This window comes from Eleutherodactylus coqui, chromosome 10, assembly GCF_035609145.1.
Source record: "Eleutherodactylus coqui strain aEleCoq1 chromosome 10, aEleCoq1.hap1, whole genome shotgun sequence".
NCBI lineage: Eukaryota > Metazoa > Chordata > Amphibia > Anura > Eleutherodactylidae > Eleutherodactylus > Eleutherodactylus coqui.
The window spans coordinates 25,292,835-25,347,431 of NC_089846.1; the positions used below are offsets into that span (position 1 = coordinate 25,292,835).

At 44.8% G+C, this 54,597-nt stretch overlaps 1 protein-coding gene across 1 annotated transcript; it reads right to left on the reverse strand.

Moving 5' to 3' along the window:
• Positions 1-6,367: 6,367 nt before the first annotated feature.
• Positions 6,368-54,303, reverse strand: GPR173 (G protein-coupled receptor 173). The gene is made up of 2 exons (XM_066579761.1): positions 54,166-54,303; positions 6,368-8,079 (listed from the first exon to the last, which is right to left on the reverse strand). The coding sequence occupies exon 2, from the start codon at positions 7,884-7,886 to the stop codon at positions 6,768-6,770; it is 1,119 nt and encodes a 372-aa protein (XP_066435858.1). The 5' UTR covers positions 7,887-8,079; positions 54,166-54,303; the 3' UTR covers positions 6,368-6,767.
• Positions 54,304-54,597: the final 294 nt, after the last annotated feature.

Sequence of the window (54,597 nt, forward strand, 5' to 3'; positions counted from 1 at the left end):
CTATTACATCTTATCTCCTAGTTAATTGTGGTTCTTATATTTTCAGAACATTCTCTGTTACCATCTAGGAAAAAACAGAATTGCCCTAGGTTCCTGATGTAGGGGCCGCCCTCATCAGGGCGATTGCCCCATTTGTAGGTAGGGTCTTCTATTTCTGCAAGTTCAGGGTCAGTTTTTCGTTATTCCTCGTTTTGTGTTTCTTTATATACTTCTTGTGTTGCCGGCGTTTGTGCTAGAGTGAATATACTCTTCCTTTCAGGACATTATTTTTGCTTCCGGAACAGACATAACAATTAGTATGCATCAGTAATCTAAGACACTACATGCTGCTTTGATTGGCCAGTGACGCTCACATGAGCAGTGCTGGCCAGTCAGAGCAGAATGTCTTAGACTACCATTGTATGTTAATACATAGTATGCATCAGTTAGTCAGAGAAGTAATGTGGTCAATTTTATTTGTCTAGGACTGGTGGGTTGCTTTAAGGCACCCCTTACATATTACTGAAAGGTCGTCTGAACCACCTGATTTTGGAGGGACCAAACGACTTTTGCAGGTGTATTGGGGCCTCTTAACTTCTCCCTGATATCTGTCAGGGAAATGAAGAATTGGGTCTGATTTCAGTGCCCAATTTCAATGTCTGATCCTTTAGGTTCCCCTGAAGATAAGTCGCAACCAGAGTTGCATCTTTCTCCGCTCTGAAAACTCAACCAAACCAAGCAATCATATATATAGGAGGGTTGGAAGAAATAGCTGAAAGAGAGTTTGGCTAACAGATATTAAAGGTCTATAAGCACTTTTAAAGTGAATTGCCCTAAAAAAAACTGTTAAATTTCCAGTTGAACATTTAGCTTTAAAAGGGTCGTTCACTGTATACTTATATGGCATATAAGCTAGATGCCGTAGTACCATAAACATGTAATCGGTAGATTCAGACCTTTAGAAACCACTCCAATGCCAAAAACAGGAGCATGAAAGGGGATGCAAATATTTGTTGGCACAGATTCCCATCAATAATTGAAATACTGTATAATTACAAATGATCTCCTGATGTGAAATCCTCATAACTTCGTTTAATGACACTCAGATACAGAAATTTGATATCAATGGAAATAGAAGTTCACACATTTTCATTCATCAGAACCGTCTATCAGTAAAACTGTCCTTGTTTCCCAACCAATCACAGCTCAGCTTTCATTTCTCAGGCTGCTGAGGTAAGATGAAAGTTGCATTGTAATTGGTTGCTATGGGCAACAAGGACAGTCTTGCAGCCAAACGGTTTTGCTAAATACGGCCTAAAAAGTTTTATTCAGCTGTGGTCGTCGCAAGAGGGATATGAGACAAAATAGCTGCCAACAAGGACAGGAGAGCGTTTTGTGTCTTTGATTATCACGCCTGCCAGTTTGTTTTAGTGTGCAACGTCATTTTCGAACAACGTTTGGTGAAGATCACCCCAGTGGGTGCACAGTTCGAAGGTGGTCCTCCAATTTTAAGGAAAAAGGTTGCATCTAAAAGCGAAACTCATTCAGCTGTCCACCAGTAAGCGCGGAAACAGCGGAGTGCGTCCGTGCAAGTTTCATTACTTGAGCGAGTAGTGCCTTAGCTGAGTATCTCCCCGCTCGTCTCTAAAGATTCAGGGGCCGGCGCGGGTGACAGGTGAGTTGCGGGGGGGGGGTGGGGGGGAGCAAAGGGAGAGAGAGATCTCCCCTTCGTTCCTCCCTGCTCTCCCCCGTCGCTCCCCGCCCGCCAGCAGCCCCCAAATCTTTAGAGACGAGCGGGGAGATACTCGGCTAAGGCACTACTCACTCGAGTAATGTGCCTTAGCGAGTATACTCGCTCATCTCTACCTTATACCTTTCAGGCAGTTAAGAAACGTAATAGCAGAATCTAGGGGAGGGGAACCCACATGTCTATGTGGAGCGTACGCGCGACTCTTCCGAGGTGAATGTGTTTTGCGCTATAACCTCTAGGAAAGTGTACGGCCCCTCCTTTTTTCCATGAGGAAACAATCCTGGGGATTTCATACCTGGACGCTACAGATATGACTTCTGCCACAGCCGGAACAGGAAATCTCAGGTGTCATCTTCCAAAAGGATCGAGCACCCCTCCATTATCCCAATGAAGTCAGAAGTGAACTTAATAGGCGACTACCAAACAGATGGATTGGCCTTGCAGGTTGTGATGATAGTTCTTGGCCTTCATATTCCCCGAACCTTACGTGTTGTGATTTTTTTTTACTCTGGGGGAGTGTTGAAGATAAAGTCTAAATGCCATCCTTACCAGCCACCATGTATGATCTGCGACATCACGGTAGCCGTTGCATCAGTCAGTCAGTTGTGATCCGCTACAACGTGTATGGCTGGAACTTGACTACAGGCTCAATATGTGTTGAGTGACAAAGGGGGTTCACAATGATCACCTCTGATGTGGAAAAAGTTTTGATGTTGTGCAACAAAACTTTTAAAGTTTCTGTTTCCATTTACATCAAATTTATGTATCTGAGTGTAACTAAACGGGCGTTATGTGCGTTTCAAATCAGGAAGATCATTTGTAATAACCCTGTATGTGTATGTTTGGACTTACCTGCGTACAATCCTTTTATCTCTTGTATGTACAACGCCAATTCCAAAAAAGTTGGGAAGCTGTGTAAAATGTAAAGTAATGTAAAGATAAAAAGAATGCAATGATCTAGAAAGCTCATATAACCATATTATATGCACAAAAGAACATAGAACACATATCAGGAGGTGAAAGGAGATATTTTTCCATTTCATTAAAAAAAACTCGTTTCGAAATTGATGGCAGCAACACATCCCAAAAAAGTTGGACCAGCACCATGTCTACCATTGCACAACATCACCTTCCTATTACAACAGTCTGTACACTTCTGGGAAGGGAGGAGACTAGTTACTGTCATCTAGAGGAGAGCGCGGCCGCAGCGGGAAAAAAAAAATGGACATGCAGCGGCGGCTTCTGCCGGCTTAGCCGCAGCGGATTTGCCGTCCCGTGTGGACGAGATTTCTGAGAAATCTTGTCCACATGGCTGGCTAATCCCGGGATAAGCGGCTGCATGCGGATTTGCCACGGCGAAATTCCGCACGGAATTTCCGCGGCAAATCCGCCCCGTGTGAACCCAGCCTAAGGCAGCCCGCAAACGGGCAGGTCGGACCCCACATGCGGGATTCCCACAGTGATGTTCAATCCGGTGCCCGGCCGATGACCCCTGCTTACCTGTCCAGCGTCTTCTCCTCTACTGCTGATGTGCTGGCCGAAGCGCTGGTGCAGATGTGCAGTAGAAATGACGCCGCGCCGTCACTATGTTGATGACGCGGCTGCTGATACCATTCTGCAATGATAATTGCAGAATGGCCAGGGGACACATGGCTTCCATTACCTTCCATGGAAGCCGGCCATGCATAGCCCACACAAAATCGCATGCTGCGATTTCTCCCCCGCAAGCGAAAAATTGCAATCGATTTTTGCTCACGGGCAGGAAATCATGTATTGCCATAGCATGCTATGGGCTGGACTTACTGCAGAATCCGGAGGCGGAATCCCGCTCCAGATTTCGCAATGCAAATCTGCCCGTGTGCAGGAGGCCTTACTTGCATTTGTGGATTGCACGGCGAACTGTGTTCATCGATAATGATTTTTGGAAGTATTCCTGAGCCCATGCAGTGATATGCATTACAGAATAATGCCTGTTTTTAATGCAGTGACGCTTGAGGCCCTGTAGATCTAGAGCATCCAATGTTGACCATCGGCCCTATTCCTCATGCACATGAATTTCTCCAGAAATCTTTACTTTTCCAGCCTTTTGTTACCCTGACACACCTTATTTTAAGATGTGTTGCTGCCATCAATTTTAAATGAATTATTTTTTTTACATGAAATGGAAAAATGTCTCACTTTCAACTTCTGATATGTGTTCTATGCACTATTGTGAATAAAATATTTTTCACATTTATCTGTATTTTACACAGCGTCCCCACTTTTTTTGGAATTGGGGTTGTATGTTGTTGGTTTTATGATAACATGCGCAGTAGTTGGACGGTCCTTCCCATTACGAGTAGTGGCTGAGAGGTCTTTTTCTACAATTGGGATGTTCCTTGCAGTGAAATATTTCATTATTTGGACTGGTTATATCTACTGGAATCCAACCCTAGTAGTGGGAATGCTATGTGTAAACTCCATGTTAGTGACTGGCAACACAGTGTATAGCAAAGCTCCTTAACCCATGACTCTCCTCTCCAACTACTACAAAACTATAATTCCCGGCAAGCACTGACAGAATATCAAGGGAATTACAATTTCCCAACAGCTGGAGTGCTGGGTTCTGAATTCAAAGTAGAAATTGGGATTTCACAAAGTCATTTTTGAGATTAGTTCAAATAAGATCTACACTGAAGACGGTCCTGTCCAATACCAATAATGAGATGGCTTGTAAAGTTGTACAGCGCACACGTGTGAATATTCTTTTGTATTTTTGTTATGTTCCATATTGCATCACTTTTAGAGATGAGCGAGTATACTCGCTAAGGCACATTACTCGAGCGAGTAGTGCCTTAGCCGAGTATCTCCCCGCGCGTCTCTAAAGATTCGGGGGCCGCGCGGGTGACAGGTGAGTTGCGGGGGGGGGAGAGAGGGAGAGAGAGATCTCCCCTCTGTTCCTCCCTGCTCTCCCCCGCCGCTCCCCGCCCCCCGAATCTTTAGAGACGAGCGGGGAGATACTCGGCTAAGGCACTACTCGCTCAAGTAATGTGCCTTAGCGAGTATACTCGCTCATCTCTAATCACTTTCAATTTCTGTTTTCTAAATGGTCAATGTCCTGATGCTTTCATGCGTCTGTACATTTGACTGTATGTTGGAAGTATACGTTGGGAGTATTCCCAACATATACCTACATTGTATACTTCCAACCCATGTAAAGCCACACAGTAGCACACATCAGCAATTGGCCAAACTGTCAAAATCGTGTGCAGTATAGCATGCGGTATATGTTTTTTTTTTGTGGTAGCCTACTCTATAATAAAGCACAGTTTGCTGCACTTTACTATACAGTAAAAAAGAACGTATTCTGGCACGCACCACCCTGACGGAAGCCAAAATGACACTCGAAATTGTTCACCGACTGCAATGTGAACACAGCCTAACACGAAGTGTAGAAACAAAGGAGTAAGGGTGGTCTCAGATCTGTGCTGGCACTCCGTTTGGAGGTTCCGTCGCAGATCCAGCACAAAATACAGCAACGCTTTTTCTTCCGGTAAAACGCCAGGCAGCTGAGCGGAAACCGAACGGACCCCATTACAGTCAATTGGGGTCTATTCAGCGTTGCTCGGTTTCATCATAAGGTGGACCCGTTTGGGCAGGGGATTCCCCTTTCCTATTCCCCAAACAGAGCAGGAATATAGAACCGCTGCTGCAGATGTGAAAGCACCCTTACATAAGGCTGTGAGCCACTACTGTGTGCCAAACTGCTACAATGTGGAAACCATACTTCAACAGCAAATATAGCACTTACAAAACTAGATATGGGACCGATTCCAAAATCAGACTGTCTGGTGTTCTGTAAGCTTGAAGGGATATTATACTTTTCCAAAGAAACTCTTTTGATGTTTTGACTTCTCATTACTTTAAAGGGGTATTCCGGGAGTTTTTTCTATTTTTACTATATATGACCAGCAGATCATCAATAGATGATTGGTGGGGTCCCGACGCCTGAATCCCTGCCAATCAACTGACTTCCAGGGCCACTATCACTGCAGTCAATGCAGGAAGCAGAAAGCTATGACTATAGCGCAACAGGTTGGTATTGCAGGTATAGCTCCCACTGAATTCAGTGGAGCTGCACCTGCAATACCAACCCAAGCCACTGCACTATGATCAGCGCTTTCTGCTTCCTGCGCTGACCACAGTGGCAGCAGCCCCAGGAATCAGCTGATCAGCGGGGATCTGAGCGGCGGGCCCCTGACGATAATTGATTAATGACCCGTTGGTCATCAATGAAAAAAAAATAGAAACATATCCTGGTATATCACTTTAAAACTTCAATTGAATGGGGCTGAGCTGCAGTACCAGACACAACCTATAGACAAGGGTGGCACTGTTTCTGGAAAGACAAAAAGCAGATCTTTTATGATCCCATTTAGCATATGATCAAAGAATTTCTGTCGAAATTTGTGTAACAAATATATGTGTGTGAGAACCTTCAGAATTTTTCAATACCTGGTAGGATAAAGTTTTTTTGGGGTTTTACACTCGATATAAATGTTTCCATAAATGTGATGAAGTAGTAGAAAGAAAAACAAATTCCCTCATGTTTGTATCAATCAAAAGACATTAATACAAGTGATGTCATTATAACCATGTCAATAAATATGTCCATAAACAAATACATAAATTCCCATCAGCCTCCCCTTTCCCTCCCACCGAACACACTTTGCATACCCTCCATGACCACCCCTACCCAGCCTTCGCCCCTCTCCCTGTATGCCCTTAGCTTGAATAAAAAAAGAGACATCCCAGAAATTCTCACGCACCCCGGCCCCCCACCCGCCGAGTCCTTTCCGCAATTACATCTCTATAAAAGGAACATTTTCTTGGTTTAAAAAAAAGAAAGCTATGGTCTTTCGACTTGATGTTTTTGTTTTCACTGTTAACATGGTCCAACAGATCAACTTCTTCTTCATCGTGCCAACCTGGCCCTTTTAAATCCACATCTCCCAATCACTGAGGTTAATGTGAGGCTGGGAGTGCAATGGTTTCCCTTTTACATCACACAGTAAGGCTCCCTGGGTAACAAGGCTTTCGTCCTCCAGCAGGGGATATGGAGCTGAAGACAGCTTTTCAGGTCTTTATTGAGTAGGAAACACATGATAGGGTTTACCCCAGCCTGAGTGAAAGTCATCCACACTGCGGTGGACAAGTAGCGATGAGGGATGCTACAGGTTTTGACAAACACCCTCCAGTAACAGGCCACAATATAGGGTGACCAAAGCACCAAAAAGCTCAGGGTTATTCCATAAAACATCCGACCCAACCTTTTCTCACTTTTAAACTCATCCATGCCCAATAGGCGCCTGTTGGCAGTGTGGGTGTTTTGACGTATACCCAGCAAAGTAGGTGGCATTGGCCCCCTTCCAAATCCAGCAATCCAGTTGGCAGCAGCCTGCCCTGTAGCTCCTGGCCCATGGAATGTCCAGTTTTGGCTGATGGCTGGCACCATCTGCACAGGCTTCATTTTACGATGGCGGTACTCAAAGAGGAGTAGTTTGGCATAGACAATATGAGTGGCAACAATGAGCACCGCCAGCATGAGCATAAATCCAAGGGTATCATTGGCTTTGAAGTATCGATGCTCGAATATGCACTGGTCCTCTTCGCGAATGAATTTGTAAGTACCCACGTCAAAGACTGGTGGAAAGGCCATAGCAACAGAGAGTGTCCAGACCATGCAGATTACTGCAATGCACGTCCAAAGCGTCATTCTCTTGGAATAGAATCGGTGATGGGCAATGGCCATGTAGCGAGTAACACTAATGCAGAAAAGCATGAATGAGGCATGAAAGCAAAAAAGGACTGCCATGAACGCCACAACCTTGCAGCTTAATAGGCTGTAGGCCCAGGCTGAACCATTGCGGATGGAAAGTAGGACAAATGGGAAACAGGCAGATGATCTGACAGCATCGGCAAGACAGAGATCCAATAAGAAGTAGTAAGGAGCCTTGTGCAAGGAGCGGTCTTTTAGTACTAGCAGGGAAACCAATAAGTTGCCTGCTAGACTGGCACATATAATGAAACCCAGTAACACTAGTTTGAGATGGGTAGAGATTGCTGTTGACTGGGTAAGAGAGCCAGACAGCTCCTCAGACTCACTGCCATTAGCCATGTTGGAGGCCGGCTCCAACTAGCCTATGGTCAGCGCCTCCTTCTCCTTCTGTGCTGCTCCATTTCCAATAAGAGTGACTTTTAGGGGGGCCAGGCTTAATGGGTATTTAAGTGGCAGGGTGGGAAACAAAAATGGGTGTGAGAAGGAGCAAAAAGGGGAAGGGTTGTATGGGAAGACCGAAACGTGAATATGACTATACAACATATGATAATTTAGTGACAGAATGATGGAGGAACAAAATTAGGAACGGGGGCAAGAGAGGAGAAAATAGTGGTTATTAATATATCACAACATTCAAAAACAGAGAAAAACATTGGTTAAATACATTGGTTAAAAATGAGGCATGAGTCAAAAGTGTTTTGCATCAGTTATGTTGCGGTATTAAGCACCAAGGCCTGTATAATAAAAGTTGCCTATACATTAGTTTAGAGCATCCGGTGCACCACACATACCCTGAGAGCGGGAGCCCTGTTAATGTTTATGGTGCAGGGCATTCAACCTTGCATGCTTAGACCTGGCATTGCTTTCTAACACTTTTCAAATCAGGTAAGTGGTGGAAAAAAAGTGTATGGGCTTCATAAATGTGATGTTCTACTCGAGCCACATATTTTAATTGTACAGATAGTCCCCTACTTGCGAACATTCGACTTACGAATTCCGCAAGATGCGAACAATCTGTCCTGTACAGTATGATGTCATGCTCTGGCATGACATCATACTGTGCAGGGACTGGGCAGGCTTCTATCAAGCCTGATAGGAGCCTGTCCGATCAGATCGCGGGACACTGTGCGGTTGCTAGGCAGCCGGGGACCTCCTGAATGGCCCTAGGGCTGTCTATGCAGAGCGCCTATCAAGCCGTGCGCCTGATGGGCACTCTACATAGGCAGCCCTGGGGCCTTTCAGGAGGTCCCCGGCTACCTAGCAACCACACAGCGTCCCGCGATCTCATCGCGGGACACTGTACGGGACCCCTGAACGTCGGGTGCAGGCTGTTCCTTACAGCGGGCACCCGGCGGCAGCAGTTCCAACGAGCCGCGCCGCTCGTCAGAACTGTTAACACTTTAAATACCGCTGTCAGAGCAGTATTTCAAGTGTTAACAGTTCCGACAAGTGGCGCGGCTCGTCGGAACTGCTCCCGCCGGGTGCCCGCTGTAAGAACAGCCGCCACCCGACGTTGTATGGAGCGGGATCCACCCACGATCCCGCTCCATACAACCATTTGTTCGGACTTGCGAACCGGCTCCTGGAACGGAACCTGTTCGTAAGTCGGGGACTAACTGTATAGTATTGTGTAAAGATTTTGCTCAGGTGTGGAAACAATGCTGTAAAGTTAGAATTTTTTCAAAAATAGAAGACGTCTGATTGATTTCAAGTTTACTCTGCAGAGGAACAACGACCTCAAACATCCAGCTAATGTCATTAAGAACAATCTTCATCATAATGAAGAACAAGGAGTCCTGGAAGTGATAATATGGCCCCACAGAGCCCTGATCTCATCATCATCCAGTCTGTGGCCTCGGTCACACGGGCGCATCGGCACCCGTACACCGGCGCCGGTGCGCCCGTGTGACTGACACCAGCAGACGGCTGTACCTGCAGATAGCCGTCTCTCTACAGCGCTGGAGGAAAGAACATGTGACCGGCTTCATTGCCGGTCATGTGTTCTTTCCTCCGGCGCTGCAGAGAGACGGCCGTCTGCAGGTACGTCTGTCTCCTTCCTGCAGTCACACGGGCGCATTGGCGCCGGTGTACGGGTGCCGATGCGCCCGTGTGACTGAGGCCTGTCTGAGATTTCACGAAGGACAGAAAGATTTGAGCAAGCCTACATGGACAGAAGATCTATGCTCAGTTCTCCAAGGTGTTTGGTACAATCTCCCTGCCGAGTTCCTTCAAGAACTGTGTGTAAGTGTACCTAGAAGAATTGATGCTGTGGTCACATCAAATATTGATGAGATTTAGATTTATCTTTTGTTCATTCACTTTGCATTTTGTAAATTGACCAAAAACTATTTACACTTCTATTTTTGAAAGAATTCTTACTTTACAGCATTTTTTCCACACCTGCCTAAAACTTTTACACAGTATTGCATTTACTACAGAAACCTATTGTAAATACATTAAAGGGGTTGTCTGGGACTTTTATGGACTTTTACTATTGGTCAGCAGGGATTTGCACTTGGGATCCTAGCTGATCAGCTGATCACCAGGCTCGCTCTCAGTGTGGACAGATAGTGCTGTTCGTATTGCAGCTGCCCACTTTGGTACTACAGGCACAACTTCCATTGATTTCAATAGGAGCTGTGCCTGTGGTATCAAACGGGAACACTGCGATGTTGACAGCACTATCTGCTCCTATCACTGTCTGCACTGTCAGTGGACCTTGCAATCAGCTTATCCCGAGAAGCGGTCCCCCAACAATGAACTGTCATCAACAGAGGCGTGACATGAAACTCCTGGGCCCCAATGCAAAATCTGTAACAGGGCCCCCAACTATTATGCTTTATTCATAGTACTGGGCTCCCTATATGGAGAGGAGAGGCCTTATGGGCCCCCTAAGGCTCCTGGACCCGTTGCAACCGCATCCCCTATAGGTACGCCAGTGGTCATCAATATTAAAGGTTTTGGACAACCCCTTTAATAAATCAGCCCCTTTGAAATATCTGCTCAATGTGCATTAACCATGAGGTTTTATCAATTGATAAATTAATAATCATACCCTGTTATTGCTTTTTCTATAAAAAAAAAGTATGATCATTACAAAAAAGTACAGTAATGGGTTTTCATCCATTATGACAGTGGCTGGCGAACAACTGATTGGCTGGGGGAGTCCCGACGATCAGCTATTGATGACCTATCTTGAGGATAGGTCACCAGTCTTTCAGAGTTGGAAAACCCTTTTAAAGCCTTTTTTTTCTGCAGTAATTTAAAAAAAAGTTAAAGCAACCCTCCGGGCTTGGACAAACAAAGATGGCCGCACCACTTCTCTGATTACCTGATGAGCACTGTGCGTAGTATGCATCCATAGTCTAAGACACTACATGCTGCTTTGACTGGGGAATTAAAGGAACGTTAGAAAAGTAGTGGTTTTATCTTCGTTTGTTGAGGATCAGAGGATTGCTTTAACTTATTAAGTCCAAACATCTTATGTTAGTTGCTATGGTCAGCAAAACTTAGCAGCTAAACTGACTGAGCAGTGTAGGTGGTGATGGAGCAGCATGTTGATAGGCAATAGTGTGGGGCACATATTGGTTTAAAGAACTGACCTGTAACTCTACAATATGCTTTCATGGGAACAAAACCTGTAAATTGAACTTTTGACAGATTTCTACTGGGCTGACTGGACGGATGAATAAAAGCAGAAGCGCCTGAGCTATCCTGACCACTTTATTTTGAGCTCCTGATAATCCGCTTTTCTTTAATTCCTTTCACCTTCACTATAGCACTTAGGATCACATCATTATGGCAGATGTCTGCAATTAAGACGTAATGGAGGTTTCTGTTCAGAAAATACATTAAAACCCCCAAAGCCTTTTCTTTCTTTAATAAGTTGAGTGGGTGAGACTCACATTCACAGACAAAGTACAGCATGCAATGTTCCCAAACACAATGCAGGACAGGCAGTGGACACTGACATGCAGGGGTGCAAGGGGTTGGAGCCGTTTACTTTATGAACTCAAACTGTAGGTATGAAACGACCCAGACGTTAGTCACCAAAGCCTTAGGGCAAAAACATCCGGGCATTTTTCAGGGTTTTTTTCGGACTATTCAAACTCCACGCTATTGCAAGTCCTATCTTTTATGGCGCGTACTATTAACGAGCAAGAAACCCGAAGCGTAAGCATCGAACTGATTGGTTTGATTTTGTCAGGCTATGCGGCCGTGAAAATCACGCCCATCTGTTTAAGCCCTCAGGGTGGCGTTTGCGCAATTGCAATGTAAGTGCACTCCCCCATAGACCTTTATGCAGACCTTTCCTGCACAAATGCGCGCAAAAGTAGAGCATGCTGCGTTTTTTCCTGAGCGCAAAAAGGAAATGCGAGCAAACCCATTGAAATCAAACTTCAAAACACACGCACAAATATGCTCGTGTCAAGCGGATTTAATTCTGCATGTTACAGGTGTATTTACCTGTGTACTGCGTATTACGTGTGTGGAAATATAAATGGCCATTTAGCCTACTGAGTTCCAGATTAGAGATGAGCGAGTATACTCGCTAAGGCACATTACTCGAGCGAGTAGTGCCTTAGCCGAGTATCTCCCCGCTCGTCTCTAAAGATTCGGGGGCCGGCGGGGAGCGGCGGGGGAGAGCGGGGAGGAACGGATGGGAGATCTCTCTCTCCCTCTCTCTGCTCCCCCGCCGCTCCCCGCCGCCACTCACCTCTCACCCGCGCCGGCCCCCGAATCTTTTGAGATGAGCGGGGAGATACTCGGCTAAGGCACTACTTGCTTGAGTAATGTGCCCTAGCAAGTATACTCGCTCATCTCTATTCCAGATGTGTTCTTTTTTCATTGAATTGCGCAGTGTTTCACGCATCCCCTTGCGTATTGCTTGTGCATTTGCGTACCTACCATAAACTTCTACGGGGACCTTTGGTGCGCAAATGTGCACAAAAACAGAGCAGGTGAGAACGAAACCCATTGAAATCAATGGATTCTATTCTCTGCATATTGCGGGCGCAAAATGCATATGTGTGAAGCCACCATTAGGATCCTTTTAGACAAGCCGATTTATCGTTTGAATGAGCGAACGTGTGAGTGATGTCATCACTATCTTGTTACATTGTGCAGCCTGTTTAGACAGGTAGATACATCGGTGGGTCGTTCAAACGAGAAATCATTCATACGTTGCTGTATAAGGTCACTCTCACACGTGCGTTCAGATAAACGCCACTCGAAACCGCTGCGTTTTTGAACGCATGGTACAGTGCTTGACAACACTTTTTAATGCACCCCATCACAGTGACGGGTGATGAGGTGCGTTAAAAAAACACAAAAACGCTGAAAAATAGAACAGACAGCACTTGAAAATCGCGATGATAGAAAGCTCAGATCTGCAAGGCCCCATTGAAATCCATGGGAGCTTTGCACCGCGATTTGCGCAGCGCTCAGGACTCGGTCTATCGCATATCGCGGTAGAAAGTGGCCGGTGTGAGAGTGGCCTTAGTGAATGAGAACGACTGAATGAGCGCTGTCTAAACAGAACGGTAAATGAATATGCCAGCAATGATTTTTTTGCATCAGATCACATGGCCATATACCTGAGACGTAAAAGCGCCCGGACAGCCCAATATAGCACCAGGCGTTTTTACATCGGGCCCAAAAGATAGTCCTGGAACTATCTTTTGGGTTGGAATACGTCGGCCACTGCATGGGCTGCTAGCCATCAATGGGAGGAGGCGGGACGGGACGGTGCTTAGCTCTGCCCCCTCCCATTGCAGAGAGCCAGTGCGGAGGAGAAGAGAGGTGAGCCTGCGATGGGGAGGGAGGAAAAAGGGGCAATGGCATGGTAGTCTTGGCGCATATGCGCCGGGACCCATGTCGTCTGAACGGGTGCACAAACATTTGATTTGTGCGCCTGTTCACCAATTTTATCTCTCCCAACATAGCGTATATCGGCTGGCCGTGAAAACGGACGGCTGATATACGCCCATGGGAAAGAAGCCTTAAAGACACTCTGTTAGTTCTCCAGATAAGTCTGTTTATGAAATGATTGTTATCCCCCAAAGTAACAATCTTGGGGAATTTTTTCTTAGAATTCTGCATTGCACAGTTCTTCTATTATGCCTCCTGGTAATGTGTGAATTACATCCTCCTTGTGTCATGTCCCTACACACTCTGTCAGTACTGACAGCGTCAGACTGTTTAGGGATACATTGTACTGACATAGGGAATGGTAACCCCCAGTTGTCAATTTATTCATACATTTCCAGGTGGAATAGCAGAGGAACAGGTGACTGCAAATATGATACTTTTTAAACGAGGAATACAAGAATTTACAATTCTTTCAAGCGTGGACAAATCTTCTTTAATAGGGAAGGGGTACCTACTGAAGGATGGACAGACATGTAGGGCCCCATTATAAGTCCTGCCCAGGGCCCCATTATTAGTCCTGATCAGGGCCCCATTATTAGGCCTGACCAGGGCCCCATTATAAGTCCTGCCCAGGGCCCCATTATTAGTCCTGCCCAGGGCCCCATTATTAGTCCTGCCCAGGGCCCCATTACAAGTCCTGCCCAGGGCCCCATTATAAGTCCTGCCCAGGGCCCCATTATTAGTCCTGCCCAGGGCCCCATTATTAGTCCTGCCCAGGGCCCCATTATTAGTCCTGCCCAGGGCCCCATTATTAGTCCTGCCTAGGGCCCCATTATTAGTCCTGCATAGGGCCCCATTATTAGTCCTGCCCAGGGACCCATTATTATTCCTGCCCAGGGCCCCATTATAAGTCCTGCCCAGGGCCCCATTATTAGTCCTGCCCAGGGCCCCATTATTAGTCCTGCCCAGGGCCCCATTATTATTCCTGCCCAGGGCCCCATTATTAGTCCTGCCCAGGGCCCCATTATTAGTCCTGCCCAGGGCCCCATTATAAGTCCTGCCCAGGGCCCCATTATAAGTCCTGCCCAGGGCCCCATTATTAGTCCTGCCCAGGGCCCCATTATTAGTCCTGCCCAGGGCCCCATTATTAGTCCTGCCCAGGGCCCCATTATTAGTTCTGCCCAGGGCCCTATTTGATTTAAAAATTAACCTTAAAATTCTGGACTAGAAAAATATTAAATAACATGTAGAAAGAGCAGTAAATCTAGTTGTCAGGAAATTCTATGCCTCCTATATCTATGTCTGAATTAGTCCGCACATTTATTGTACGGTTCCTTTTCTTCTGCAGTCGGTTCTGAAAATTATCACATTCTTTATTGTGTAGCTGGCGACGTTGTTCTAGAAAAGAATCACTTGACCTTTCCGTCTGCGCGAGTCTTATGGAGGTATTATTTCTGAAATAGTTCTCAGGTTGTAGAAGGGGGTCAAATGTAATTCATCATCCTTGGCTGATTTTATTATTATTTATTTTTTTTTGCTATTTTTCTCTAAGATAGATATTTTCTTGTGTAAGACTCATAATGGAACCGAACTGGGCCGAACAGACCCCATTGACTATAATGGGGTCCGATCGGGTCCTGTACCCGTCTGGCATTTTTATCAGACGAAAAAGTCCTGCATACATAATAATAATAATAATAATCTTTATTTGTATAGCGCCAACTTATTCCGCAGCGCATGACTTTTTCGTCTGGCATTTCAAGACGCTTCTGCGCCGGAGGCATTGAATGGAGCCTTTAACGCAAATGTGAATGGAGCCTAATTTAAATTATGGATAAATTCCATTAAAGGGGTTGTGCAGAATTAGAAAAACATGGCTGCAATTTTTTTTCCCAGTAACAGCACCACACCTGTTAACAGGTTGTGTCTGGTATTACAGTTCCATTGAACGAATGTGGATGAGATGTAATACCACACACAACCTGTGGACATGTGTGGTGCTGTTTTACTAATCCTGGACAAGCCCTTTAATATTTTGATTGTGATTATCTTCCAGGTTCATAATTTCGGCACCAGAGATTGTAGTTTGTCCAAGAAGGACTAAGTCAATAGAATCCTGATACCTTCCTGATCTTGTATCTTGTGCAGTGATGGACTATAACAGAGGCAGTTTGGGAGGCTCCCAGGGGTTCATGGCCACCCAAACAACCCCAACATCTTAAAATGCTGCCGCACATAGAGGACTAGCTGTATTCCAGATGCTGCGGCTCCAGCTGATTACAGCGCTGTCTGTATGAGCCTGACTCCTCCCCCATTTCCTGTGCGTACTGTACTCTGAGAGTAGATGGGAGGCGATCCGTGCTCGCACGGACTACGCTATAATCAGTCGGAGCAACTGCATTGCAATACAGTTGGTCCTGTATGAGCTGGCTGAAGTTTTTGCTGTGGAGTAGAGAAGAAAAAAAGGAGAGCAATTACTTTGTTAGGGCACAGAGGGGGATCTATTATTTTATGAGTCACAGAGGGGGGTCTATTGCTTTACAGTGGCACTATTACTGTGGGGCACAAAGGAGGCATTATTTCTTATGGGGCACAAAAGGGGGCTCTAGTGACACAAAGGGGGAAACTTTTACTATGGAAAGGCACTGAATGGGGCATTGGGTGTAGCGGCAGGATGGGGAGAATGTGCAGAGGTGCATCATAACTGGAAGAAGTCTTCATGGTGGTCTATGCTATAGAGAAGAAAAGGAAAAGTGAAAGACTCAAATTAGAGGAGATCACTGGAGGTAATTGCACTGTAATCCCCATGACTGTGTAGAGCGGATATTTGACTATTAATTGGTGACTGGATAATTTAGAACTGGGGTTGTTGTTGATTATAGTTAGGATGTAGGGGGTCCTAGTTGTGTGAACAGCCCAGGGCCTATAGGCTACTTAATCTACCAATGTCCCTGTGTGAACATATCCAGCATCAGATATGCTGTTGATTGTATAATTTCTGCATACTTAAAAATTTGTTGTTTGTCCGCATCACATCCCCCCGTGTAATGCAAACTATCATAGGAGGGATTGTATGACCAACCATCACAATATTTGCTACATTTATATAGAAGTAAAACTTTATTTGCATGGACGTGTCCGATTTTGGTTCATGAAAAACAAATCATTTTTAATCTGTGTGTATGTCCATGTTGTATCCGTCACCTTGTGGTGTCCTTTTTTTTACGTCTATTTGCCATCCGTGTATTATCCGTTTTTTTTCTCATGTGGAAAAAAATAGGTGTAACATAATATAATAACATAGTATGTAAGGCCGAAAAAAGACCCATGTCCAACCAGTTCAGCCTATTACCCCCAATGTTTATCCAGAGGAAGGCAAAAAAACCAATATGGTAGAAGCCAATTTTCGTCATTTAAGGAAAAAAAATTGGTTTCTGACTCCAGTCTGGCAATAAAAATAATCACCGACCCATCTGAAGTAATCAATGACTATAACATGTAATATTGTAACGCTCAAGAAAGGCATCCAGGCCCCTCTTGTACTCTTTTATAGAATTCACCATCCCCACATCCTCAGGCAGAAAGGTCCACAGTCTCACTGCTCTTACAGTAAAGAACCCCCTTCTATGTTGGTGTAGAAACCTTCTTTCCTCTAGACATAGAGGGCGCCCCCTTGTTACTGTCACAGTCCTCGGTATAAATAGATGATGGGAGAGATCTCTGTATTGACCCCTGATATATTTATTCACAGTTATTAGGTCGTCCCTCAGACGTCTTTTTTCTAAACAATTAACCCCAATTTTGATAACCTCTCTGGGTATTGTAGTCCGCCCATTCCATTTATTACTTTAGTTGCCCGCCTTTGTACCCACTCAAGCTCTGATATGTCCTTCTTGAGTACTGGTGCCCAAAATTACATAATATTCCATTAGTTGTCTGAACAATGATTTGTAAAGAGGAAGATCAATGTTCTCATAGAATGGTAGAGTTGGAAGGGACCTCCAGGGTCATCGGGTCCAACCCCCTGCTCAGTGCAGGATTCACTAAATCCCAGACAGAGTTCCCAATACCTCATCCCAGTCATGCCACCCTAGACCTTTTTTGATGCATCCCATGACCCTATTCACCTTGGCAGCAGCTGCCTGACACTGGTTACTCCAGTTAAGCTTACAGTTAACTAAAATCCCCAAGTCCTTTTCTATGTCATTTTTGCCCGATGGTTTCACATTTAGTGTATAATAGTGGCCATCTTTTTTCTAGCTCAGATATCCTCCATGTGCAAGTGTAGTGGCCCAGAGTCAGTGGGGCCCCTCCATAATGTTATATGTTTATCTCATGCAATTGTCTTGTCAGTGTCTATGTAGTATGCACCTCTGCAGCACTGAATGGGCTAATGTTTGGGTTTTGTCTGGAAAATGTATCTTGTTGTGTATCATGTGACTGTGTCATATGTATGGGTTTTCAAGGTGCAGTGCAAGGAGTTCTTGTAAAGAATGGAAGAAGCTCAGTGATACCCTTCAGCTTGGCCTGGGCCTACTCTACCCAGGATATGCCAGTAGTACCATTAAGCACTGAGAGAGAGAAGGACTACTGCATGGCTACAGGAAAAGACAAGGAATGTGAGTGTGGACCAGTAGAGAGTTAGTGAGATAACTGAGACTGTGGACCGTCTGGATTGCCCCGAGAATCCTCCCTGTCGCACCACTTTGTTTTGTTGTGCCTGTGCCAGGCTGCTGATGTTATTTGAAGTTTAACAAGTCACAGAAAACGGACATTACCGACCATTCCCAGTTTATCCAGAAAGTTTTCCCTGTATATGGGCTATTTTATTTCACCATCAAGATTCATCGCAGAGGATGGAACGATAGCATCACATGTGACTAAGGCCTCATGTCCACGGGCAAAAGATTATTTTAAATCCGCAGCGGATCACCCGCATGCGGATCCGCACCCCATAGTGATGCATTGACAACCCGCGGGTAGATAAATACCTGCGGATGGTCAATAAAAGTGAATTATAAAAAAATGGAGCATGAAAAAAAACACGACATGCTCCATTTTCGTGCGGGTCTCCCGCAGGCTTCTATTGAAGCCTAAGGAAGCCGTCCGGATCCGCGGGAGACCTAAAATAAGAATAACTTACCCGCAGCGGACCGGGCAGGTCTTCTCTTCTTCACGGCCGGATCTTCTGTCTTCGGCCCGGCGGATGTGCCCGGCGCATGCGCGCGGCACGCTTCCGGCGTGCCGAGCAGATCCGCTGGCCGGAGAAAGAAGATCCGGCCGTGAAGAAGAGAAGACCTGCCCGGTCTGCTGCGGGTAAGTTTATTCTGATTTTCAGCGCTCATGTCCGTGGGGCAGGAGGGACCCGCTACGGATTCTCCGTAGCGGGCCTCATTTTCCCCTGTGGACATGAGGCCTAAAGAACTGTAAGGTAACTCCGGATTACTTTTTCCCTGTGACCTCCCCCAGCAGTAACTTGGCCGGGTCCCGAGCTACCCCCAGGGGAGGAGATGGTAAAGCCTCATGAGAACGACTTTATCTACCCCACTATCTCCTCAGCTATGGGCCCGGTCCTCGGACACTGCAGAAGGCCTTTTTGGTGGGCAATGATTAACTTAAGTGAGGGACTATTATCCAAGAAGTGAGACCAGAATAGGACATGTTGCTCAGCACGCTCCAGCGCTGAAATGAATGGAGCTGTGGAGTGTGTGTGCAACCTCCGCTCCATTAATGCGGGGCCCTCGTTTTCGAGATACGTTGGGTTCCAAGCAGTCGGATCCCCATCAATCATAATGTTATCCCGTTTGCTGTGGATAGGGGATAACTTTAGATCTTGGCACAACCCCGTTAAAGTGACCGTAACACATGACGGCTCTATTTACTCTGGAGCCCACACATGACAGTTTTAGTTACTCGAGCCCACAAGGAATGCAATAACTAAACATTTGGGAATACGGCCAACCTGCACAGACCCTTACAGGCCTCTAGTCCCAAAAATTATATTTATATATTATATTAGCTATGATCATAAAACCATTGCTGAATGTTAACTTGATATTCCCCGGCTTCTCTGTTAAGTATAAAAAGCATTGCCATCTCACGCTATTACTGGCGACCTAAGCTCCATTCTAAATATGTCGCGCAGAGTCCGGAGGGTACTTCATACAGGTCAAGAGTTATTATTTGAAGTGATTATGACACTGATAGGGATGCCATCGTGTATCACATACCCAATGCTTACAAAGCATTTGTGAAAAGTAAATCTACAAAGCTGTCTGTCACTGACTAGCAAGACTCCATGCCTGGCAGCCATACAGGGATCTTTAGCGCACATTGATGGTGTAGCTGTACCATAACTATAGATTCATGACAGCCAGAGTTAAGTCCCTTTTAGACAGGATGACTGTAGGGTGCTGAAGCGCCCACCAGCCGTCCCAGTGATGATCGCTCAGTCAATGGAGGTAGAGCGGGCTGTAGAACATTCTAGCCCACTAGCCTCCATTCACAGTAAACAGGCCGTCATTCATAGATGAACGAAGGCCTGTTTAGCCCCTTAGTGACGGCCAACACGCCTTTTTACTGACTTCCCTAATGGGCTTGAAACCTGCACATACATGTTTTTAAGTTGTTGGCTTGGCTTCTGACAGCCAGGCTCCTGCTCTAACCGCCAGTAGTAGAAAACCTCAGATGCAGTTAGTTTAACCCTTTACATACCACAATCAATAGCAACTGCAGCACGTAAGCAGATGACAGGGGAAGGGGGCTCCCTCTGTCACCAATTGGCATCCTGCTGTGCAATGCAAGGTACCAATGGGTTCCCGTGGCAGCCGGAAGCTTGACAAAGGCCTCCATTTTTTGCTGTTTAACTCAACTGTAGTGGCCCGAAATACTTATACCTGTCCCTTCCATAATTGTCTATGATTGTCTTAAATGTGATGTCTTTAGTGTGGATGCTCTGTGCAAATTGTCTTGTCACTAGTTATGTGTATTGCACAGCTGCATCATGTAAGAGGTTAAGGTTTGTGAATGTCTAGGTTATGTCTGGAAATGTAATAATTTGTGATGTCATGTGAGTATGATTGATATATGTGAATGCAAGGTGCAAATAAAGAGAAAAACTGCTTGCCTAAGTTGGAGAGAGAAGGAGTGAGTGCCGGCCACATGGGGGTACCTTCAACCCTCATGTGGTAAAGAATGGAAGCGGAAGAGAGGTATCCTGGAGGTCTCTTCCCAGGACCCCTACCCTAAGAGAGAGTGAGAATACAGAAAAAGGAGAAAAAGGAGCCCGCCGTGCAGTGTCTAGAATTCTACAGAAGTGAGTGTTCAGTGGTGTGTTCTTGTCCTCCTCCGGAGTGTGTGTGTCTAGGAGCGGAGTCCTACAGATAATTAGACTGTGGGCCCGGTCTCATCCTGTGTTTCCTCCCTGACCTCTTCAATTGTTTCCTGCACTAGTGTGTGAATTTGTCTACAACTTGTAAGTCTGTGTCAAGATATTTATTGCAAGTAAAGTTTCGGCTGTTGGCCGTTCCCAGGAACCAAGTGTTATCAAGTTAAACCGCATGTGGACTTTCTTATTTCCCGCTGGATATCCCGCGGAGCAAGGAACGGTTGCGTCACCCGTGACAAAACGCTACAAGTCCAAAACACAACTTATTCAGGTAACTGCTGCACCAGCGTTGCCTGGAGAGGCCTGTCAGGGCCTTGGCCAAGGGTGACATACGTTCCTCAGGGGAGGAGTTTGTAGTGCCACCATGACAATCCTAAACAGCTACCCTGCCATCTCCTCAGTGGTGTGGCTCGTGCTTCGGTCGCTGCACAGCCTTTTAGACCCCGCCTACAGCAGAGCCTAATACGCTGATGTCATACACATACTAGAATGTACTATATAAGTAATGCAGTGTACTCTCCTAGCAATCGAACAATGGTGTAAAAAAAGTTCAATAAAGTTTAATTTAAAGACATTTTTTTTAAAATGGATAAAATACCCACATTTTTTTGTAAAAAGCAACACATAATAGATATTACCGTGCTTGTAATGACACAGACAATGAAAATATTTTATTGATCTCACATGGTAAACGCCGTAAAAATAGTTTAAAAAACTAACGCCAGAATTGTTATTTTTTCTTTTGTTTGACTTCCAAAAATGCAATAAAAAGCAATCCAAAAATTACATGTACCTCAAATTGGTACCTTGCAGTCGCATGTCCTATCTTTGTTAGGTGCACAAATTTAGCGCGTCTAACATTCTTTCATGTGATCGCTTCTATAGGAAACCATTGGTTCCTATAGAAGCGCTTTCCTTGCACGGCTATACTGCGGGCCCACAGCGCTCGTGTGAACGAGCCTTTAGAATGTGATGATGCAGATTCGATTGTTCTTCTTTGAAATGATGTTTTTATCGTGCAAAAGTAGTAAAAAAAATCTCTATAAACTTGATGTTTCAGTAATCGTTCTGATCGACATAAGAAAATTATCATGTTGTTTTTATCGAATGGTGGACATCGTAAAAACAAAACTCAAAAACAATGGTAGAATTTATGCATATTTTTTTCCATTCGCACCCCCTTCCACCCCCAAAAAATGTAATAAAAGTTCTACAACACATTATATGTACTCCAAAGTGGGGCTATTAAAAAATACAACTATGTAGAATCTTAGAATGGTAGAGTTGGAAGGGACCTCCAGGGTCATCGGGTCCAACCCCCTGCTCAGTGCAGGATCACTAAATCATCCCAGACAGATATTTGTCCAGCCTTTGTTTGAACACTTCCATTGAAGGAGAAATCACCACCTCCCGTGGCAACCTGTTCCACTCATTGATAGAATCATAGAGTAATGTCAACGAGTAATGTCTAGTGCATTGTGACAATAAAAATCACTTGATCCTTAAGGCCTCTTTCACATGGGCATTGCGATTTTTGGCTGAAAAAGAAAATCGCATGAATGAGAGAAAGTTACGACCAAATCACGGCTAAATCTCGCATTTTCTTGCCCATTCAGACGGCTGGGTTCGGGGTGTATATGCCACAGTTTGGAAATCCGTTGCAATGCTAAACTCTCTCCCCTCCCTGTGGCAGCTGATAGCGGCAATAAAAGCTCTCATAGAAGCCTATGGGAGCTGCCGACAAAGTGAGCGGGAGGGAGGTGGGAGGGAGTTAAGCAACTTGAGCCCCTGCTAAAGTCCCTCCCTGTCCCCTTGCAAATCCCGGCCAGAAGATAGGACAAGACCTATTTTTTCACGTCGCGCGTAAAAGCGTACTACATCGTGCTACCTTTTCCAGCCGGTCGATTTTACGCACCGCAATATCGCCCATCTGAACGAATGCATTGGAATCCAATGCTTCAGATGGTCGCGATTTTCGAGTGACGTTTTATCGTGCCAAAGTAGCCGCAATAGAACATTTGTGTGAATACGGCCCAAGGCACCAACTAGGCTGGTCTCGATGGGGTTAAAAAGAATCGTTCTATAGAAATAGTCCAAAGGCTGTGATCATTGTCTGACCTACATAATCATTTGATTAGAAGGAAAATCCCATTGTGAAGAATAATGGGGATTTATTTTGGGATAATGCGAACAATTTTCTGGTCTGTACCCTTGTAAAATATCCCTGCGTGGAAATGGGCTCTATGAGATGGACATCCCGATAATTAATAAGGCGCACATCTGATTGCGGCCAGAACGAGAGGATGTAAACCCGGCCTTACCTAGCCAATGAAAGCCTAAGGGGCTTCGGTTTCCTCATTATGCAATTATTTCTCCCGCTGACTATAAGTGGATTAGAACAGCTTGCTATTGTCTCTTTTGAAATCCGTGTACGCTGCTTTTATGCATACTGTAAGCCTGCTGCATGTGATTTCTTCCAGAATAAATAAGTGTTCACCTGCAATGATTGCTGGAGCTAGAATTACACATTTGGAAAGCAGCTTAGTGGAGGCCGACTATTGTACCAAAATGGGAAGTCACAGCTACGGCCTTTTCTTGTCTTTTGTGTGATCTCCTGCTTATTAAATTACACTTCAACTCAACCTCTTGGGGGTATATAGAAAGACGGTGCTCTTTAAAGCTGACATACGAGTGCTGTCATAAGGAGGGAGCAGTGTCGGATGTGGGGATCGCGGGCCCACCATCAATTCATATAGAGCAAGTGCAAATCCACTTTTAACTATGCGGTTACTTGTGTTATAAGAGTATGTTTGAATTAAATTGTTCCTACCCGGTTTCCCCGAAAATGAGTCCTAACCTGAAAATAAGCCCTACCCCGATTTTTCAGAATTTTTTGTGGAGGCTTGAAATATAAGCCCTACCATGAAAATAAGCCCTAGCTGCATTACATTAAATAAAGAAATACATTACCTAGCAGGCTCGGTCCAGGTCCTTCCCGCTGATCTCCGGAGGCAGAATTTATGAATTGGCCATTCAATGCCTTGGCTCTACTGATTCATAAGTCCTGCTTTCACAACGCAATGGTTGTAATTGGTTCTTCGACTGCCAATGCTCAGCCAATCAATACAGGGCTCGATGAACCAACTACAGCCATCGCATTGGTTCATCGAGCACTGCATTGATTGGTTTTCAAGAGCTGCTCAGCCTATCGCAGTTTGAATCCCGTAACAAGAAAGTGATCTTCTGTGGGCAGCCAAGGACTGCAAGAAGCTTGTCGGAGCTCCGGTGAGCAGCAGCAGGGACGTGGACCAAGCCTGCTAGGTAAGTATATAAAGACATCCCCTGAAAATAAGACCTAGCACCTTTTTGGGGGCAAAAATTAATATAAAGCAGGGTCTTATTTTTATGTTGTATGTTGATGGACCTCTGGGGTCCATTATTTTGTTACAAGTCCGGCTTCATACGGATGTATATGCATGCGTATTTGCGAATGTAATACGCAGTGAACAGAACCGATTGATTTCTATGGGTTCATTCACATGCGCACATTTTGCCTTTGTGTGTATTTTGGACGTGCAAAGAAAAATAGAACATACCCTATCTTTCTGTGTATTTGTGCACTAAAGTTCCCCATAGAAGTCAATAGGGGAGGGAGACTCAAATGCGCGCGCAATACGAAAAGGAGATGCCTAAAACACAGCGTAATTCCACGGGAAAAAGGACACATCTGCAATGCATTAGGCAAATTAGCCATTTCAATCAGTACATTTGTGCCCCGTGCGTAAAAAAACATGCCCTGCAAGTAGAAAAAGTGCAATAAAGTAAGCCAGTACATGCAAAAAAAGCCTTGTTCATAGGAAAAAAACCACTGTCCTAGGGCGCCTACAATTGCGCATACGCTCGTGTGCAGCCAGCCTAACTTGGGCCTAACAGAGAATCCACTCTGGAAGACTGCTGCATAAGGCTGGGTTCACACGGGGCGGAATTGCCACAGAATTTCTGTGCGGAGTTTCTGTACGGAAATTCCGCCCGCGATCTTAAGCCGAAACTAAGCAGCAGAGTGGACAAGATTTGCAAAAATCTCGCCTATACGCTGCGGACAGTCTGCTGCAGCCAAGCCGTGCTGAAACTGACATGCCACACGGAGTGCAAAGCCACAGCATGTCAATTTCATCGCCGTTTCCACTGCGGGCTCTTTCATCTCTATGCGGAGAGATGGCCGCAGCGGAATAAGCCGCTTTCAAAACCTTCGCCACAACCCATGGTACTTCCACTGCAGAAATCTTGTAGAATTTCCGTGCGGTCCCGCTGCGGACATTCTGTGGGATTTCCGCCCTCTGTGAACCCAGCCTAACTAGTTTGGGGCATACACTACCTGTCAATAGTTTTAGAACACCTCAAATTTTCCAGTTATTTTTTACATTAACATAGATAATGTGAGATGGTTCAAAGGTTCAAAAGTAAGTCAAAAACATCAAAATTATTTTATTGAAATTTTTACCAGAAATGCAACAATAGTATGAATTTAGGATTTTAATCAAATGGGTTATTTTGGGGGAACACATTAAGGACAGCTGCTCTGCAGCATAGAAAGCAAATTATGGCTGGAAATTGAATGCAAACTATTCTTACAGGTGTCTCAGCTTTTGTAGACTACTTTCAAACCTTCTGATTCTATATAGACAATGTTGGAACAGACTGTATTTGAACACCCTCTAGGGCAGGATTTGGACAGTTTTGCTCTTCAGAGCACATTGCTATTATAATGTCAAAAAAGGCAATTAACCAAAGAAGCGGGTGCCTGTGAAACTAGGCCCAATATCGTGCTCACCAACGTGCAATGTCCCTGCAGATGCGAGGCATTTTTGTGTTAAAACCACCTCGCATCACTTTGAGTACGTAACAATCCTCCGTCGCAGCTTTTAGCCATGGTGGAGGATCACAGAGTGTTTCGTGATGTTTTCAATGGGTAAAACTCGCATTGCACCTCATGTGATGGTCTGAGGCTCTTTTCCTGGATCTAGAGTATGCAACTTTGCTTAAGGTGACTGCCACACTGGATAAAAAGGGCTACCACAGCATTTTGATATGCCATGCAAAACCCTCAAGTATACACCTAGTTGGTCAGGGGTTCATATTACAAGACCATGGTCCAAAACATACTTCTAGGTTATGTAGAAGAACAAAGAGGAGACAGCGCCTCGGCAGACGATATAGGTCATAGGGGGAGGGAGATCTTCAAATTTTCTGATGATCTACATCAGTGGAGAGCAGCATGTGGAAAAAAGATAACCCCCCCATATGTAAAATGTGGGTGGAAGACAGTTAGAGTGTGGCCCAATGCGCTCAGACTGGAAAACCCAGAGAAGAAAAGAAGGTACTCACTCAGAAGAGGGGAGAACACCTCGCTTGTGAATGGCTAGGTGTAACTCCCCTCTAGACAGTCCCAGATCGCCGTGTATAGTCAAATGCCAACATCTACTGGAGTGCAAAATTTCAGTTTATTAGGACACAGTCAATAAAGCCCAGCTTTGTATAAGCCCAGTATACAAAAAACGGGTTGGTATGGTGCAACACGTTTCGGAGCATAAATGAGCTCCCTTATCAAGCACAAGTCTGGAGGTGAGTTGTTAGCTGCTGGAATAGTTTCACTATTATGGGGGGGGGGGGGGGGCAAAGAGCAGGACTTTGGGAGATTGCGTTCTCAAAGGGGTTACATCTTAGCTTAAGCCCTTCAACTAACCCTAAAAATGCCATCTGATCACTGAGAGTACAAATCATGTACTAATAGGGGGTCACACATACCGAAATATTCTTTAACATGCAGTGGAATATTCCACTGTGTGAAAAAATCTGTACCAAAATCCGCATGTCATACATATGGACTTTGACGCGGATTTGAAAATGGCTAAATTCTGTGCAAATCCCCATTGGGTCTGCATGTAGATTTTGATGCAGATTTTCTTCGGTGAAATATTCTGCTGCGTGTTACGGAATATTCTGGTATAGCAGCCCATTTTGTTTCTTTATTTTCCCCTTATTTTTATTCATGTAGTGTTTATTGAACACTTTCTCTAAAATCCAATGATTGCAGATGGAAGGTGAAAATTGAGTGGGTAACGTCAGTCTCAGTGCCCAGAGCAGCATAAACTGTAAATGCAGCCCTGGGAGTGCCAACTACAGAGTATCATAAACAGCCTGTAGCTTGTTGGCAGGTGGCAGGGAATATGCGGGAAATTTAATGGGGTTGTCTAGTCTGGAAAACCTGTTTTAGTATATCCTGTTAGGGAATTCTAAGTTAATAGGATGAGGTCCTTTGTTTAAGATCCTCATATTTTGGCCAAAGTAGAGTATTTACAAAAAAAAGTTGAGACCTGGAGGACTATCCTGTCCTGCATTACACAGACAACCCATTTATTTGAATGGGTACTGTGCAATGCTTCATTCACCCTGTGGTGGCGCAGCAGGGAAATTAAACAGTTACTGCCGAGTTTCCCTACAGATCACAAGTGATCACTTATCAGGAGTCTCAGCATGGGATACATGTAATCAGTTTATTGTCCAGGGAACCTTTTAGCCAGTAGGGCTTTCTGTAAAGCTTACAAGTAATTTAATTACCCCACAGCTTTCAAGTAGTAGGAAGTTTTTTTGATGTCACTTTTACCACTGTCTCCAGTGAATACACACGTAACATCTGTTTTCAGTACGTTTTTTTTACACTCCAATAGACTTTCATGGCTTATTTCGATCTGTGATAGAGATCAAAATAGAACATAGACTTTTGGAGGTAGGCCGGTCAGGTCAAGGGCTGGTCTAGTCACGCAGCACTTCAGTAGATGCCCGGACCTACTGTTCTCCAGTAGGCTCAGTGTGGCTGAAGTAGGGTTAATGCAAGATCATAGAATGGTAGAGTTGGAAGGGACCTCCAGGGTCATTGGGGCCAACCCCCTGCTCAGTGCAGGATTCACTAAATCATCCCAGACAGATGTCTGTCCAGCCTTTGTTTGAACACTTCCATTGAAGGAGAACTCACCACCTCCAGTGGTAACCTGTTCCACTCATTGATCACCCTCACTGTCAGAAAGTTTTTTCTAATATCTAATTTGTGTCTCCTCCCTTTCAGTTTCATCCCATTGCTTCTAGTCTTTCCTTGTGCAAATGATAATAGGGCTGATCCCTCTGCAGTGTGACAACCCTTCAGATATTTGTAGACCGCTATTAAGTCTCCTCTCAGCCTTCTTTTTTGCAAGCTAATGGAGCACCTGCTACAGACCTTACTCTCCTGTGAGGAGACGACGGGGAGAGACAATGAGGAGGGGAGAAATAGCATAATTTAAAGGGCCAGTACCATGACCTTACACACTTTCTATACTATCTTCCTAGATCCCACCTACCACCAATATGGCTATACATAACATTTTGATGACCTTGCCTAATTGTGTTGGTCCCACATGTTAGTAATTTTGCCCCACCTTCAACATGTAGTCACTTTTAGATTTTTTCTCAGGGCCATTTTAAGTTCCATATCTGCCCCTGAGGACATGCTGCAATTTTGTTTTACGCTTGTGGTATAAGGATTGATGCCATATCCATCAACTGCCATTGAGGACCCTAGGAAAACTGAACTGAATTCCCCCCTTGTCTCCCACCTCCCCTCACAACTGTCAGGCCTTTGATGACCATGTGGCCTTAGGAATACCTGCATTGTAACATTCTTTTCTGTATATTTTTGTATACATATAGATATTTAGCATTGCTAGCCTTCTTTAGACTAAATCTGCAATTTATTAGTCAAGCCTTGTCCTTTTTAAAATGAACCATAACTTCGAAGATTGTGTTCATAGTTAATAAGTCTGGGCTCCAGCTTACCTGTAAAAGCTGGTGGTTGTAGTGGTAGCGTGTAGATATTGTAGAGTGCTGGAGACGTTAGACCGACCAGGGTGTGATTTGAGCTTTTACTCTGCATGCGTGCAGGAGCCTGGGAAAGCTCGGTACAAATCCACCTGTATTGTGGCGACTCTGCGCTTGCAAACCCCGCTAGAGTAATCGATCGAGGCTCTGCCGTGACAATTAGTAACGGCGGGAGCGCTCGGATTAGTCGATCTGTGACAAATAGGCGACAGAGACAGGATCGGTCAGGGTCCCCCCGCTCTCTCCGTGACAATGCACATAAAATATGCACATCTGAATACACCAATTTAATTCAAAGGGTCCGTAATCAGTCAGTAAAACTTCATATTGAATACGGCCAGAAAATACATCTGTATGAATGGGCCCTAACTGTCAATGTCTAATTTGTGCAGTATTAATCGCAGCTCATTGTTGATTTGCTGTGTCTTTCCATTTTCTAGAGGAACCATAGTCAATCTATGATGCAAAATCCTTATAAATTTAGTTGTAAAAGTATAGATATTTAATTATTTATCTGTTTTATGCAGCAGAATCAGCGTAAGATATAAGAAAAAAGTTTGGTACCGTGTTAGCCAGTAGAGCAGAATGTGATTGTTCCAAGAAAGAGAAACCAAGTAATCTTGTAGACATGATACCTTTTAATGGCTAACAAAAATACATGATGTTATTGCAAGCTTTCGAACCTCTCAGGGTCCTTCATTATGCCTAATCTACAAGATTACTTGATTTCTCTTGCTGGGAACAATCACATATGAGAAAATGAAACAAGAAATGGCTGTAGAGACAGTACCTTTTTGTTAAATATGAGTATATTTGCCATTTGAAGAAGTGCTTAGTCGAATATTTTCAGTTGATTCAGTTTATCTATATTGTTACAAATTGTAATATTTATAGCAAGGCTGTGGAGTCCCATTTTGGTGGAATCAGTAGATATATATATATTATATGAGAGGTGACTGAAAAGTTCTCGGCCCACCCATTAAAAATACTTGTCCCGCCGAATGTCAGTTTAGCAACTAATAGTACATTCCTTTTGTAGGTTACATAACAAATTTTTCAATAATATCTTTTTTTTTGTTTCAGATATTGGAGTTTGAAGTGTCCAAGGTGTACACATCTTGAAGAATGGAAAAAGAGAGCAAGCGTGCGGTCATCCAATACCTGCTTAAAAAAGGGCATGAGTGAACAGGAGATCCATAATGACATGATGGAAACATTAGGGGAGGATTCCCCTTCCTATTCCACTGTGAACAAGTGGGTAGCAGAATTCAAGCGGGGTAACACCTCTGACCAGAATGCACCTCGCAGTGGAAGACTGGTAACGGCCAGTATGGAGGAAAACGTCCCTGCAATCCAGGATATCATCATGGCAGACCAGCGTGTGACAGAACGCTACTTTGCTGAGAGAGTGGGCATATCTCAGGAACGTGTTAGACACATCATAAGAGTTGTACTTGACATGCACAAGGTCTCATGTCGATGGGTCCAAAGAATGTTTGCAGCAGAAAACAAATGCCAGAAACACGTCATGTCCACCGTAAATCTGACCCTTTTTGAGGCAGATCCTGTGACATTTCTCGAACGTTTTGTGACAATGGATGAAGCATGGGTTCACCACTTCCAACCCGAATCCAAGGTTCAACCGAAACAGTGGAAACACACCTCCTCACCCAACCCCAAAAAGTTCAAGTCAGTCCTATCAGCCAGCAAGGTGATGGTCTCTGTTTTTCATGATTCGAGGGGTGTTATTCTGGCTGAATACCTCAAAAAAGGTGAAACAGTGAAGGGAGCATATTATGCTGCTTAACTAATGCGCTTGAGGGAGGCCATCAAAGTGAAATGCATCGGGATGCTGACAAAACGAGTGCTCTTTCATCGGGACAATGCGCCCGCACACACATCCGCCATTGCGATGTCTGCCATCGAGTCCTGTGGCTTTTAACTGCTTTGGCACCCACCTTATTCACCCAATTTGACCCCCTCTGACTTTCATCTCTTCCCTAAGCTTAAGAAACATCTAGCTGGAACCCATTTTCGATCACATGATGACGTCATGGCTGCAGTGGAGGACTTTTTTGCCATTGAGGAAGAAATGTTCTACAAGGAGGGTATAATGGGCCTGCAGCACCGGTGGCAAAAGTGTGTGGCCCTAAAAGGGGACTACATTGAAAAGTAGCCATAAACATTTGGACTACTGACAACCTTTATTGGGTGGATGGAGAACTTTTCAGTCACCCCTCGTAAATATGGTGTAATTGATTAAATGCAGAATTTGTTGCACATTTCCTTTCGTAGGAATTTCTGTTGAAAACCTTGTTTCTCACTCACTAAACACACAGTATATTGCATAATTACAATTTAGTAAAGCTTTGTGTTTTGAAATTGCATTATACCAAATATATTTTAGGCCTCCTTCATAGGCCGCCTGCAGACGGGCGGGTTGGATCCTGCGGCCCCGGCTGTTTAGCGGTAAAATTACCCATTCAGACGATTGGGAGCTCCGTGTCGCTAAAAGCAAGCGCTGCTGCTCCAAGAGGGTAGAGAGAGGTGAAGGAAAGCCCCCTGGCCTTCATCGCTGGGGACTCCCTTCATCTCAGCAGGGATGGAGGCTTTCCCCAGCAGCTGAGTTGGAGGAATTCCCCTATAGTGGAGAGAGAGAGAGCAAGATAAAGGAAGGCCCCAGGAACCCCCTTCATCGTCAGGAACTCCCTTCACCTCAGCGTGATACCGGCATTCCCCTGCAGGGGAGAATAAGGGAATCCCCGTAGCAGGGAGAAAGAAATGGCGGGGCTACAGGGCTACCCCTAAAGATGCCCCAAGAGTAAGGGGTTGGTTTTATCTAGCCCTGCCCTCTCTCTCCTTGCTGTGGGGGAATCCCTTGAAAAAACCCTCTAGGGAGAACTCCGCGATCTTATGCACAATTACGCAAGCTTTAACACAACACATTTGTGACATGAATTAAGTAGATTTCCGCACTTATCGGCACATTATATTCACTTTTTGCTCACCCGGGCCTCTTCACATGCACGCACGACACCCCTAGCCCCACCATTATTTAAAAGGCTATTTAGCCTAATGAGGTCCAGATGTGTTCTTTTTTTCCACAGAATTGCACATTTGCGTGCCTATTAAGTGTGCATTTGTGCACACCCCCAAGATTTCTGTGGGACCCTTGGTGCGCAAATATGCAAGAAAATAGAACAGGTCCTACTTTTTGCGCGTACACAAAATGCATGCAAAAAAATATTGATGTGAGCTATCCCATTGATATCAACAAGTTCTATTCTATGCGTATTGCATGCGTATATATTTTGCGCATACAAATAAGTCCATCTGAGGCCGCTCTAACAGTCATGTTTTTCTTCATTTATTGTGTGTTTCTCGTACAGAAAGGTCATTTTTTCAGCACTGTTTGTTATTACTATTTTTATAGAAAAAAGTAATTTTCTTGTTTTCAGCATTATTAGAGCTCAAATGGACTAAAAGGTTTTCATCCATTTATACCATAAATACGTTCCCATGACAGACATTTATTCGGCAGTATCCACAGGATATGTCATAAATGTCTAAAAGGTGACACTTTTGTCCCCGCAATAGGGATTGTTTCCATATCTGCCATAGAATAAGAGTCAGCCACCTCTCCATTCATTCCCCATCTGCATGCGGAAGCTGGTGCCTACCTCACCAGGCAGGGGAGGAAGTCTCCTGTGCTGAGGATGAGTGTCATAAATGTCTGTGATGAGACCACTCCTTTACATTTTTGACAGCGTAATTCTATTTAAAGTGCCACTCCAGAGAAAACACATTTTTTCTTCCCTCCCCCCCACCTCCCCATCTTTATCTGAAGTCTCTTCTGTGTATTTTGGCAACTTCCCTGCAGTGCAGCCCCTAGTCTGATACTTATTGGGCACCATCTTGTGGCTGAGATTTTTTACTTTCAGTTTCACGTCTACTCCATGATGCATTAGCACAGCATTAGCTGAGGCCATACCATTTTTGCCTGCTGGGTGGACAATTTAATTATTATTACCTTCTATATTCTTCTAAATACGCTACATACCACAAGTATACAATCAGCAGGATGAGCTGTGATCTCCTTTACTATACCTGTATGATCATCAGTAACTGTGATAGCAGTGTCTGTGTCCCTCTGTAGACAGTTTCTGTGAAAGGTGCATGTAACAGCATAAGAGACTGTGAAACTGACTTAAAGGGATTATATCATTAGAAAAAAAGTTCAATACTTACCTATTCCTCCCCGCCAGTCTTCTTACAGCATCTTCTCTCCGCCGATCTCCTCCAGTCCCCCGGGTCACCTCACCTCAAGCCAGCTGGACTCTCTTCTTCTTGTTATGGAGCATCAATTCTCTGCATTCTTCTTCCTTCAGAACAGTGTAGGTTACATCACTAGTGACGTAGCATTCACTGCCTAGCATGGAACGCCGAGATATCGCCAAGACTGTCCATACGTGCTGTCTTGCCACGAATGCTCATATACTATTGTCGCAAGAGAACGCGCATGCGCAGTCTCAACAACGGCCTCGGCATTCCCTGTTAGGAAGTGAACACTACGTCCCTAGTGACGTAACCTACACTGACCTGAAGGAAGGAGACTGCCGAGAATGGACGCTTCGTCACCAGAAGAATTAGCCGGCTGGAGGTGAGGTGACCCGGGGACTGCATGAGACAGGAGAAGATCAGCAAAGAGAAGATGTGGTAAGAAGACGGAGGGGGGAGGAATAGGTAAGCATTGATTTTTTAAATTTTTTAAATTTCTTTTTTGACAGTACCCCTTAATTTGAGAAGACATAACCCTAAGTCACCAGAGCGTATGCTCAAAAACGCTCTCCGTAGCGTAACGTATTTGCGCATGATGAGGAAGGATGAGATTGATTTGTGTGCATGTCTAGTTCACATACACACATGACATACTCTTTCTGTGGATTAAAAGGCTAATTAGCTTGTTGAGGTCTGGATGCGCATACAGTCGCCTGTAGCCGCCCTAACACTTAGGGCTTGCTCACACGAGCATAAGCGTCTTCACGCCGGCCGCACCACGACCGAAAATCAAGTGAATAAAGAAAAGGCGCGATCAAGTCCCGAGCCTAATTAGCGTTTTCTTGTCTATTCACGCGGTCAAGTACGGCTTATACACACCTCAGGCCGGAATTCCCTTGGGCCGCATAAATCCTCGGAATTACTTCTAATGCCTAAAGAGAGGCACCTGTCATGTTTTAGTAGTGCTGGCCACTGCTGAACTCCCAACCCTCTTTGTTCGGATCCCATAGGAGCTGCTAGCGTATATCGGCTGAAAGATAGGGCAAGGCCTTTCTTTTCCGGCAGCGTATTAATTCGTTCGCCGATTTCAGTTGTGTGTGCCCTATTTTTTCCGGTGCAACGATTTTACGCAGCTACAAATCGGTCATCTGAATGAATACATTGGAATTAGAGATGAGCGAGCGTACTCGGTTCGGGTGTTTTTGTACTCGAGCACCGCTTTTTCCGAGTAACTGACTACTAGGACGAAAAGATTCGGGGGGCGCCGGGGTTGAGCGGGGGGTTGCAGAGGGGAGTGTGGGGGAGAGAGAGAGAGTTCCCCCCTGTTCCCCACTGCTACCCCCCGCTCCACCACACCGCCCCCCGGCGCCCCCCGAATCTTTTCGTCCAAGTAGTCAGTTACTCGGAAAAAGCGGTGCTCGAGTGCAAAAACACCCGAACCGAGTACGCTCGCTCATCTCTAATTGGAATCCAATGGTTCAGATGGTCGCGATTTTCAGCCAATGTTTTATTGTGGCTAAATAGCCACGTAAAAACACTCACGTAAATAAGACCGCTTTCACATGGGCGACAAAATCGCACGATTTACTCGCAATGCAAAAGTGCTACAAATCATATATATGTAAAACCCATGCTTTCCAATGGGTTTCTTCACATTAGCAATGTTTTGTAGGCTGCTACATTGCGAGAAAAAAAATTACGGCATGCTGAAAAATGCCACAATTTGCGATGTTTTGTAGCCCATGTTTCCATACGGAGCCTTCCTTAGTGCTGCATCGCATCGGACGTAATCGCGGATATTGCGTGGTGCGATGCAACTTTTAACAGTATGGCTGTAATTGGTTCATTGAGTGCTGCATTGATTGGCTGAGCCGCAGCGCTCGAGAACCAATCAAAGTTAGCACTGCCTGGAGGCGGGATTTATGAACCCCCTAACCAGAAATCGGCAGGTGAAGACTGCAAAGCTTTGCTAGGAGGAGTGCAGCGGAGCGGACAGCGCCTGTTTTGTAATGTATTGTTTTGAGTTTCTTCTAAATGCAGCTATGACTTATTTTCGGGGTAGGGCTTATATTTCAAGCCCCCTCAAAAATCCCGGCAAAAAAGCGCTACAAAGTCGCTTGACCAAATCACAACACTAACGCGAGAAAACTCAGCGATATCGCACTGACATCGCGAGAACACAGCTGCGATGTGGCCAGCCGTCAGGTTTTGTGCTGCTAAGGGCAGATGTTGCTAATCAGACGCCATAGTGGTCACATGCCGTACTCCTAGCATCATGGCTCTCAGTGCTGAGCGATGCTTCTGGTTGTATGGGCACGTGATCGCTGCGGCATGGTTACCGCAGTCACATGTTGAGGTGTCTTCGGGGTAGTTGTAGGTTCATTATGTGTAAGCTGTCTTTTATGTGTTTGTGTGTATTCATGTTGGTTTGTGGTCTGTGTATTGCTAACAAGCTTTGTTGCGGCAGTCATGTCTCACTTAACTTGTTCGTTATGTGTTGTATTGGAGGAAGGTAGAAGAAGTAGGCAGAGTCAGATTGAGAGAGAAGGAGAGGGTGCAGAGACGTAGTCGGTGGAGGAGGACGTATCAGCGGGAGGCTGAAGCTCGCTTTTGCTTCTGCCTACGCAAAGCCATGAGCCTATCTCATTTGCCATGAGATGTTCTTCCCTTTGAGAACTGAAGCACCGAGTAGCAACTCCTTCTATGATGAGTCACGAGGAGTATCTAGATCATGGAAAGAATGCAAAAGTTGTGCGTTCACCTACCGTGTGAGGAGAGGCCCCCCGGGGATCGTACCTCAGATAACTGGGACTGAGGATATCTAGATCACGGGAAGGAAAAGTGCCTCCTAAGAGGGCGTGTGTGTGAGTAACCGCATGAAAGTAGAAGAAGGCTTTCAGAAGTGTCGTGTCTAAAGGCTTATTCAGACATCCGTACATCAGCAGGGTTTTCACGCCTGGCCGATATAAGCTGTCCCTACCTGCAGGGGGAGGAGGCGGGCCAAGCCGGGAGCAGTGCACTGTGCTCCCGCCCCCTCTCCACTCCTTGCCACTGTTTGCAATGGAAGAGGCGGGATGGGGTCAGAGCTAAGCCCCCCCTCCCTCGGTCCTGCTCTTTCCCATTGCAAATAGTGGCGAGGGCCGGAGATGGGGGCAGGAGCTTAGTGCACTGCTCCCGGCCCTGCCCGCCTCCTCCCCCTGCAGAGAGGGACAGAGTATATCAGCCGGGCATGAAAACCCAGCCGATATACACACGTCTGAATAAGGGCTAAGACTGTTAACTTATGTTGTTCCTGAAAGAATCAAAGTTGGATTCAGTGAGTTAAGAGAAACCGTTACCTCTGGTTTGAAAACTATTTATTTTTTTGTGGACTCTTTTATTTAACGATGAGCATTTTTTTGTTGGATTAGAGGTACTGGCGTCACGTGACAACACAGTTTGAGACTTATTATCATCGTTTACCATGACCATTCTATTTTACGTTGTGCGCGACTGAGCTGGCTACGTTTTCGCCATTGCCGGGGAGAGATCACATAGCCACCCGTGACAAATCAACTTAAGAACCCCGTGGTCTCACCCGCAACAATCCAGTCCACGGCTCGGCTGCCGCACATGGTATCCGCATGTAAACAAAAACTGGCAGTACTGCTGAAGATAGATTACCAGCGCAGAGGAGAGGTGAGCACTGGTTTTCATGTTTTACTACATTTGCAGCCATTTTTTTTTTTTTTTATTAAGTGGATAACCCCTTTTAGTATTTGCTTATGGCAAACCAAAGTGCAGTTACAAAAGGATTGGCGGCAAAAGTTATGAGGTTGACAGTTGCCTTTATGCTGCAGATGTGCTAAAGAAATCTGCATGAGAATTAGCTGCATTCAGTGGTACTAATCTGTGCTTTTTCTATACATAATTTGTAAAAATAATGGCGGCTTCACACAGACATACATGCAGGAAACATTGTGCAATTCCATGATAAAATGAACACATCTGGAACTCATTAGGCTAAATGGCCATTTAAATTGGGGCTTGGTTGTGTCCCGTGCGCAAAAAAACAGTAGAGTAAAATACGTCGATAAACGCAGAAAAAACAACCTTCATCAGGCATTTTCGAATGCAGGTCACTGCGTTTGACAGCGTTTTTAATGCACCTCATTATTGTGATGGGTGATGAGGTGCGTTAAAAAGAGCGAAAACAAGCCAAAATAGAGCAGACAGCGCTCGAGCGCAGGTCTAAGAGGCTCCATTTAATTCAGTGGGAGCATTGTACGGCGATTACATGGCGTTCAAAACTCCGTAGTAATCGCGGTAAAAAGAGCATGTGTGAGAGTGGCATTAGGACTCCTTCACACTGGCGAGTGAATCACAGCCCGATATCACACTTGCCTCCATGTGAAAGCCCCGTGGATATGAAGCGTTTTCATGTGTAAGCAGCCTCGCATCACTGCGGGGATGAAGGGAACGCTGGCAGTGGCTGCCACAGCCACCGCAGAGGATCGCAGAGTTTCCCTTTTGCATTCAGTGAAAACTTTGGGCGATTTCGCAGAAAGATAGGACATGCTGGGATGCGTTTCTCGCATCGTGGTGCCATGCAGGAAAACATCACTAATATGTACGACCCCATTCATGGGTTTTATATTTGTCTCTCAACGCTCAAATCTTACGTAATTTTCTCAGCCAGCCTCAAGGTGCTTTTACAGAGAGTGATATATTGTTCAAAGGATGACTGTTTACACGTGTAGGTAATCGTTTGAACTTCTTGTCATTTCGCTCGTTCACTGGCTCGTTCGTTAGTGTTTTGGCTGAACAGTTAATTGCTCAGGTAGGCGTGGATATGTGCCAACCAAGCCGTAAGTGTGTGCACAGAAGTATGTGATTGGCTGCTGGAAGAACAAAAGCGTGTTTTAACACACCCACAAAGTGCTTTACTATTGACTGTTGAAGCATCGTACGCCACAAGAACGACATAAAAGTTGGCGAAGACTTTGGATTAGACACTGGGTAAAGAACTCTTCTGCCTTTTCTAGGTAAAAGATAAGGAAGCAGATGGTGGCGGGAAGGAGAGATTTGACCGTCTCTCTGGACTTTATCTTACCATTAAGTACTTAGAGGGCATATGTCATCACCTTTAAGCCTCATAGACTACAGTATGGGGTTTAAGGGTGATGGGACCACGTCCGGGGAGCTGTTTTTTATACTTTCTTGGTCCCCCGTTCCAGTGCTGCGCCCCCGAGGAACCAGCGTGGGCACGCAACTCGACTCTCTTCCCGGCTTTGTGAAAGCCCATGCTGCTTTCTCAGGGCCATAGTGCTGGAACGGGGGACCAAGTGAGTATAGAAAGCAGCTCCGTGGACCTGGTCCCATCACGTAACCAGAGCCATACTAGGGGTTAAATAGCTGCTGGCCATAAGCACAACCGGAAGTGGGATGAGAAAAAGCGCCGCGGACAAGCTCCACCCACGATGCACAGTCACACTGCTTCTCGCACTGTTGCGTCAGAGAGGAGCGCTCCTACTCCGGAAGCTACTCATGCACATCACATGTCCACAAACTTATAGAAGAGTAATTGTAAGAGTAAGCTTAAACTTCTCTCTGGTGAGGCAGAACGTATGAGCAAATATGTATCGCAGAGCTTTAAGAGGCTTGGCTACAGATATAGGTAGGAGGGTAAACCAGTAGTTTAATGTTCTATAACTTTATGTTCTTTATTTTGTTATTGATTGTTCGTGTAAGAGTATGTCCGTGTCAGGCGATGGAGTAGTCCTGAGCTCTGGAGGGGCGGTGGAGGCTTGGACTTGCAGGCGGCAGTGATATGAGACATACTCTCCTGAGGCCAATTGAATGCTCCGTAAACTTTTGATAAACAGTTCAACAAAATAACAAGTTGTAAAAGTAATTCCGTCAAATGGAAAATCATACAGAGAGTTCACCCCGTGTGCCGCGTTTCAGTAATGCCCATTGGGTGAATAAACAGTCAGTTCTTCCCGATCTTTAGATAATAAAGCGCCGTTCGGGGTTAGCACAGGCTTTCTTAAAGGGGTTGTCTGCCCCCTCTTCCACTCTTATCCTCTGGATAGGTCATCAGTAGTTGATGGTCAGGGGTCTGCCGCTCTGGACCCCCATTCCTCAGTTGGTTATCTAGCCTGCTGTCAGCAAATGAAATCAATGGGAGACTCCCACTGCTACTCCACTTCCTGCTCTCTTTCTGGTCAAGGCCAATGAGAGTGAAGTTGGCGCCTGCACTTCCTGTGCTCAACCCTGATGACAACATCTGTCCCGCTGCACTGGACAGCGAGCAGGACGATCAGTTGATGGATGGAGTTCTCGAGCAGCGGACCCTTATCTATCAACTACTGATGACTTATCCAGAGAATAGGACATAAGTGGAAAAGTAGGGAGACAACCACTTTAACTCTCCAGTAAGTTTCTACTTACAACTTCTGATTTCGGTCAGCGGACGGTCTCACATATGGAGGTTACCGCCGAAGTTGGTGGAGGGAGGGGATCACAGCACACAGACGCTCTGTAAAAAGATGTGTTTCTTGTGTTAGGTTGTGCTGCTGGGACCTGTTGTTGCACGGGTTTCCATGAGCACACCTTTACAGGGGTGGAATAATTGTACTGGCCGGGTGTGGTGATTCTCTAGCCAGCCAATTTCTACTGGTCTGCTGCATATATATACCAGTCCCTCTGCAAGAGGAAGCTGGTATCCCTTCACTCTAGTGTTTGGTTTTCTTGCATGCCTTTTATGTGTTGTGTGTCATGTTGAGTGTCTGTGCAGTTGGCCGGATATCAAGTGTGAACAGGCACGTTCAGTGTATAAGTGTCTGAACAGTGATGTGTTCTGCGATCCCTAGTGTGTTGGTGCAAACTGCATCCTTTCCTGCTTTGGTTCGTTTTCCACCCTGGGCAGTTAGATCCATAGGTTCCAGTGCGGGGGTGTCCTTATCAGGACGATTGCCCTGCTTGCAGGCAGTTGTCATGTGGAAGTTGTCTTGTTAGGGTAGGGACCCGCAAGACAATGAGGACCCTTGAAGCAGGCTCACGGACTTAAGTGTCTTGATCAGTTCACGAGCTAATACCTCATACAATTCCATCTGTTATGTTTGCAAGTGTGTATGGTGAGTGTCTTGAGCGTTTGTTAGTGTTGGTTTATGTCAGTCTGCAAGTCCTGATCGCAGTTTACGAGTTGACAGATGAAGGAGACGTGACATCTTGCTTTCCTGATTGCTGTAGACTCAGCTTTGCCCTTTCTGAAAACAGAAGCTCAGTACCGCAGGGTTGCAGATTTCCTCACAAGCTGCTATTAGGAATATCCTCCACTCAGGACTGCAGCATCCTACCGGGCCGAGTAAGTAAGACCGGTGAATCTGGTAGCCCCCTGATCCTGGAATGTCGAGCTTCAGGCCTGTAGCCAGATTTGACTCTATTACTGCTTACAGATACCTGGCCAGACATACACAAATATTGCAGTAGGAGAGGGGGTGAGGAGAGGTTTGAGGGTTGTTGAAGTGCTGGATGTGATTATACTGCGAGGGAGAAGGAAGGTGAAACTCTGGATGTGATTGTACTGCGGAGGGGAGGTGTTTTTAACTGTGTTTATAAAAAGTTATTTGGTAAAGGTGTTTTGAGATAAAAATAATTTTGCAGGTGTGCCCCAAAACTAAAAAAGTTGGGAAACATTGTTCTAAACTACATTGAAGTTGTGTGCTGACAGAAAGTGCTGAATTATCCAACTTTCTGAATTATCAGATGCCTGAGAAGGAAGGGATTTTACTATATAGGTAATTCAAGTTTGCGTCCCCCCTGTTCGTTATTTAATAACCATACACTTATCTCTTTGCTTGGTCTTGCCTAGATGAATGAAGTTTCGTGTATCAGGGTTTCTCTGAAGGAAAATGTACTTACAGTATAATTGCGGAGATCGAACACAACATGATGTGTAGGAAGTGAGTAGAGTTGACCTATTTTTGTCTTTAAAGAAGATTTGTCACCAATGTTTATGACTAATAATACTACTAATAATAATGTATAACTCTGACCTCCTGGTCCCTGCTATTTGTGGACTTATCACCTTATCTCCAATTCATGAATGTACATTTTAAATATCCTTTTGGTTGAGGCCTCATCATTTTCTTTGTCTTTATCTTCCAGGTTCATGAGTGTATTTCTTACATGTAGGGTGACCATACACATTCGGTGCATATTGGCCAAACCTGCTGATTTTGGCGAGTCCAGCTGACAATCTAATGTGCATGGGGGCATCACGACTCTTCCCCAACAGCAGATGTTATGGAATATAAGGATCATGCAGTTGGAGTTCAACTGCTTGATCCTTTTGTTTTTGGCAAATAAGCCGCTTTTCTCTTTTGTCTGCCTTCAGAGCCCATGCACACTCGACCAAGCTGAGCATATGTATAAGATATCGGGTGAGATAGCTTTATGTATAGTGACCCTGAGGAAGAGGTTAGGTGCCAGATACAACGCTGAAGTCTTTTCCCAGGGCCCCAGTGAGAAATCTGGACAAGCAGTATGGGAAGTTTTGTGTAGGAACAGCAGTATCTCCAGTCACCAAACTCTGAAACTTCAATAAAAGTAAGTGCAGGGAACTGCTGTTTTCCAGGACATAGAAACTGATCATAATAGACTTGCCCAACACCTCTCGGGTTTAGATGGAGTTGGTTCAGTTCTTGCCCCTGTGCTGTTGTAGTAAAAAACCCAGGGGCTTGGTACTACAGAATCAGATCCAGGTTTGTTGCCATAGCACACGTGCCCCTACAGGGAGCTGCTGGTATACTCTGCTAAATAATTACTCAGAATTAAGGCAAGTAAGCTTTCTAATGTCTATAACTAGAGAGAGGGAATCTGTGTATAGTTAGGGAAGTGTTAAGATAGGTGACCGCTGGGCCATAGGGAGTTAGAGGTCCAATTGCATTGCTAGACTAGTTAGCTGTTAGGGACCTAGTATTAGAGTAGTCAGGCCGGCATGGTCTTCAATATCTGCATCCCTGTCTGCTCAGCTCAAACTAGAGGAGATGCCCGTCATCATCATCTCTTGATCTACTGCTGGGCATCTCCTGGAGGAATACGGCATCCTTCATCATCCATAGGGGCCCCTGCTTTAGGATCATCTCTTGTTTTGGTCTGCAGGTATTGTTTACGGGACTCTCCAGATACTTAAATATATATATATATATATATATATATATATATATATATATATATATATATACCCTAGTATATAAGTATATTGGGACTTCTTATTAGAGCATTCATTATTATAATATTAAATGTTTGCTGTTTAACCCTTTTTCTGACTCCTGGAGCTCCTTCCCACTGGGTAAACCTGCACCACACTACGCCGCAAGACCGCCCTCCAGGAGCAGAGACCAGCAAATAACTCCCCCAATAGTTCCCCCATCATTTTCATTATAGTGCAGCCGGGTGGGAATAAGAGACTTTAGCCACTGTGACATTAGCTGGTCCCACTCTGGCTCTCTTCAATTTCGGTGTCACGAACAGGATCAAATCCTCTGTGACCTAATTACAGACTTTACTTGTGTTACAGCCCGCCAAGGGCTAATATCACCAGAGATGTCTAGTGACTATTTATTGACCATGTACAGTCCTGTGATAGTGGAAATGGAGTTTTATTTGACGAAGATGTACAGTGTTATTACTGAAATGATAAAGGACTGTTTGCTATGTTTGTACAATGCTATTGCTTTGATGGCACTCAGTGATTGTTTTTTTTTAACTGCACCATCACTACAGTTAAAAAGAGGAGGTAGCGGCCCCTTGCAAAGTAAGCTCTTTGCAGGAAGGCTCACCCTACCTTGGGGTGGATACCTTACTGCTTGGCGCCAGAACTCCACAGGAAGTGCGCAGTCAATCAGAATAATCTGAGGAGACAGAACCTGCTGCAACGCTCTGTGATACCACCATTATGGAGAGGTGTCCCCTGGAGACGTCCCGAAGGCCGCCCAGGACTGAGTTATCTCCCCTCTTACAGTCCAGTTGTGCACCTTTCTGTGGAAGGGAGACAGTCCCCAGACTGAGACAGGAAGAAAGCTTGTGCTGCCATTGAAAATCTGTTACAAATAGGCAGTATGACACAGGAGCTAGAGGAGGGAGGAGGGAATAAATTACTTTGACCTACGTGAGACTCATCCAATATAAACATGTACATCTCTTTAACCCCTTATGGGCTTAACTTGCAAAAGTCCCATTAATATTGAGGTATTGTTTGGTTTGGTTTTGTTGCACCAGTTGTGCCCCTCCTTGTTGAAAAAGCAAGGACTAACGCAGTTCTACTTAAGAAAATAGGCACCCATACTTAAAGGAGTCGCATTGTCATACAAGACTATACTATGCTCTATAGCAGGGACGCCATCATTCTTAAAGGCATTATCCAGAATATATCCTACGTCTGCACAGTTTTGTCACCTTTACTACAGCCTGGTGCAGCAGCGTTTTATGGTCTGTGTGCCCTGAACTGCACCGAGGGACCAAGAAAAGAAGAAAAGAAGTAAAATGGCTGTATTCCATCTCAGGAAAGGTATCTTGCCTTCGCATTTTTATAGTTTTTTTACATTTTGAACTACTACTCTGTTTTTGGACCTAAGTGCCAAAGTAACCAATATTGTATTTCGGGGCCTTTGTGCCATTGTAATTACACTATTTCTAATTGTTGAAATGTTTAATACTGCAGTATTTCATAAGAATAATATTTGAAAATGTTAAATCTTATAGGAAATATCATCTTGAGCTCAAGGAAAAACGTTACTTATACCCTCCAATATCTAGTGAGCCCATCCATATACAGGTCTTTAAATGGAACCAGGTACTGTGTAGTGCTGGATCTTTAAGGTGGATCCAGATAGTGAGTTTGTGGGGAGAAGTTTTGAATGGGCCCCATGGCTTGCATGAGATCCAGGGTTCCACACTGACTCACCGCCCTTCTTCAACTTTCACGTTGCTTTCTCAATATCTACACCCCCGCAGCTGGGAATTGTGATTTTTTTTTTATGGATGCCTACTGGCAAATTTGTGTTATTTTGGACATGTGTACCTTGGGGAAGTTAATTTTCCAATAACCTAACCTGTCTTTCATGTAGTCAAACACCGAGGACAGCTTTCATTAAAAAAGGGGAGAATTGTAGGGATCTAGACTTGTCACTACTAAGGTTTGGAGAAGGAGAGGTGTGTTAAGAGGGCACACTAGGTGTAGGCAGAAGTGCAGACAGATGGTTGAGGGACAGTAATATTCAGCTTCATCCGTGGGCCTAGGGAAGAGGTTAGGGGCCACATACAATGCTGAAGTGTTCTTCCCAGGGCCCCAATGAAAAATCTAGACAAGCAGAACGTTTTGTGTAGGAGCAGCAGTATCTCCAGCCACTAAACTCTGAACTCGGAAGCTTAAATGAAAATTCTAATGTTTAAGCCCTTTTCCTGAGTCCTGGAGCTCCTTCCCACCAGGAAAATCCGCACCATGCTACACCACGATACCGTCTTCAAGGAGCAGAGATTAGCACATAACATCAAGTTCTCCTATCATTTTCACTGTAGTGCAGTCGGATGGGAGTCAGAGACATTAGCCACCGTGACAGTAGCTGGTCCCACTCAACTCTCTGCAATTGGTCACTCTTACATCACCAGAGCAGTGGTAATATAGTTTTGTGTAGTAATGTAAATTTCAGGGTTTATCAGAAATCTTGGCCTCATCCCTATAAATACCATAATGGCTTCTATTGGGGATTGTAACCCAGTATACTCTACAACTAGAAGACCAGAAATGAATCAATAGTATATTACAAACCATTTACTCAAGAACAGGGGCACATGTACCATAGAAGAAGTGCATGTGACTGCTATGGGATCCCTGGAGAGAGAGGGCCAAGCACTGGGAAGTGCCATGTCATTAACATTAGGAGATGAGACTCTGTGCAGGACTCTGCTTTCCAGGAGAACTATATTATTAGCAAGCAAGGATTAAGAAATTGCCCAAGGGTCTTGTATAGAGGTGGAGAGGGAAACAAACGCCAAACACTTTTGTTGGTAATGGTTGGGGGGCTGGCAGCATAATGGGACCCATTTTGATCAATCCAGAAAATTATATTTCAACATTATCCTATAGTTTAAGAGAAAGTACACTATATGGAGGATCGTTCATGAAAAAATATACTTATAAATGAAGGAAGGGTATGAGCAGGGGCGTAACTATAGCGGGTGCAGGGGATGCGGTTGCACCCGGGCTCAGGAGCCTTAGGGGGCTCATAGGGCCTCTCTTCTCCATATAAGGAGCCCAGTACTATGAATAAAGCATTATAGTTGGGGGCCCTGTTACAGGTTTTGCATTGGGGCCCAGAAGCTTCAAGTTATGTCTCTATGCAGCATGGTTTAGGTATAGGTACAGGTACAGAAACAGATAGGGGGGGGGGGGCCCTAGCTCACATTTTGCATCAGGGCCCCTGAGCCTTTAGTTACGCCCCTGGGTATGAGAGATTGTGCTCAAGGGTCCAATGGTTGAAATGCCATTGATGATGAGGGTGTCGCTGGCTGGGGGGAAGGCTAGGGTGACACACTATCCACCAGTAAAACTGACTGAGCTGGAGCTAGCTTGTCAACTGGGGATGGCGCCAAGGCTATTCTGTCTGTGCTGCCTATTTCACCATACGGTAGTCATGGTGGCTTTGTTTGCCATCGAGGGAAACCACGTTATTAAATCACATCCACAAGCTGCGGAAGTAATCCGCACAAAACCCATGCGGAAATTGACATGCAGTGTTGAATGTAGTTCCGCAGCATGTCAATTTTATCGCCATTTCCGCTGTGGAATTCACCTCTTCTCAATGAGGGGGTGAATTCTGCACAGAAATACGCAATAAAAACCACTTCAAAATCTGCGGGCTTGGAGGCCGACTTTCCGCTGCTGATTTGCCGCGATTCTGCTGCAAATCCACTCCTGTGTTGACCCAGTCTTAGTAGTAGTCCGTAAAGTGGACAGGGACTAACAAGGCCGTGTCTGGACATAGTTCGTACAGTCCGCAAAGCAAAGTTCATTCCTGTACGGTACTTTCTGTTGCTCCGGGCTTTTTAGCGCAGGTGCGCTATTTGTTTAACCGAAGAGAGTCTCTGTATCCACAGTCTTTTGTGAATAACAATCCTCGGGCGCCAGTTATGTTAATCAGTTGGTGTACATAAGCATATACTAAAGTGAAGTGAAACAATTGACCTTGTAAAGTCCAGACATGCCAGTCACCGATCCACTTTCAGTATTACTTTGTACAGTGAGATAGCTTAGGTAATGTAATTATATTATTGGGCGATTGGAGGTATAGCTTTGGTACTGCTGAAGCCCGTGATTGACTTATACAGCAAGTGACTTACTGACGAAATGCAAAAAGAAATGGCGACCGGAGCAGCAGGGGAACCCAACGGATAAATATAATCTTGTTTATTGTTTTACAGTATTCCCCATAAAACACCTGTAAGGCCATGTGGCCAGTGGTGGACATACCATATGTGCAACTTACATACGTAGAGCCCCTATGTATGAAGGCCACTACCGCCTTAAATGGGTTATACCAACACCAACTTTTATCACCTATCCACAAAATAGGAGATAAAACTCTGATCCATAGGGGTCTCAACTAGAGATGAGCGAGTATACTCGCTAAGGCACATTACTCGAGCGAGTAGTGCCTTAGCCAAGTATCTCCCCGCTCGTCTCTAAAGATTCGGGGGCCGGCGGGGGGCGGGGAGCAGCGGGGGAGAGCGGGGAGGAACGGAGGGGAGATCTCTCTCTTCCTCTCTCCCCCCCCCCCCCCGCTCCCCGCAACTCACCTGTCACCCGCGCCGGCCCCCGAATCTTTAGAGACGAGCGGGGAGATACTCGGCTAAGGCACTACTCGCTCGAGTAATGTGCCTTAGTGAGTATACTCGCTCATCTCTAGTCTCAACCACTGAAACCCCAACTGTTCCCAGAATAGGGGTGCTGTGTCCTCCTCACTGCGGGTTCGCAGCAGTGACATCACATTGAATGCAGTAATGCATGCGTGGCTCTGCTGCATTCATTTTCAATAGGTGATAGAATCTGTTCTTGGTACAACCCCTTTAAAAGCATTGTCTTATGGTCTATTAGATTGCATGTAAGGGACTGAGTTAATGACAATGGCTCATAATTATTGGGGGACTATTAGAGATATTGGGGGGTGTTGTTTGTTGAGCTATTGAAAACCAAGGAGCCCATATACTATACTTCCATGGTGCGGGGGTGGTGGGGGTCTTCTGCTGTCTGAGTCCGTCCTAAGGGTGCATTCACACAAGCGTGTGCATATGCGTACATTGATGCGCACAAAACCGCGAACCCACGTACCTGTACAGACAGGCGTGAATGCAGGTCCGTGCAGCATCGCTTTCAATGGGGCTGCGGCTGCTGCCAGCGGCAGAATTGAATGCAATAGGATGCCGGCACCCCTGCAGTGATTTTCAGGGAAGGGCTTGAAATATAAGCCCTTCCTTAAAAATCAGCCATGGTTTGTGTCACAGTGTTCAGTGACAAGGGGACTCCCCACAAGACTGAAGTATTCCCCTGCCACAGCTTTCAAAGGGACCGGTGCTTCTGCAGTCCAATTGAAAACAATGTGCTGCCGGCAAGCCCTGCAGGAATTTTCGGGGGAAGGGTTTTAAATATAAGCCCTTTCCTGAAAATCATCCCTAGAAGGTATTAAAAATAAAAAATATATATACTCACCTCTCCCCAACTGCCGGAACTCAGGCACATCCAAGCGCTGACTGTGATTGGCTGAGTGCTGTGACCAATCACAGGTAGCACTCAGCTGTCATTCAGTGAATGGCTGAGTGCTGCTGTGATTGGCTGAGAGCTCAGCCAATCAGATACAGCCCTTTCAGCGGGCAGGGATTTTAAATCCCCGCCTGCTGAAATAGATTCAGAGCAGTGCAGGGAGAAGACAGGCTGGACGCGCCTGAGCCCTGGCAACTGAGGAGAAGTGAGTATATTTTTTTTATTTTTAACACATTCTAGGGATGATTTTCAGGGAAGGGCTTACTTTCAAAGCCCTTCCCCGAAAATCCCTGCAGGGCTTGCCGGCACCCCATTGCTTTCAATGGGACTGCAGAAGCGCCGGTCCCATTGAAAGCAATAGGAGAACATTGCGATCCTCTGCCACAGCTGTAACAGCTGTGGCAGGGGATTCTTTACTCCCTGCGGGGAGTCCCCTTGTCACTGAACACCTTGACAGTGCTGTCACAGTTTCGGGTTATTGCCCATCATCAGTGTACAGTAGGAGTCTGGCTTTTGTTGTGTCCCTGGCCTCTCACTAGCAAAAGCCAGACTCCTACTGTACACTGATGATGGGCAATAACCCGGAAACAGCTGTATGTACATGGGGTCTGGCTTTGCTTTTGATTCCCAGTCATTGTAGCAAGACTTGTATAAAAAGTCCCACTTTGACTCGAAGGAATGCTGCCTTTCAGTAGGTGGCACTGTGGAGGATTTATTCCATCTCCCTTATTTGCACGTCTGTAAAACACGGACATGTGAACACACCATAGGGAAGCAATGGTTCTAATAGGCGTGCGTTTTTGTGCGCACAATTGTACGAACATAAACACGCTCATCTGAATCCACCCTTATATACATGATTTATAATACTGGTGTCTTCTCGTTTGGCACAGAAGCCTTTGGCCCCCTCAGACAAATGCAACAAAAAACAAATTTAGCCAGCACTTCCTACAAATAAATTAAATCTGCAGGCGCATGTACATCACGGGTGCAAAAACACGTGGCAACGGCACTCAAACACATTTATTATCCAAATAAAATTTCAGAACTGCTATATTTACTAACCGCATAAAAATACAAGGTTCTTAGCGCACATTTTGATCCCAATATGTCAGCCCATCTGCCACGTCAAGGCAACCTATATTTAGATGAGACCCTACACTAACAGACACCTCTTTCTGGGGCTAAGCCTCCAAATGCATTCAAGGAAATTGGGATTCAGCTATATACTCTAATTAAAAGCTTTGGGACAGATGGGTGAATATGGCGCATATATGGAAGCTGCCATATTCACCATAAATGCAGCGAAAAACAAATTCAGCCAGCACTTTCTACAAATTAATTAGATATGCAGGTGAACGTACGTCATGGCTTAATTTGTTTTTTTGTTATTGTAGGTTCCCCTCTAAATAAAGATTGTCTTGATGTGGCAGATGGGCTCACAGATTTTGATACAAATGTGCAATAAGAACCTTGTATTTTTTACATTTAGTAAATATAGCAGTTATGCAATTATATTCAGATACTAAATGTGTGCTTGAGTGTGTAGAAGGGCTATTACCTTGTGTTTTTACAAGGGCCTATGTGCGATTTCTCTTCCTTGCGCTCTGTAGGCACTGCTATACAGGTATGTAGCAGGGGTCTCCCATGGTTCTCCTTATTTTAGGGCACCTTTTTGGTCTGAGATCCTAGCAATATTTTTTTCTGTGTCACTTAAGACCCATTTAAATGCAAAGATAATTTTTCAAACGACTGAAAGATTTTGCAATTTATTTGCATAAAGTGTTACTAGCCATGAACAGTTTATCATCTTCATTTGCGTGTAAAAGGGCCTCCAGGAGCTCTCTGCAGAGCCCAGCATGTGATTAATCACACACCAGGTTGTGCACACAGCTGCATTGATCTGCTCAGGACTGCTGGCAGATAACAATGTTATCTGCCGCCTCCCGTAGAGATAACAATATGTGGTCTATTGAGAGATACCTTATCTCTCACTAGCTCAACAATGGATTTTAAGTTCACCTTAAAATCATCGTTCAAACGAAAAGTGTTCGATACCCGCATTTACACGTAACAATTATCTTTTATTTTCAGTCGTTTGAACGAATTTCATCGATAATCGTTACATATAAATAGGCCTTTATTCATAATATCATTACGAGGCAGGTGTCTTTTTGCCCCCCTATAACCAAGAAGACATCACTAACAGTATTTCTGCTTATATAGGGGTTCTGTGTTATGTTTTTCAGACTTTTACATGGACCACTAGTTGGTCTGAAGTCTAAAGACAGTCTATGCCAACGGTTGGGAAAGACTGTGGTTTATGTGATGTGTCTTATTATTAGATAATAAAGAATACTGTTGTAAAAGCTCCAAAACCTTGATGTTATTTCAGACCTGTGAATATACTGCACAATGTGATCGGATTGGAGGGGTCCATGGTGCACGTTCCAACAATGATGTTCTCAAGATGAAGTCTGCAACTGGTGCTAGTAAAGTCTCAATAAAGAGGTGCATAGGAGGTACGAGAGTAAAAGAACTGGGTAATAAATAGTAACAAGCCATAGTAATAAATGATGCACATAGTAATGTGTAATTGAATCCCATAGTACTGATGCGCTATATTGTTATTGAGCAAGAAGGATAATGGACAGCCCAAGCAGTTCAAAGAATACAAGGACCTGGACATATATGAGTATAGCAGAACGAATGCTGAGCCCAAATGAATAACCTCTCCTGATCCACTGGAAGCGCCACAAACATGGGAAATCTAGATAACTGACTTCAATTACACAACTGCTGTTGATGGCTATGATGGGTCCTGGTTGGCCTTTTGTAGTGGCATCAATTGTATGCAGAAGAGACACATGGATTACACATGGCCGGCCTTAGCTGTGTACAACTCATGTAGTTGCAGAGGTATCCAGCCACCAGCTTATGGTGGGGGATGACGGCAGCTGAGGCAGTGGCGTGGGGCAGATGATGTTTTTTTATAGATGTGGTGTCTACTATATATATATAATTATTTTTATGGAGCACAGTGTGGGCATATTTTTATTCAGGTTATAAGCTTGGTTCTGCTGCAGTATTTATGTTATGTGCTTGATTCTGGTACTGTATTTACTGAGCTTAGTTCTGGTGCTGTATTTATGTTATGAGCTTGGTTCTAGTACTATATTCACTGAGCTTAGTTCTGGTGCTATATTTATGTTATGTGTTCGGTTTTGGTACTGTATTCACTGGGCTTAGTTCTGGTGCTGTATTTATGTTATGTGCTTGGTTCTGGTACTGTATTTACTCAATTTGGTTTTAGTGCTGTATTTATTCACTGAGCTTGATACTGTATTTATTTACTAAGCTGTTCTGGTTTGGCATAATACTACTGGTAACTTGCTGCTTGCACGGGTCCAATACATACAGACTGCTCATTAGTGGAATATATACTGTATATATATATATATATATTTTTTTTTTCATATAGCAGGTGTTGGGCGTAGTACAAAATTTTTTTTGCACAGGTGCCATCTAACCTAAGGGGAATAGATAGATGGGTAGATAGATAGATAGATAGATAGATAGATAGATAGATAGATAGATAGATACATAGATACATAGATACATAGATAGATAGATAAGTGGGTAGATGGATGGGTAGATAGATAGATAGATAAGATACGATTAGATTAGATTAGATTGATTAGATTAGATGGGTAGATAGATAGATAGATAGATAGATAGATAGATAGATAAGTGGGTAGATGGATAGGTAGATAGGTGGGTAGATGGATGGGTAGATGGATAGATAGATGGATGGGCAGATGGATGGGTAGATAGATAGATAGATAGATAGATAGATAGATAGATAGATAGATAGATAGATAGATAGATAGATAGATAGATAGATAGATAGATAGATAGATAAGTGGGTAGATGGATAGGTAGATAGGTGGGTAGATGGATGGGTAGATGGATAGATAGATGGATGGGCAGATGGATGGGTAGATAGATAGATAGATAGATAGATAGAAAAGATACGATTAGATTAGATTGATTAGATTAGATGGGTAGATAGATAGATAGACTTGGACTTCACATCCACATATCTATCTGCAGTTACCATTGGGATTCCTAAGGCCATTTATCCACCAAATTACTATTGACGTGACCACAGTGGAGAGACAAGCTGGGACACATCATTGCCATCCACAGCAATTGCAATATTCCCGTTATCTGCTTGTCCCGTGTTTTGTGGCGCTACCAGTGGATCAGGAAGAGGTTATTTATTTGGTCTCATTTGGTTCTGTTGTGGTTTATACTCTTATGTGCCCGCTAGTCTTGGGGTGCGGCTATCCATTATCCTTCTTGCTTTGTTTTCAATCCAGCGCGATACTGACAGGTCCAACAGCCTTCAGGTTTCTTGGGGGCGCTAATGTATTTTTCATGTTATAAGCTATATTGTTATCGTATTGTAAAAAGTAATGATTCAGCCCACAAAGTGTCCGCCTCCGCAACGCGTCGCTTTATAATTATTACTATTATGCTTAATAATATCATCATTATTATTATACTAGTCAACCAAAATCAGCGCCACGGTGAAGTAACACATTTATTGTGTGTCTGTTTAAAATAAAAAAATCAGCTTTACTGTAAAAATAAAACAATAAAAAAAAACTACTTAAATCCTTTAAACTATAAGGGGAGATTTATTGTCATTTTTTTTTACATAAAAAAGTCGCAAAATTTGGTACAGGGTTCCGTGACTTTTTGAGAGGTATGCCACTCTGCACCACTTTCCCGAAAAGGAAGTGTAGCTTCTCAGGAGGGGGTGTGGCCACTCCAGGCTGACAGATATATATATATATATATATATATATATATATATATATATATATATATATACGCCAGAAACTGTCTTAAATGATACCGGAAATCTACTCCAGCTCTGGCGTAAATTTCTGTGTGGGCGCAGAGATGCGCCTATTATAAGAAGAGGATTGCGCCTCTTCCTATATTAGGCGCATCATGCGCTGACAAAGATAATATTAACATTCGCACTGCGGAATGTGTTGGCGCTATACAAATATTACTTATTAGTATTAAGCTGGCGTATAAAACGCTGGTCTTAATAAATCTCCCCCATACTGTTTATTTATCTGGAAGTTTTCAGAACTTTACATATGCAAAGTAAAGTAACGACCATGGAAGGGGGAGGGGGGGATTTTTCATGATTTTCTGTCCATGATCCCTATTGAAAAAAAACCTTAAATCAGGCTGATAACAGGGAGCAGTAGTTTTAGTCAAGTGAACAAATGATGGAGATAAGATAGAAGGCCTTTTGATTTAGCGGCCCTTTAAGAGGGAGTTTATCGAGGTTATTATCTACAAATAGGCTCCGGAGAGGAATCAAAGAAAACCGCTTTCTATATATATGACCGTAACCAGCCGTAGGGGAAAAAACAACCATCAGTCAGTGCCGCCTGCGGCATCACGCCTGGCATATACCTGGCCCAGCTGTCGGTGCCGTGTCCTCCCTATTATATGGCCTATATGGGAGAAGCCTATCAAATGCCCTCTAGTCTTGGCATAAGTTTTATTAGCACTCGTGCGGAACAAAGAGCCGTTCTGGAGGCGGCTGACGGAGATGCCACTAACAACCACAAGTGTGCCTGAAGGGTTAATCACTCGGTGACATAATAATGCATTATAGAGTAATACGGCGTGCCCATTAAATACCATGTATAGCGGGCATCAGGGATGCTGCAAATAGAAGCGGGTGCCTCCTATGCATGATATAATTCACGTTGGCATCACAATGGAGGCCTCGGTCCTCTCCTGGGTTGCTTTAGATCCTCGGTCCGCCCGTACCATGCATTTGGATGCCACACACATATTCTACCCGTTCATTCGCCATAAAGGCTGCTACACATTGCAGGCCTCCTGGCATGGAAAGGGTGAAGTGTAGTGCAGCATCCGGACTACCAGCTACAATCCGAATAGATTTTATGAGCCGATAGCCATCTCGTTCCTATTTTAATAGCACCGTGAGAGGCGAATACGGGTGAGACGGGAGGAATTATTGGAGATGCGAAAAGAGTACGGAACAGATAAAGCAGATGAGAGGCAAGGATTGGAGATACAATAGTGGGGGAGGGGTGCACAGGCACAAAGCGATGCTGGTATAGGAACAATAGATGTTAAATACCCGAGACGGAGACTATAGGGAGATGTCACGTAGATCTTGCATTATGCAGTGAGATGTACAGATTGATGGCTTACAACATGGACAGACACAGGGACGGGAACAGCCTGTCCCTCCTGACCCCTTTTGGTATGGCAGAAGAACACAGGGACCATTTCCTCAACCTTACCTGTTTGATTGCTGGGTCCCAATGGTACCCCAGCTGGAGATTGCAGACGCAGGGGCACCGGGAAGCTGTAGATTAGGGGTGCCCGTCTGATTTTTCCTTCCAGGCCACTCCAGCAAAAGGGAACCAGCCATCTTCTACATAGTGGGGAGGGGGAGGCAGGGAGCGAAGGATGGAGATGAAGAAGAGGGGGGGGGGGATGATGGGGGGGGAGAGGTATCCGCCTCTAGTTGCCATGGTTACAGGAGCCGGATGACTTGTCGGCTCCGGATGTTCGCAGGGATACGGCTCCATCCCTCCCCTGCACTGTTCTGACATCATTAAGGCACAGAAAGCTTCTCCTGGTCCGGCGTAGAGGATGCTCCATTAATTTGTCTCCTCTCGGATGCGTTGATTTTTTGGGGGGGCATTGTAGGAAGATGTGTAGGTTATGTG

Coding starts and splice junctions, on each gene's coding strand:
- GPR173 (XM_066579761.1), bottom strand. CDS start 7,886: ATGGCTAATGGCAGTGAGTCTGAGGAGCTGTCTGGCTCTCTTACCCAG.